General features: G+C 41.5%; 3 protein-coding genes across 3 annotated transcripts; 1 reads left to right on the plus strand and 2 right to left on the minus strand.

Annotated features, from left to right (window-relative positions):
• Window positions 1–3,983: 3,983 nt before the first annotated feature.
• Window positions 3,984–8,537, minus strand: LOC118581404 (vomeronasal secretory protein 2-like). The gene is made up of 7 exons (XM_036183480.1): window positions 8,445–8,537; window positions 7,852–7,982; window positions 7,544–7,614; window positions 6,217–6,327; window positions 5,453–5,554; window positions 5,249–5,275; window positions 3,984–4,057 (listed from the first exon to the last, which is right to left on the minus strand). Exons 1-7 carry the CDS (start codon window positions 8,535–8,537, stop codon window positions 3,984–3,986), a joined length of 609 nt encoding a protein of 202 aa, XP_036039373.1.
• A 65-nt stretch (window positions 8,538–8,602) lies between these two features.
• On the minus strand, window positions 8,603–40,782 carry LOC118581411 (vomeronasal secretory protein 2-like). The gene is made up of 7 exons (XM_036183506.1): window positions 40,690–40,782; window positions 40,115–40,248; window positions 39,809–39,879; window positions 38,886–38,996; window positions 38,125–38,226; window positions 37,898–37,924; window positions 8,603–8,790 (listed from the first exon to the last, which is right to left on the minus strand). Exons 1-7 carry the CDS (start codon window positions 40,780–40,782, stop codon window positions 8,603–8,605), a joined length of 726 nt encoding a protein of 241 aa, XP_036039399.1.
• An 8,502-nt stretch (window positions 40,783–49,284) lies between these two features.
• On the plus strand, window positions 49,285–51,292 carry LOC118583123 (G/T mismatch-specific thymine DNA glycosylase-like). The gene is given in 2 exon segments (XM_036186479.1): window positions 49,285–49,406; window positions 50,188–51,292. Coding segments are annotated over 2 exon segments (1,227 nt in total).
• The last annotated feature ends 20,797 nt before the right edge of the window (window positions 51,293–72,089 follow it).

The following is a 72,089-nucleotide window of genomic DNA, read 5'->3' on the forward strand; positions in this document are numbered from 1 at the left end:
ATTGAGTTGAAGACATGGGCATTAATCCGCACACCTATGAACATATAATTTTTGACAAAGAAGCCAAAACTGTACAATGGAAAAAAAGAAAGCATCTTCAAAAAATGGTGCTGGCATAACTGGATGTCAACGTGTAGAAGGCTGCAAATAGATCCATATCTGTCACCATGCACAAAACTTAAGTCCAAGTGGATCAAAGACTTCAACATAAATCCAGTTACTCTGAACCTAATAGAAAAGAAAGTAGGAAGTAGTCTTGAATGCATTAGCATAGGAGATCACTTCCCAAATACAACACCAATAGCACAGATACTAAGAGAAACAATCAATCAATGGGACCTCTTGAAACTGAGAAGCTTATGTAGAGCAAAGGACATGGTCAACAAGACAAAGTGACAGCCTACAGAATGGGAAAAGGTCTTCACCAACCCCACATCTGACAGAAGGCTGATATCCAGAATATATAAAGAACTCAAGAAATTAGACATCAAAATGCCCAACAGCCCAATTAAGAAATGGGCTATAGAACTCAACAGAGAATTCTCAACAGAGGAAGTTCAAATGGCTGAAAAACATTTAAGGAATTGCTCAACATCCCTAATTATCCAGGAAATGCAAATCAAAACGACTCTGAGATACCACCTTACACCTGTCAGAATGGCTAAGATCAAAAACACTGAAGACAGCTTATGCTGGGAGGATATGGAGCAAGGGGAACTCTCCTCCACTGATGGTGGGAATGCAAGCTTGTATAGCCACTTTGGAAATCAATATGGCGCTTCCTTAGAAAATTGGGAATCCATCTCCCCCAAGACCCAGCTATACCACTCTTAGGCATATACCCAAGGAATGCTCAATCTTACCACAAGGACATTTGCTCAGCTATGTTTGTATCAGCATTGTTTGTAATAGCCAGAACCTGGAAACAACCTAGATGCCCTTCCACTGAAGAATGGATAAAGAAAATGTGGTTCATATACACAATGGAGTACTACTCAGCAGAGAAAAACAATGACATCATGAGGTTTACAGGCAAATGGATGGATAAAGAAAAAAATCATCCTGAGTAAGGTAACCCAGACTCAAAAAGACAAACATAGTATGTACTCATTCATAGGAGGATATGAGATGTAAAACAAAGATGACTAGACTGCTACTCACAACTCCAGGGAGGTTATCTAGAAAACAGGACCCTAAGAAATACACAGGGACCACCCAATGACAGAGAAATGGATGAGATCTACATGAACAAGCTGTACATGAGTGGGGGTAATGAAGGGCAAGGTTCGAGGGAAAGAGAGCTTAGGGAGCAGGAGATCCCAGCTGGATCAAGAACAGAAAGAGAGAACAAGGAATAACAAACCATGATAAATGGAGACCACATGAGAACAGGAAGAAGCAAAATGCTAGAGCGGTCCCCAGAAATCCACAATGATACCTCCACTGTAGACTGCTGGCAATGGTCGAGAGAAAGCCTGAACCAACCTAGTCTGGTGATAGGATGGCCAAACACCCTAACTGGAAGTGGATACAGAGATTGTTGGCCAGGCCCCAGGTGGAGCTCCAGGAGTCCAATTGGCAAGGAAGAAAAGGGATTTTATGAGCAAGAATTGTTGAGACCAAGATTGGAAAAAGCACAGGGACAAATAGCCAAACAAATGGAAACACATGAATTATGAACCAAAAGCTGTGGAGCCCCAAAATTGATCAGACCTTCTGGATAAGTGAGACAATTTCATAGCTTGAACTGTTTGGGAGGCACCCAGGCTGTGGGACTTGGACCTGTCCTTAGTGCAGGAGCTGGCTGTTTGGAGTCTGGGGCATATGCAGGGACACTTTGCTCAGCCTGTAAGGAAGGGTCTGGACTTGCCTGTACTGACTCTACCAGATTGAGCTGAATCCTCAGGGGAGTCTTTGCCCTGGAGGAGATGGGAATGGGAGGGAGGGTCTGGGGGAAAGGTGGGCACAGGTGCCAGAGTGGGGAGGACAGGGGAACCCATGGCTGATATGTAAAATTAAAACACAAATATCCATATTAAAAAAAAAAGAAAAGAAAAAAATCACAGGTTCATTGGTGTGCAGATTAATGTCAGGGTCTTCAATTTGATTCCATTGGAAGGGAGAAGAGGTGACTATTGGACTTAAGTCCAAATAGTCCCATATGAAGTTTCCCAGGAGTATGTAATAAAAAGGAAAATAAAGATTGGGAAAAGGAAAGTACAAGGCAAATGGTCAACCAAAAAGTGAGACCACAAAATGAATAAGATTGAAGAAAAATAACTAATCAAAGGAAAAAGGGAAACATAACTTAATTTATTATAAATACAAGGAAGAAACTGCCTCATACAGCAAATAAAATTCAAAAGATCATTAAGGCATGCACTAAAAACTATATTGAAATAAGTTGAGATATATAAATAAAATAGATACTTTCATAGACAACCATGATTTACAAAGTTCAACAAGAGAAAAATAACTTTTTCACAGAGTTCTGTACTGAGCATGAGATGGAAGAAGTAATAAAAGCCTCTCCAATAATTAAAGCTCAGAGCAAAATGGATTCTTTCTTCTTTCCTCTCTCCCTCCCTCCCTCTTTCTCTCTCTATCTCTCTATCTCTCTATCTATCTATCTATCTCTTTCTTTTTTGCAGTGTGTACTGTTACTGCAGAGACTCATAGCTGAATAAATTGCTGAATATATATATATATAACTGTTACTACATATGAAAGAAAACATGTCTTCTATCCTACATCCCTCAAAGATTCAGTAGACTTCAGAGAAGACTGGGCAGAAAGAATGTAAGCATTATAGGAATGGGCATACTGCGGTTTTTCTATTGATTTCATATTGAAACATTTCATTATGGATAGAACTGCAGGAGGCTCATGAAACGCACAAGAAATTTACAAGATTCATGACCCTTTCCTATCACAAGGTTGTGTAAGTAGTAAACAATTGCTAGGAAAGAGGAGAGTCTTTGGTGTAGCTACTTAGAACCTGCAGAGGGAGATCAAACTATTTAGCTTTCATGAGGCATGACCAATGGAGAAGGAGCTTTTGATGATGAAGTGTGCTGAGTCATACACACACTCTTCAAATTAAGATGTCTGACATTGTCCTAATGAATCCAGTGGGTCAGCTGGCTAGACTTGAATGAAATGGATTCTATATTTATTGTCATTTCCCAGTCTGGGGTCAATAGACATTCACAATATCCCCAGGAAAAGTCATACAATATTGCTCAGGTTCCAGGAGATAATATGAAGACACCGCCATAGGTTAAGTTGTGAGGAGAATATGCCCACAAAGGACACCACAGAGAAAGATTTGGGTAAAAATAATTGGTAGAAACACAGATTAAAATACACAAAACATGGACTGGAAACATGCATGAAAACAAAAATCCAATGAAAAATCAACTGTATTAGACAAATACTAAGTTTTGTTTTTTTGGAAGACTGGGTCTCTCTATATAGTCCTCTCTCTCCTGATATTCACTATGTAGATTAGGCTAGTCTCAAACTCACAGATAGCTGCCTGCCTTTTTCCCCAAACGCTTGCATTTAAGGTGTGCACCACTTTTCGGGGCTCAACAACTAGGTTTCTAAAGCATGGTATTTACTTAAGTGCAGTCAAAACTATTTTTCACGTAAGATTTTTCACTCTGTGATTCAATATTATGAAGCTCACTTTTTATACTGAGTTCAGTAAAATACGTCCACTTCTTTTTTTAAATTTTTCCATGGAGATTGTTGACCCTTCCATGATATACACGAGTCTCATACAGAAGAGACACAGGAAATGATCACCAGCTTTAAAATTTATTGCTACGTCTTCCATCTAACTTGTTCCTGCTGCCTCAGGCTCCAGCAGGTACCTGAGGGGTTGACTCCATGTCCAGATGACGAGGTCCAGGCAGAGAGGGGCAAAGAGGAGACAACAAGTAAGGGTGGGGGTTTGACTGAAGGGTTACTGCCAATACTCACTTGAGAGCAATGGACAGCTTCTTGGGAGAAAATGATGTTGCACACTCATCCTCCAGGAGTACATATACAACTAAGATTGTCAATGATCATAATCATTCGAAGTACTGGCTCAGCCCTCCATCACTGTGGTCCCACCAAGTCCCTGAGGCAGTGTCAATACAGACCTTGAATACTAACCAATCACAGAAAGCCAGGATGAGTAAATATACCCAGAAATCTGCATCCAGGTCTACCTTGCTTGAGGGTGATGAGGGAGGATCCCACAATCTTCCTCCCTCCACCTCTGCCACTGCTCCTAAGTTATTCAAAGATAATTTCCTTCCAGGATTCCATGAAGTTCCCCAGTGCAGCAAGATCTCTGTAGGTATCTTCAGACATTAGTAAACCTGATGCTATCGCCCAGTCCTGCCTACCCTAGCAACTACCCAAATCTCCTGCACCAGTGTCAGCAATCTTCTGAAGCTGTTTGGCATTGGCATCTACAGGATTGTTGGGTGTCATGTTACTTGGTGTCTGGTATCTGTTAATTCCAATATCTTATCAAACTTGTGAACTGAGAAGGCCTGCCACATAAAAACTGAACTCAAAAAAAAATGCTAAACTCTTTATTGGATTCAGACAGGGCAGAGATAGGGGTTGACAGCAAAAGCAGAATGTTGGTCCAGTGGGGAGTAACAGTCAAAGAAGGAGTGGGTCTCTGATGGAGGAAATGCAGCTCAGTGGGGTGTGATCCAGGGGGAAGAGTAGTCCAGTGAGGTCATTGCTGTGTACTAATGGCAAAGTTGGCTCAGCAGTTGTGGTGCTGGTGGTCTATGTCTAAGAGAGGAACATAAGTGAGAGACTCCTTCCCTTACCATAGGAGTAGCAGTCAGAAAGTAGCAACCTGGGAGGTAGGTGCCTATCAGAGGTCTTCCTTCCATCAAGTCTCTGGGAGGTCTCTCCTGAGAATGCATGGGCCCCTGAGCAATCCTAATTCCATGACCTTGTAGACCTCAAATTGTGTTTGGTGGGTTCCTAGGGCATGAAATTAGACCAAGTGGAGACCACAGTATGGGAAGGACTCTGGGAAAAGAAAGGAGATATTTCCCAAGTTTCTTGGGAATTATCCTTGAGGACACCTCCTGAAGTAGTCACTGCTTCCTGGCTAAGCTGGGTTTCTCCTGAGCGAGAGGATGGGAGCAGGACCAAGAATAGATAGAAACTTTAAACCTAGAGCTGAAAAATCTGTGTCCTATCAATGTTCCTTCAGAGGGCCACTTACCACTGTCATGCTTGGGAACACAATGTTCTGTAAAGGCAAGGGAAAAATCAAATAGAAGGTGTGATGGTTGAAGAACCAGATTACCCCTGCAGCCCCAAGACCAGAGAAAGGCCTTACTGGCAAAGATAGGCACATAGTTACACAAGAGTAGCAGTATTATGGATAACACATAGGAGAGGGGCAGATCAGAGTATATCCTCTTACCCCTCTGCTCCGGCACAATAATGTTTTCTTGGAGAAGTCCTTTGTGCTGTATAAATTTCTTAAATTCTTCCATGGCTTCTAGGTTTTCTTTTAGATGCTTTCCTGTAGGTAGAGGCCAGAAGAACAGAACAGGCATGACTTCACATCTCTGTTGGGAGCCAGTGACACAAGGACAAAATCTTTGACTAGCACTAGGGCCTTCAACCTGGAGAAGATGAAAGCAAAGGGAAGAAGATTTCAGAGTGAACACAGAGGTGGGATATGGATGAATGGCTTGTTCACAGGAAGTGGGTATCACTGACACATAGGGCCACCATAAGACTAAACGTGTAGTTGACAACTTAAGGAGACAAGTAATCTCACACCCTAACCAGGAAGGACCCTGTGTTTTGGCGTCACTAGTCTGCCTCCTGTTCCTGAGAGCCATTGCCCATGAAAGGTCTCTGATAGGACCCAGACTCTTAATGAGACCTGCCTATTATGAAATCTGAGGCCCCAGCAAGTGACATGTAGGAAGGCACTGGCTAGAACTTCTGTCCTATTGGTCAGTGCTCAAGGCCACATCTGTTCATGGAAGTTATACACAGACCACAATTTCCCACTTCAGAGCATGTACACTGACTACATAGCACCTTAACCAGAGCTACTAGAAGGACACTCAGGGGACTTTGTAGTTCTGAGTGCCAGAGTGTAGTTGTACACATTCAAATAACTAATGGTAATAGAGAACACGGGCAGAAGTTGGAGTCTCTGGAGTTCCTCACCTAGGAGGTCAACTTCTTCAGATCTTTTCTCAAACAAAAAGATTTCAGTGTGTATGATGTAGTGGTCCTTCACTGGCAACTCATAGATGTGGGACAGCATACGGCCAGAAACTGCAGATTAAAAAGAAATGGAAATGTAGTGTCTTTTTCGAAGACAACAGTCAGAGCACACTAAGAAACAGTTGAGAAAGTTTCCTCAATAACCCACAAGCACCCAGCCAGGTGGGTTCACACCTCCATGTGTCCCCAACATAAGATAGAGACTCCTCCTGGAAAGATGTCATCAATAGTTTGGAGTTGGGACCACAGGTGTTGTGGAAGATGGAGGCTGTACATGACTGGTCCACTAGCAGCTGCTTTGTCCTGCTTCTTAAATCCTAAGTTTTTGTCTCCTGGTCTGACAGTGAATAGTACTATTTAAAGGGAATCATGGTCTCTCTGTGGACTAGCCTGCTGGGGATGTCTTTCTGTATGCTGTGAATATGTTGCTCTGATTGATTGATAAATAAAATGATGATTGGCCTGTAGCCAGGCAGGAAGTATAGTATAGGTGAAATAAGCAGAGAGGGGAATGCTGGAAGGTGGAAGGCTGAATCAAGAGACACTGCCAGCCACCACTGCCACGAGAAGCAAGATGTAAAGTACCAGTAAGCCACAAAACACATGGCAACTTATACATTAATAAAAATGCGTTAATTTAAGATAAGAACCAGATAACAAGAAGCCTTGCCACAGCCATACAATTTATAAGTAATATAAGTCTCTGTGTGTTTACTTGGGTCTGAGCAGCTGTGGGCCGCTTGAGTGGGACTGGAGAAAACTCCAACTACACTAACCTTTGATCTCTAAAGTTACCTAGGAATTAACTGGGTAAGTGTTCCTGAAGGGTAAGAAGAAAAGAGATGCTACAATCTCAGGAGCTTGCCTTTCAAGGGATAATTACATGCAGCCAGGGGAACTTTATTGACTAATGACTTGACATGATCTAGAATTGCCTGGGTTTTGTTTCATTGGCCATGACATTGGAAATATTATGCCAATTTATTGTGGAAAAAACATCTTAATTGTGGGCAGGAGCATTGTTGGGCAGCAGGTCTTAGACTGTGTAAATGAAGCCATATGAGCAGTAGTATGAATGCATTCTTTCTCTCTTCTGACTATGGGCATAATATGAACAGCTGCCTCATGCTCCACCTGCCAGGAAAGCCCCACCATTGTGGACTGTACCTTGAACTGTGAGCTAGAGCAAACCCTTTATCCCTTAAGCAGTGTTGATTAGAGTGTTTTTTTGACAGCAACAGGAGAAGAAACTGAGATAAAGACTCACAGGAGCTATATTGGCCAGGCTCCTCTGTTCTCTGCATACGGAGTCCAACCTTGATGCACTGGCCCTCAGACCTGGAAAATAGAAAACCAACTTGCAGCCTCTTTCAGAACACATGCCTGAGCTCCACCAAGGTCACCTGGTTCAATCAGCTTTAATACAATGTCCCCTGAAATCCTATATCAACCCTTCCTATGTTTTTGGATGCTGAGACTGTAGTCCCTCAGAGGAAGGGGCTTTTCTGTCATCAGTATGCAAATATAGATAGAGGAGGTAAGAGAAAGTTGAAAAGACACGTGGGGGATACTCACGCGATGGTGGTCCTGATCTCCAAAGTTCCTTGTTCTGGACATGACACTCTATTAGGGAACACTACCAGAGGTCTCAGCTCTGTCAGGTTCCTATCACTCACTGTAGCCTTCACGAACAAGACACCTGAGAGCTGGGGCAGACAAAGTCCTGAGCCTACACTTGCCCAGGCCCAAGTCTCCCCCAGATTCCCATAGGCATGCAGCCTGAACACATATCTCAGAACCCAAGATACAGCCCCTGAGTTAGTGAGGTTCCATGATCCAAACCCATGTTCCTTAAAATTATGTTAGACTACAAATTAGTGGCCCAGCAGGAACACATGGTGTCTGTCTCCAAAGGCTCCAAATCCCTAGGAGTCTTTGAAACAACAAACAAAGGTGCTATCAGGTGAGACTTTCTGGTTCTGGTTGTTATTGTTTAAGGGCTCTTCCCTGCTCAACTGTGGCCCAGGAACCCATGTTTTCTAGAGAACAGCAGTCTCTGCTCAGACTCAGAGGACTTAAAATCTCATGAGTGCTAGCTCTGGATTTTAGGCACTAGCCAACAGGCAAGCCTTCCACATACACCTGTCCACCATTCCTTGCTGCCTCACTTTCTTTTCTTCTGAGAGGAAGGGCAGGTCATCCTGAGCTTGTAGGACAGCCACCAGGACAAACAGTGTGACAGTCAGGAGCAGGCTCTTCATCTCCAGGCTCTGTGCTCTCAGACAAGGCAGGTCATGAAGTTACAAAATGAATCTCTGCTGGCTCCTCAGAGGACGCCCTTTATGGCCACAAGTTGCACTGGCCACACCCCTCCTGGCCATCTTTCATGGCCAAATCTATGCCCATCATTGGGCTGGATGTTGTTGTTGTTGGGATCTGGTGTTCTTTTGCTGCCACCTCCAGATAAAAGACACAATGCCTTTGCAATGTCTGCACCATCTAATGCTGCTAGTCCTGTATGACCCCAGAGTATGTGAGTTACTCAGCTGTTGAGTGGGGACACAGCCTGGGCCAGTCAGTAAGGGAAGGCTGAGTCCATTCCATTTCCATACCTCGCTCTGCTCTCTTCCTTCAGACAATCATGGCTGCCCTGGCCACCTTCTCTGGAAGGTGATTTCTTGGCTCCTGGTACTCAGAAAAGGACTAGAATTCCCCACATGCAGTCCTGTTGATTTCCAGAGCCCACATTATGTTCTAGGATCCAACTTAATGCTGCTAATGTCTGGCAGGCCACCCTAGATGTGGGTAGGGTCACTGTGTGGTGGCTCTGGGTCTCCTGAAACAGCACCTCCTCTAAGAGTCTCCTAACCACAGACAAGCCCACAGTCACCTGAATTGCTGCATTCTGCACCTGGGGCAGCTGTGCTCTCTTAGGGCACTTCTTACTCTCAAGAGTCTTGCTTCTTCTTCCCACCTTCTTCTTTCTTCCTACCCCAAACCCACTTCCTTTATTTCATTCTAAGATCCTGAGGAATAGGGCCTTGATGCCTGTGCTTTACAATTTATCCTAAAGCTGGAAAAGCTTAGCTACACATCAGGGGTCATGATTCTGTGTTCACTACAGGATATGTCTATGTTTCACCTGTGTGAGTTTAGGGACAAAGGATATTGGATCCTCTGTTGTGTTGGTCATCACACATCCATTCAGAGTACCTGATAAATGGACTGGTGGAACCCCAGCCCTCCCTGCACAGTTGAGTCCCCTTCCACACCTGTGGCCTTCATGAGGTTCTTAGGTCAGGCACATACAGTTGTGAGCAAGTGTTTGTACAGCTGCATCAAATTTCTAACACTAGAGTACCCATAACACTTAAGTTTACCCTCTACTTTGTCTGAAAATTGAAAGGCTACCAAGGTGACCCCCAAGTCTAAGTCTCTTTGGGTAAAAAGGGCAGGAGGGACACAAGGTGGCCATGGCCTCCCTGAATCCAGAGAACATGGCTGAGCTTCCCTGGCTGCCTTCTCTAATGACTCAGCCCTGATCTCTCCCCAACAAAAACTCTGCCTCCTTCCCTCCACATCCTGCACTTCTTGGCCTGCAAGAGTACTTTTCTAAGACCATGTTGGCCCAGACTCTGGATACAGGTGCTGGTCACACAATGGCATCTTTGTAGCTCTGTGGACCTATGTTGCACAGCTCCACATATCTATAAACAATATGGAGTCAGGTTGGACAGCAACACATATCTACAAACAATATTAATGAGCATTCTCTTACAAGCTTTGGCTCTTGCTGAGGTGCTCATAAGACCTAGGTCCTGACCCTACCATGCAAGGTGCTACTGAGCAGGAAGTCTGTCATCCCAAGGGCTGGAAAGGGTGGTTCCTGTGATCTTTAGAAGCAAAGAATAATGAGAAGGTTGAAGTAATCCATATCTGTGGTGCCAATGATTTTTTTGGTTGTTGTTCTGCTGATTGAAATCAAATAGCTTATACTTCACTGCATGTGGATCACTGATTAAAGCATTTATGACAATGGTATTTGGAATTCTATCCTTTAAAAATGGGAAACAATAGCCACAGGTGATTGACCAATCATGAATCTCATGTTTAGTATGATGTGAAGCCTCCCCACACCTCTTACCCACCTGTCATTCCCTGTGTCCCTGTGAGCTGAGTTCTGCCACCTATGCTCATGGAGACCCAGAAGTTAAAGTGATAAGATAATCCATCCAGAGCTGATGAGGCAGAGATTGAAGTCAATGCCTGGTGACTGTGAGAGGGCATCATGTGGAGTCCTCAGATGGTAGATGGTTCATGATCTCAGGAGTCAAAAAACAGGTGGCTGGGGATAACCCAGGGTCAACAAGGTGGAGAGATGGTAGGGTAGGAGAGAGAGGATGCCCTGGCCTAAGGCATTTAGGAGTGACCCCATTTCATTCTAGTGGTGGTTCTTACAGAGATCCCCAACTCCACAGCTCCTGGTCTCACTACTTCTGGTCACATCCTTCACTGCCCTTGAATGTGAACCTCAGTGTGGTGACCTATTAGATGCAGCTAAGTCACAGGTGCCTCACTACAGGGTCCTGTGTCTGTGCATTCTACAAGATTTATAGATAGGAGGTATTGATAGCTCAACCAATAGCACCAGGCAATATGGGGAATTGGCTGGGACTGAGATTCATTGATAAGAGGTGGAGAGCAGTCCTGAGATTGATATCAGTAAATCCTGGAATATGGACTCTGTAGAGGGGGCTACAGATTGTTTCTCCATAGACCAGTTGAGGCTGCACGTGGACAACCATGAATGCTTAGTTCCAGTATAAAGCCAATCTGAAGCATTTGTGCTTAGTACAAGAAGTGGAAGATCCTTCCAGGTGCTGAAGATGAACTCTGCTGTTTCTCTTTTTTTTTTTTTTTTCAATTTATGGCTTGCCACCTCCAGGACTGTATGTTCCTCTTCTGTGTTTCAAGTGACACACTCTGGTAAGGCCCAGATGTGTCCTGTGTTAGCATACTCAGTTAATAGAAGCAGTTACTAATAGGATAAGAGGAGTCTGGTGTGGTGCTGCACACCTTAATCCCAGCACTTGGGAGGTGGAGACAAGAGGATCAGGAATTCAGTGCAAACCTCAGATACAGAGTTTCATGCCAGACTCACCTGCATTAGACACTGTCTCCAAAGAATTTTTAAGGAATAAAGAAAGAAAAAAAGTCCTTTTTTTTAGTTCCTCCTTCACATCTCCCTCTCTCTCTCTCTCTCTCTCTCTCTCTCTCTCTCTCTCTCTATATATATATATATATATATATATATATATATATATATATATATATATATATATATATATATATTTGTGGTACTGTCTCTGTCTCTTTCTCTCTCTCTCTCTCTCTGTGTGTGTGTGTGTGTGTGTGTGTGTGTGTGTGTGTGTGTGTGTGTGTTCCTTCATTCTCTCTCTCCCTCCCATTTCTCTCTGAGGAAAATCAAGAACACTATCCCACAGTGCTCATCTTCTAGGTGGCATTCTTTCCATATTCCCTGCATTTTTTTATTTTACTGAAATATTTTCATTGTATATAGTGGTTTGAGTGACAGTCACCCTCATAGGCTCAGATATTTTGTATACTTGGACTCCAGTTTGTGGTCTTATTTGGCTAAGTGTAAGAGGTGGGGCCCTGCTAATGGAAGTACGTCACTGAGGGGCAGGATTTGTGATTTCAAATGCCACATGGCATTTTGAGTTTGCTAGCTTTCCTTTCTGCCTGTGGAGAGAGATGTGAGCTCTCAGATTATTTTCTTGCTACCATGGCAGCCTATTGCCACATCTCTCTCACGATGGTGATGGCCTTATACACCTCTGGAACTATAAGCCCCAAACAGACTCTTACTTCTATAAGTTGGCTTGATCTTGGTGTTTTATCATTAAAGTAGAAAAAGGATTAAGACAAAATCTGGTGCCAGGGGTGGGGTATTGCTGTGACAGACTTGACCATGTGATTCGGGGAGGATTGTGGTGGCATTAGAACTTTGAGTTGGAAAAACTGTTGGCTGATCAGAGCTCAATGGCTCTTCTGTGATCAATGGGAAGGAAGGGATACTGAGAGAAAGGCAGATGATGTAGGATTGCCTTGTGAAGATAAAGAACCATGGAGTCTACTCAGGCATTTGATGATTTTTTAGTTAATAATCCATGGTGCCTGGTGTCTTCAGATGGAGCTGAAGAATACCTGTGATTAGCCAGAGACTGGAACCAATGTTTCACTCATACAATCAGTACTGGTTAACTGGAACTGAGAAATGAGCAATGATTTAGATGAGACCAGAATTAGAGTCTTCTGGAAATATTCCCTCAGAATCAGCACACAGAAGATGTGGTGCAGAGGGTAATAAGGCTGTATCTCATGACTTCATCTGAACTTGGTAAAATATAAGAGTTGCCAAAGTGGTGCTAGGATTTATATAAGTTTTGTTAGTTTTATTCATTTCATTTTTTCTTTTTTGTTATTTATACAATTTTTTATTCATTTTACATCCCAACCACAGATGCCACTCTTATTGTTCCTCTTGCTCCCCCCAGCCTTCCCCCCCAAACCAGCCCCCATGCACATGTGCAAAAGTGTAAAGCCTCCCATGGAGAGTTAGCAAAGGCTGGTACAATCACTTGAGGAAGGACCAAGCCCCTCCCCACTGCATCAAAGCTGAGCAAGGTATCCCAACATAGGTAATGGCTCCAAAAAGCCAGTTCATGTACCAGGGATTGCTCCTGATCTCACTGCCAGGGTCTGCTCAAACAGAACAAGCTACACAACTGTCTCTTGCATACAGAGGGCCTAGTCTGGTCCCTTGCAGGTTCCACAGTTTTCAGTCCAAAGTTAGTAAGTTCCTGCAAGCTTGGTTCAGTTGTCTCTTTAAATTTTTCCATCATGATCTTGACGCCCTTGCTCATATAATCCCTCTTGTCTCTCTTTGACTGGATTCCAAGAGCTTGGCCTGGTTCTTGGTTGTGGGTCTTCACATCTGCTTCCACCAGTTACTGGATGAAGGCTCTATGATGACATTTAGGGTATTTACCAATCTGATTACTGGGGTAGGCCAGTTCGGGCACCTTCTCCACTATTGCTAGTAGTCTAATCTGGGTTTGTCCTTGTGGGTTCCTGGGAATTTCCCTAGCAGCCCTTATCCCATAATGGCTTTCTCTATTAAGATATCTCTTTCATTGCTCTCCCACTCCTTCTCTCCCCAACTTGAACATCCTGTTCCCTCATGTTCTCATCCCCCACCCCCTCTCCTCTATTGCCCTCCATCATCCCCAGTTTACTCATGGAGATCTCATCTGTTACCACTTCCCGAGGTGATCCATGCATCCCTTTTAGGGTCCTGCTTATTTCATAGCTTCTCTGGAACTGTGGATTGTAGTCTGATTATCCTTTGCTTTATATCTAGTATCCACTTATGAGTGAGTATATACCATGTTTGTCTTACTGGGTCTGGGTTACCTAACTCAGGATGATTTTTTTTTTCTAGTTCCATCCATTTGCCTGCAAATTTCATGATGTCATTGTTTTTTGTTTTTTGTTTTTTGTTTTTTTTACAGTGGAGTCATTACTACTTCATCGTGTATATGTACCACATTTTCTTTATCCATTCTTCATGTGAGGGGCATCTAGATTGTTTGCAGGTTTTGGCTGTTACAAATAATGTTGCCATGAACATAGTTGAGCAAGTGTCCTTGTGGTATGATTGAATATCCCTTGGGTATATGCCAAAGAGTGGTATTACTGATTCTTGAGGTAGATTGATTCCCAATTTTCTGAGAAGTTATCATATTGATTTCCAAAGTGGCTGTACAAGTTTTCACTTCCACAAGCAGTGGAGGAGTGTTCTCCTTGCTCCACATCCTCTCCAACATAAGCTGTCATCAGTATTTTTTATCTTAGACATTCTGATAGGTGTAAGAGGGTATCTCAGGCCTATTTTGATTTGCATTTCCCTGATGACTAAGGATGTTGAACAATTTCTTAAATGTCTTTTGGCCATTTGAGATTCTCCTGTTGAGAATTCTCTGTTTAGATCTGTAGCCCATTTTATAATTGGATTGTTTGCTATTTTGATGTCTAGTTTCTTGAGTTCTTTATATATTTTGGAGATCAACCTCCTTTCAGATATGGGGTTGGTAAGATCTTTTCCCATTCTGTAGGCTGCTGATTTGTCTTATTGACTGTGTCCTTTGCCTTACAGAAGCTTTTCAGTTTCAGAAGGTCCTGTTTATTAATTAATTCTCAGTAGAACTGAGAAATCAGCAATGCTTTAGAAGATCCCAGAATAACAGTCTTCTGGAAGTATTCCCTCAGGGTCAGCACACAGAAGTTAGGGCACAGAGGGAACTAAGGTTGTATCTCATGCTTTCATCTGAACTTGGTGAAATATGAGTCACCCAAGTGGTGCCGGGATTTATATAAGTTTTGTTAGTTTTATTCATTTCATTTTTCATGTGAGGGTATTGCCTGCATGTGTGTCTACGCACCATGAGAGTGCTTGGTGTCCACAGATATCAGAGGAGGGCATCAGATCCCCTCAAAATGAAATTAGAAATGGTTTTCAACTACCATGTGGGTACTGGGAGTCAATCCCCAACCTTCTGCAAGATCATCAAATCCTCTTAACCACTGAATCATTTCTCCATTCCCCAAGGTAGTACTAGTTTTGAAGATATGAAGAGATCATGGGGATAAGCTGAGACTTTGCATTATGTGGCAAGGCTGGAGCCCTGAAGAGAGGCCATTGGTGAGGGTATAGTGTCAGCAACAATGGAGACCCCAGGACACTGAAGATACCATAACTCTCTGTAATCACTACAAAAGCCAGCAATGGATATGAGATGAAGGCTGTCCTATGTCTGTGAAATATGCTATTTGTTCTCTAGCAGGCAGAGATAAGGAAGTGGAGTGAGGTGCCCATGCACTATGGAGTCCAGAGAACTATAAGCGTGTCCTAGACATCAAGCACTTTTTATATTATTGAAGTTTAGTTGTGCTTTTATTTTATTGTGATTGTACCCAGGTTCTTCCATTTTGGAGTAAGAAGTATTTAACTTGAATTATTATTATTATTATTTTATAAGAGCCCACAGTTGAGAGACTTTGAACTTTGAAAGAGACCTTAGATTTTTACAATTTTGGAGTTTTTGGAAGACTGTGGGACTTTTAAAATTGTTTTGGTTTTACATTGTAATAGTAATGTCAACCTGACATCTCAGGAACAAATTAGAAAGGGAAGACTGTGGTTTAATACTGATGTGATTATGCATGAAGTTGATGGTAGTCCACTCTGCTGGTTAGTTTTTATGTCAGCTTAACACAAACTTACACTTCTCTTGGAAGAGGGAATCTCAATTGATGGGTTTCATCCATCAGACTGGTCTATAAGCAAGTCTGTGAGTTATGTTCTTGATTATTGAATGATGTGGGAGAACACAACTCATTGTGACAGTACTGACATTGTACACTTGGTCCTGGGCAGTACAAGAAAGCAGGCTGGGCAAATCTTGAGGTGCAAGCCAGTGAGGAGCATTCCTCACTTGATGAATTCTGCTTCAGTTCCTGACTCCAGGAGCATGCCTTAAGTTCCTGTTTTGAGTTTCCTCTGTTATGGATTGTGACCTGAAAGCTTAAGACAAAATAAACCCTTTTCTCTCCCAACTTTGAATAGGTAAGTTTTTACCAAAGAAAGAGAAAAACCAAACAAAACCCTGATTCTCATTGTGAGCAATGAACAGTGTCCTGATTTCCAACTGGACTAGTGAGGGTGAAAAGGGGAATCAAAGTTGCATATCTATAGGAAAAAATAAGACCCAATGTAGGGCTGGTATGACTGTCTCTGTGGAAAAATCCAATGAGTCTAAAAACAGAACCAGAACTGAAAAGTGACACTTCCAAGACCCCAGGATGTAACACTTTCTGCCATGATGGAACCAGCCAAGTGTAAGAAATTGCAGCACAAAATGGTTTCTCAGCTGATCTCCTGTAACCTTCTGTTAGTGTCTCTAGCTCTTCTTACACTGTGTTATTCAGTGTTCATTGTATCACTATCCCTGCTCAGTCTACTGTGTGCTCTTGTCTCCTGATTACTTAATTATATATTATTACAAGAGTGGAGTGTGCCATGAGGAAGCCCCAAATAAAAAGGTCAACTGCAATTATGGGCATGAGGGGTTGTAGAGTCAATGGAAGGGTCAGAGTCAGCTGCACAAAGGGCCATTTAAACACATAATTGAAGGGAGTGAAGAGAATGAAACATGAATGGGGAAGTAAAAAAGAACTCCACATGGGAGGAACATTCAGTGGGGCCTGTAACAGGCAGAGGGAGCCTCACTGTGCCAGGAATGGATATGAGAGCAGGGAAGATGGAGCAGATGGCAGGGCAGGGAGAAGATGGCCAGAGACCAGGTTATAGAAAGGGTAGAGCAAACAGTAATAATGATTTGTGGGCCACTGTGGCACTTCTGCTTTTACTGTGAGTAAAATGGAGAATGGAGACAAGGGGAGGGTGTTGTTATTGTGTAGATATACCTCCTTGTCTTAGATGAAAAGAATAAGTGAATCAAAGATGCAGTAAATGAAAAGATAGCAGGAGATATAGAAGATTCAAAAGACTGGAACATCTACCTTTCTGTGGCCTTATCTAGCTTCCATTGCATATTTCTGGTCCCTTATCCCCTTCTTCAAGATCCCAGTTTTTTTCCCATGTGAGGTAGATGCTCTCTCTGGGATGAGACCCTGTAGGTGTTACCTTCTCCCCTTTAGATTCCCATTGCTCTGTCAGCTCTATGGACACACAAACTGATGCCCAGACATGGTCTCTGGCACTATCCTGCACATCCTGCAGGCCTCCTCTTGTACTTCAAAGGGCTCATGGCATCTTCTCAGCCAGGTGGCCTGCCTGGGTTCTCAACTATGGTTAATGGCACCTACAAGGGGCAATGAGCACTAGGACCTGGGAAGTGTTTCAGTTTGTATGGTCACTCTCCAGTCCCTATAGAAATTTTGGTGCCTCATGGACAGACTGTTACACTACATGTTGTTACAGTCTCTGACAGACATTATAAACCATTTAGAGGTTTATCCCATTTGAATCTCTCTTATTGTGAATCCATTGCTTTAAACAGCAGCATTTGTAAGACTGAAACAGCCACTGTGGCTGGTGGCTCTGCCTACCTCAGCTTTCCAACATGGCAGTGGTATATTTACCGCCAGCTCTGGGAGCCAACAATGCTCAGAAGCCATAGGTCTATTCTTCTATCAAAGCAGCATGTAGCCAAGAAATCTTCATTATTTATTTATTTATTTGTTTGTTTGTTTGTTTGTTTATTTGTTGTACTAGCAAAGGCTAAATCTGGCTGGTCTATGTAACTAGAAGGAAGCATGGTCTCTTTGGTGGATTGACTGAGGCCACTAAAAGAATACACAGAAGTGACAACTAGTATTTAACAAGATGACCTACCAGATATATAACTCCCTGCTGGTGAGCCCCACTTGGCAGAGCTATATAACTATTATATATAGTGAATATAAGCTATATAGTGAATAATTGGTTGTTTCTGTCCATAACTTCTCAAGTGCCACCACTATATCTCCCAATAAGAACAGCTGTGGAGTTCTTTCCATAGCCCTTTGGTGGTATATTTTACACTTTGGGGGCATAATTACGTCTGTGATTTGTCAGAAAAATGACTTTTCCTTATACCGTGTAATTTTGGTGAATAAAATATACTTTCATAGCCAGACCTTTAGCTAAAGACCCCAGCAAATTCAAAAAAGACTAGCTGCCCTGGACACAAAGTTCTCAAAGACAAGTTTGCAAGTGGCTAACAAGGTCAGGCATGAAACAATGTCAGTATCAGTTTTTCCACTTACAGAAAAAGCCTGATGGATAAAAAGACACAACTCACTGTTTCAATAATTGACTTTCTGCACATATTTCTAACCTCATTTTTATGTTATAAAAATCAAGGTCCAGCTAACTAACTGTTTATGCAGGGTAGAAGAATATTTATTAAGATTTGGGATGCTTTCTAGGTTACTGTCCTTTGCTATGTGCCTTTTTGCCTGCTTCATAGACTACACATCAGGGAATCTAGATGACACACAAACTTTGCCCTGGTTATGGTTGGTGTGACTTTTTCAAGCCTAAGAGAAAAACCTTGTGATTTCTTATGTTTTTATAGTATGGCTCTGTCTCAATACTTAAGAAATGTAATATGACCTTCAATATACAGCTCTTGTGCTGGCTAGTTTTTTTTTTCTGTGAAGAAGAATTTTTACAGGAGGTAGTAGTAAAGAAAGTTACTTTCAGAATGTGTGAGCCTGCTTTTTCCTAAAGACTGTTTTTAGATAGATTAAAAAAAAAACCAAACTCCTAGTCCTCACTACTCTGAGGTATTCTCTTTGTTACCCTGGTGCAGATAGGGAGCTGGCCTCTTGGTCTGCATTAGTGAACTACCTTGGAATTTCTAAACTCAACTGCTTATCTCTCTACTCATGTACAATGATGTTTTCTGGTGGAAAGCATCTCCACTGTATGAATTTGTTGAAATCTTCTATGGCCTTGTGATTTTCTTTGGAGTCCTTTTCTATAGGCAGAGGTCAGATGAGTAGATGGGTCATGACTGCACAGCTCTGCAGGGAGCCAGAGGTACAAGGACAGGAACTTTGCTTAGCACTAGGGACTTCATCCTGGCCCAGGTGCAAGCAGGAAAGGAGGGAGCACTTAAGAGTAGACAGGGAGGTAGGGTATGGATGGAGGAGATGGACACCAGCCTGAAGACAGTTACAAGGAGCTGGCATACATCCTAAATGTTGTGCAGGATTACTCCCTGACCTGGAAGGATCATGGGTCACAGAGAAACTAGTCTGTTTCTCTACTCTAGAGGAACATTGTCAACTAAAGGCCTTTTAGGACCCAGCCCTTCAAACAAGCTTCTTAGAATCTGAGACCCCAGGAAATGGTACTTGTCAGTACACTGCTTGGAACTTCCATTATGAGGAGTTACAGCCCTGATAGCCATATCTGCTTTTTTCTCTGAAAGTCCCTATCAATCTAGCCCTTCTCTCTCAGATCTTACACACTGCACAAGCAAGACCTGGTGTCCAAAACCCAGACAAACATCAAGTCTCCCATACTAAGCATTCTAGTCCCTAGTGCCAAGGTATAGTGCTGCATATGCTCTGGCTTCTGGTAATGGAGACCATACAGGAATGGGGTACCTGGGTTCCCACCTATGAGCTCTCCCACATAAACTTTTGTTGAAATAACTTTTATTCACTGTAGAATTGCAATTGTCTATCACTGGCAACTTATAGATGTACCTGAAACATGTCCAAAACTGTAGGTAAACAGAGAAAATGAGTCTGTAGTTTCTTATTCCAGATGCATCATTCTGACCATGCTGAGGAAATGTCTAGAGCAGTGGTTCTCAACCTTCCTAATACTGTGACCCTTTAATACAGTAACTCTTGTTGTGGTGTCCCCCAACTATGAAATTATTTCATTGCTACTTCATATCTGTAATTTGCTACTGTTAGGAATCATAATGCAAATATCCTAGATCTTAATCCTCAGTCTGCCTATGGGTCAAGGGACAGAAAGCATGGTCTCTTCTGTGGAATAGCTTGTGACCTCTGAAGTCCCCTAGGAGTTAACTGGCTAGCCTTTCATGGAAGCTAAATGGAGCAGGGAGTGCTCCAGTCATAGGAGCTAGTTCCTGTAATGGAGGATCACATGTAGCCTGGAAGACTGCAACAGCTCAGGTTAAATGTATACTTGACAAGCAAGAATTTCCTGGGAGATGTGCCTTTGACCATTCCAGTGGTGCATTATCTTGATTATAATAACTGAAGTCTTAAGAGACATTTTACCTATGGTGAGACTATCAGACCCTGTGTGGAAGACTCTGGACTATGTAAAGTGAAAAAGTCAGCTGAGGAGAAGCATGCAAGTATCCCTCATTATCTTCTGGCAGTATATGTAATATAACCAACTATTTCAAGCACCAGCTGTCTTGAATTCCCTCTGATGGCAGATGCTATCTTGACCAGTGAGCTAAAATAAACCCCCTTTCACTAATCCTATGGACAGGGTGTTTTATCTAAGCAAAGGGAGAAGAAATTCAAACAGGGACTGACAGGCTCTGTATTAGCCAGGCTTCTCTGTTTTCTCCACTAGGAATTCCCCTGCATGCATTCACCATTAAACATAGAAAATAGGAAGCATACCAGCAGCTTGTTTGTGAGCCCACACCTGTGCTCTGCTCAGCTTCAATGGTGAATCAGTGACTTCCAAACCCCCTATCAACAGCAGCTTCAATTTAGGATGGTTGCTGGTATGGTGTTCCCTCAAAGAAACAATCTGCTTGTCATCAACACTCAAAGCGTATATGGGAAGAGAAGGGAAATTTGGGAAAATTCATGGTGGTGACACTCTCATAGTAATGAGCATAACCTCCATTACTATGAGTTCTATGGCTCTGAATACAAAAGGGAATTCTTCCATAGGAATCTTCCAATCTGTGATATGCAGGTAATTCACTCTGACTTTGCTATACCAGGTCTCTGAGACCTATAACAGACAGAGCCCTGAGCACACCCAGCCCAGGCCAAGTTCTCCCCCATGCTCCAGCCCATGGGCAGGAATCTATAGAAACATTTCAGAGGCTAGGCTGAAGACCCTGAGATGGGCTGGTCCTACTCCCTAGTACTTTGTTGCTTAAAGTTTGCCTGAAATGTCAAGTTCCAGTTAGGCAGGAGATGTCTGTTCCCAAAGCTCCTAAAGTCTTTGGGTCTATGACAGGGCATGAAGGTTATACCCCTGAGGAATTCTGGTTCTTGGAGTCACTACAAGTAGGACATTTCTGTGTTGTAAGTATGTGAGCCAGAAGGGCCTATGCCCTGCTAGTAGAATAGCAGCAGAGACAGCAGAGCATTAGAGAGAAGAGAGTCCAGGCTTAAGTACACTGTTAGAAGCCAGACTCAGGGGACTTAAAAGCTCATGAGTGCTAGCTTCCAACCTCAAGCACTGGACAACAGTCAAACATTCACCCACCCCTATCCACCATCCCTCCCTGCCTCACATTCCTGTCTTCTGAGAGGAAGGGCAGGTCATCCTGTGCCTGTAGAACAGCCACCAGGACAAATAATGTGACACTAACTAGCAGGCTCTTCATCTTCAGGCTCTGTCCTCTAGACAAGGCAGGTCACTTGGGTGACATGGTGAGACTGTACTGGTTCCTCAAGAAATGCCCTTTGTGGCCACCAATGGCACGATCACACCCCTCCTAGACAAATCTATGTCCGTCTTGGGGATGCAGACACTGTGTTGAGATCTGGTGATCATTCTGTACCAACTGCAGTTGATCTCAACTTCTTTTCCTATCACTTGTCGTCCCATGTGCCTGCAACCCTGGGCTTTCCACCTCTTGATGGTGCCTTTCATCATTAACATAATGACAATTTGCCCTAAAGACATAGTACCCTAAAAGGTCTGTACTGTCCAAGTTTGCTACATATACAGAACCCACCACACTGGGTAAGTGAGGAGGCCAGGGAGGTCCCTGGTTTCCACCTGCTCTGACTCCACACCAGCACTTACTCACTAGTCATCTTTGGCCTCCTTGACTCTTGTCTCGAAGCTGACTTCTCTCCCACTGGTGCTGAGAAAATGACTGGGCTACTTTACTGTACAGAAGCCTGCCAGTTCCCTTTTATTCCAGAAGCTGCACACTAACAGACCACCAGTTCTACTGCTTCTAGGGGGCCCTGCTTAGGATGTAAGTAGGGAAACATTTGATGTTTCTAGTTGACAGGACCTAGTTGATAGCTCAGGAGCTCCTTGACCTTGACTGCTCTGAGAGGGAAAGACTCCAAAGCAACATTAGAGACCACATTCACTGGAACAGCTTCTCTTTGTTTGTCATGAAGCTGTGCTCTCTTACAGCATTTCTTACTCTACAGTGTCTTGTCCCTCTTCTTTCTCTACTTTACCCATCAACTAAATATATCCACTCAAGTACATTCCAAGTTCCTGAGGAGTCAGCATTGACTCTTGTGCTTCACCTTTTATTCCAGAAATAATCAAGGCTTTAACCACATAAAGCAGTCAAAAAAACCTGTGACCACTAAAGGAAGTTTCTCCACTGGGATCAGGGTCAACAGAGGGAACTGGGTCTTCTGTTGTGTTGACCATCTTAGGACCTTATGATAGGACATATGTAAACCATGTACTCCCATAGCATAACTCAGGTTCCTTTCATACATTCTGGCCTGATGTGAGACCCATAGGACTCATCAAAGCCTGATGTGAACCCTTAGATGTGCAACCATCTTAAAACAGTAAAGCTTCTAATCAACCAAATGTTTTCACTACCTTGTCATGTTGACTCATGGCAAGCTCTCAAGGATCCCTTTGAACAAGTAGCAAGAGTCACACATGGAGACAAGAGACCCCATATGGGCCCAAAGCCCATAACTGAGATGCCTTGTTTTTGTCACAGCCCAGCTCTCTCTCCAGCACAAAATCTGTTTTGTCCCTGCACATCCTACTATGCTGAGACCAATCTGACACCAGCTCTACAGAGAGGTTCCACTTCTAAAGGTACTTTTGTGTCTCTGTATATCAAGCCTGGATAGCTTTAAGAATCAATAAATAATATTAATGAGCACTTTATGACAAGCCCTGGGCTGTGCTGAGGAACTGCCATAATCCAGTTCTGTAAGCTGCTGCTGAGCAGGAAGCTGACAATTTGGTTGTGAGAACTTGGTGCCAGTGCTCTTTAGGACCAGAGATTAGTGAACAGCCTGGAGTTTCTGCACCCAGAGTGTCAAGGACTTTGTGTACTTTGTCCTGCTGACTGCACCATAGATACCTTCCACATCATTTCTTAGATCAATGATATCAGCACTTATGTCAGTGGTTTGTGTAGTGTTTCCCTTAGCAAAATCATGAAGATCCACATGCAGACGATTGACAAATGAGGTCTGCAGTCATGAGTCTTGCATGCAATATGAAGGGTAGCTCTTGCAGTCTACAATTGCTTCCCATCATCTACCTGACTTTCCCTGTATCCCAGTTGACTGAATTCTACCAAATTCTGCAACTGTGCTCATAGATATTTCTTATGTTAGTGATGAAAGGCACCATCAGGAGGTGGAAGGCCCAGCGTTTGCAGGCAACCATGAGAGGACAGGTGGTAGGAAAAGAAATTGAGGTCTACTTATAGTAGGTGCTCTCAAGAGTCAATAGAACAGGGGGTTGTGGTCAGCCCTGGGTAGGCATTGTTGGCAGGACAGAAAGGGCAAGTTTCCTGGACCATGTTGTTCTCCCATTCTAAGGCATCCCCCTTCATTCCTCCTCTTTCTGGTGGCAGGTTCTGCAGGGGTCTCCAGCTCCACAGTTTTAGCCTCTATTACTTCTAGTCATGTCCCTCACTACCCTTGAATTTTAACCTCAGCTTGGTCACCCATTCTCTGTCCCGCTAATTCCTAGGTACCTCACTGGAAAGGACAGAGTCTGGATTTTACTCAGCATTAGCATAGTTTTTTATAGTCCCTCAAACAGCACCAGGTAGAAGGTGAACTGGCTAGGACTGAGGAGTGTCTTCATTAGCCTTCTACTGCTGTGGTAATACAGAAGTGGAAAAGGTTTCTTTAGTTCACAGTTAACAGTCCATCATTCTGGAAAGTCAGGAAAAGAGCTCAAGACAGGGATCTGGAGGTAGAAATAGATGCTGAGGCCATGTAGGAGTATTGTTTACTCATTTGCTCCTTACGGATTGCTCACCCTGATTTCTTATAGTACCAAGGACCACCAACTAAGGAGTGGTACTGCCTACAGTGAGCTAGACCCTTCCACATCAACCACCAATTAAGAAAATATACCACAGGCTTTTCTACAGGCCAGTTTTAAAGAGCATTTTCTCAATTGAAGTTCCCTCCTCCCAAATGGCTCTAGCTCATTTCAAGTTGACATCAAATTAGCTATGACAAGACACATCTGAAACTCCTGGGGAATAGTCTGAAATGAATATCTATAACACCTGGAAGATCACCTGCATTGTGTGTAATAGAGATTGTTTTTTAAACATAATTATTTTAATCTTTTTAAATTTATTTATTTTATATGTAGAAGTCTTTTTCCTACAAGTATGTATGTGCTCTACATGGTTGCCAGGTAGAGGAGGGGGTCATAAAAAGAAATCAGATCCCCTGGAACTGGAGTAACAGTCAGTTATGAGCCACCCTATATGTACTGTGAACAGAGCTCAGGTCTTATGCAAGAGCTATATGTGTTCTTAACCAATGAGCTATCTCTCCAGTCTCTCATTTATTGTTTGAGAAGCTGTGTTTCCATAACTATGAATACTCAGCTATAGAATAAATTCAGTGTGAAGCGTAAATGGGTCAGTACAAGAGGGTGGGCTGTTGTTGAAGTGGCCAGTGATCAACCATTTTGGTCCTCTTGCAGTTTTTAAAGATAGCACCTGCCCCAATTGTCACAGCACCCACTTCTGGTACCTACATCCCTCTTTTCTGTGTTTCCAGTAACAAACTCTGGTGAAATCCAGATGTGCTGTGAATTACTACAGTTTATTAAGTCTGTTCCTGATTGGATAAAAGCAGCCTAGAGTGGTAGTCAGAAGGTAGAGGCAGGAAGATCAGGAGTCCGTTTCCAGCCCAAGATTTATACTGTTTTAGACTAGCCTCAGCTACATCAGATTCTGTCTTTAAGAAAAGACAAAAAACAATTATTTAAACAAATGAAGTAAAAAAAATCCATGTCATGTCATTTAGTCAGTGCTGGGAAGTCATTTGACAAGATCCTGGGTAAAAACTGTTGGAAGAAGAGTCTCTCCCTATGTTGATGAACAGCTTCTACAAAAGATGTGTAACCTGTGTCATTCCTACTGTGCAACATTGCACTTGCTGCAGCTTCTAGGGCAAGTGAAGGAATGGGATCCTATGTGGGGATGGCATGATAGTCTCTGTGGAAGGATCCAGGAAGTATAAAACAAAACCAGAACTGATAAGTGAGTTGACCAATGTCCCCAACCTGACACAAAGCTGAAAGTACTCAGTTTCTAATACAAGAAACACACACAAAGGAATAGGTAAATCTTCACAATTTTCAATAAAATTGAAACATTGAGGTAATTTTCAATAAAATAATTAGTAAAGTAAATTTAAGAACACATCACAAATAGTATTTACTATGATTGACTTGACTTCATTCCTGGAATATATGAATGGTTCAACATATTCAAATAAAAAATTTCAATAAAGCAAATAAATGGATGTAGTGACTGAAATGGCATGATTAGATCTGACTCAGAAAAGCACTCTGACAAAGTCAGCTACCCCTTTATGGTATCTGCCCACAAGAAAGTAGTAACAGAAGGAGCAAATCCACATAAAGAAAGCTATGCTCAAAACTACAGCCAAACATTATCACTAAAGCCAGCATAATAAGGCTGTCCATATTCTTCACCCTTACTCAGTAAACAGCTTGAATCTTAGCTAGTCATTAAGATATGAAAAATAGATAAAAAGGGATACAAATAGTAAAGAAAGATGTCAAAAGATCAGTATTTGCTGATGGTATGATCCTCTGTGTAAGATACTTGGGAAATTCTAAGAACTAATAAACAGTTCCATAAAATTATCAGGTTACAAAATAAAGGCAAAACCCAGTAACTTTTCTATGTATTGTATCACTATGTACAATAGTAAACACATGGATAACAAAGTCAGGGGAAATTCCCATTCTCAACAGTTTAAAAAATAATCAACTTAACATGTTGGAACTAACCTACAAAACAAGTGAAAGAATTTTAAAATAAAAAAATTAAGTTAAAATTGATTGATTAAAGAAGACATTACAGTACAGAAACATCTCCCATGCTCACAGGTGAACAGAATTAATACTGTGAAAGTTTCTACATTATATAATAGAGTCTACAAAATCATCACAATCCACATCAAATGCCAATCCTCACAGAAAGACAAAATGTAATTGTAAAATTTATATGGAAGCATGAAAGACACCAAATAGCCAAAGCAATTCTGAGTAAAGGGAACAATGTCAGAGGTGTCATCACTCTAGATTCTAAGTTGCAATACAATAACCAAAACATTGTGGTACTGGCAGCAAACAGAAAGATAGACCACAGGGAAAGAATTAGAGGATTTAGGAAAAGAGCCACACCTTTTGACCCTCTGATTGACAATTATGTTAAAAACATGTACTGGGTGAATGAAAGCCTCCTCAACAGATGTTGATGGAGACTGAAGGTCATGTCCAAGAATGGAGCTGGGTCTCCACCTAACTCAGTCAAAAATCCATTCAAAAGGAGTCAAAGATCTTAATGTGGGACCTGAAACTCTGAAATTGATAGAGAAAGTAAAGCCTTCTGGCAACTACAATCTCTTGAGTAGGCTCAGTATTAGCAACATACAGAGACATGGCTCTTTTAAGAGATCCTGCCACTGAGCACTTGACTGGGACTTATGAGCAGTGGAAGGTACCCGACTCAGTGACAGGAGACTAGGTAGAAACACTTAATGCACAAGAAACTTCCCAAGAGTTGGAGCAGTAAACCCAGCACCTGCCTGTACCCACTAGCAAGAGCCTAGGCTCTCAGGAAACTTAGCATAGGGGAACCAGCCACCAATGAACCATGTGATAAGCTGAGCCATGCAGCTAGCAGTTTAAAACTTGGCTCATGAGGTCAGAGAGGCTTCAGACACCCAGAAAGTCAGATCCAGACCAACAAAAACCTCAGAACAGATATTATATGCTTAAAGATGTGCATAGATTCTGAAGAAAGAGAAAATGGCATAGACAGTCATAGAAAAAAATAGTTTAAAAATAATAAAGTAAAATCATTAAAGAAAAAATAAAGTCATATAAAAAATAAGCCACATAAAAATGGGAAATACATATCTGGATACTGTATGGTGCTCTATTGATTTTGAATATTTTAAATGCTAATAAACAAAAAACAACAGCTGATGAGATTAGATTATGGAAACTGCCAAATTAAACCAATCTATGTACTTTAAAAATGTTTTAACTTCAAAATGGAAGTCAGAAAATATGTTGCATTGGGGAAGAGATCATGCCTTTGTTTCCACAGAAGACAAAAAGTTATGTTTCTCTTCAAAATGAAGAAAGAACAAATTTTATTGAGAAAGAACTCCTAAAAATCTTGGTTAAAGACATGAAAAAAGAAACCAAGAAAGACTACAGGACAAATGGCATGTATGCTGATCCCTCTACTATGGGAACAACTCTGAGACTGGATAAGACATGATAAATATTATTATCTACAGAGTCCTCATGACTTATTATTACATGTCATCCTTTCATATGGCATGGATAGAGGTTTGGCTATACAGTCCAAATAAATTCATAAAGCTAACAGGTGCCTTTTACCTGTTCAAACATAAAACAAAAAAAAAATCTTTAACTGACATACTGTACATCCCATACTTGTGTTAATGCAGATATATATGTTACCTTTAAAAGTTTATGTGTTTTGGGGGGAAAAAGGGACTGGATATCAATAAAGACAAGTTGCCCAGGTTATCTAGCTCTTAGAATGCCTAGATTGCAGTTTTCTCAAATCTCTGCATCCAGAACAATATTAAAGCTGCTAGCTGAGATGGTCCAGCCCCACAGACTATCCAGCCAAGACTTCAAATAAGCTCTACACTTTCCCATCACATGGAGAATAAACAAAAAAATACAGCTATTATCTTGACTATTACCTCAATTTTCTCAGGGTTCCCTAAAGCTGCCATCACCCCCAGACAACAGGAAGTAGTCTAAAGAACACAACACCCATATTCCCAAGAGGTGGGGTGGGTAGTTTATGGTCATTCAGTGGGTTGTAGATTTTTGTCATTGTTTAGGGGGTAGGTTCCAATTTATTATTGGTCATGGTCAGGAGAAAAAGCTGAACAAAAGAGATTACATTCAGGGGTCTCTTTCTGAATGGAAAAGATGGAAATTATAGTATAGAAATGATGGGATAAAGTGTAGATTGTTGAGTCTAATTTTGAGCTACCACAAGTTTGAAATAATTTACATGGGCATGGATTTTTATACAAATTTAAGTTTATTCTTGTAGAAAACACTCTATATATTTTTCTACTCTTAAGATATTTTCAGTCTCTCTATTCAGACTGAGGAGTCAATGAAATCATATAAAGGAAGTCAAGAAACCCAAGAAAAACAATCAAACAGGAGGAGACAGTTTAAGACATGAAAAATTGAAATGGAAGCAATAAAGAAAACACAAACTGAGAGAATTCAGGAAAAGGAAAATCTGAGTAAACAAACAGAAACTACAGAGGCAAGCATAGCCAACAGCATACAAGAAATGGAGGAGAGAATCTTAGGTGTTGAGGATATGATAGAGGAAATAGATTCATTGGTCAAAGAAAATGATAAATTTGGCAAATTTTTAACACATAACATGCAGGAAATCTGGAACACCATAAAAAGACCAAACCTAAGAATAATAGAGATAGAAGAAGGAGAAGAATTCCATCTCAAAGGCACAGAAAATATATTCAACAAAATTATAGAAGAAAATTTTCCCAACCTAAAGAAAGATATGCCTATGTAGGTACAAGAAGCGAACAGAACACCAAATACACTGGACTACAAACAAAAGTCCTATTATCATATAATAGTTAAAACATTAAACATATAGAATAAAGAAAGAACATTAAGAACAGTAAAGGAAAAAGGTCAGGTAACATATAAAGGCAGACCTTTCAGAATTACACCTGACTTCTCAATGGAAACTATGAAAACCAGGAGGTCCTAGACAGACATTCTGCAGATACTAAGAAAGTATGGATGCCAGCCCAGACTACTATACCCAGAAAATCTTTCAATCATTGTAGTTGGAGAAAACAAGAAATTTCATGACAAAACCAGATTAAATAACATTACATATCCAGAAATCCAGCCCTACAGAAAGTACTAGAAGGAAGACTCCAACCCAAGGAAGCTAGCTGAAACCACCAAAACACAGGCAATAGGTAACTTCACATCAACAAATCCCAAAGAAGGGAAACACACACACACACACACACACACACACACACACACACACACTACCAACAAAAAATAATATGAATTAACAAACACTGGTCACTAATATCCCTTAATATCAGTGGACTCAATTCACCTATAAAATGATACAGGCCAACAGAATGGATATGAAAATAGGATCCATCCTTCTGCTGCATACAAGATACACACCTCAACTTCAAAGACAGACATTACCTCAGAGTAAAGGGTTGGGAAAAAACTTTTCAATCAAATGGACCTAAGTAACAAGCTGGTGGAGCTATTCTAATATCTAACAAGATGGACTTCAAATTAAAATCAATCAAAAGAAATGAAGAGGAAGTCTCTTTTCATTTCATATTCATCACAGAAAAAATTCATGAAGAGGAAGTCTCAATTCTGAATATTTATGCTCCAAATACAAGGGCACCTATATTTGTAAAAGAAACATTACTAAAGCTCAAATCATACATTAATAGTGAGAGACTTCAACCCCCTGTATCTTATCAGACCACCATGGCTTAAAGCTAGAATTCAGCAACAACACAAATGCAGAAAGCCTACAAACCCATGGAAACTGAACAATGCTCAACTAAATCACCACTGGGTCAAGGAAGAAATAAAGAAAGAAATTAAAGACTTTCTAGAATTTAAAGAAAATGAAGGCACAACATACCCAAACTTATGGGACACTATGGAGGCAGTGCCAAGAGGAAAGTTCATAGCACTAATTGCCCATATAAAGAAGTTGAAGAAATCTCACACTAGTGATTTAACAGCACACCTGAAAGTTCTAGAACAAACAGAAGTAAACTCACCCAGGAGGAATAGAAGACAGGAAATAATCAAATTGAAGGCTGAAATCAATAAGATACAAACAAAGAACAATACAAAGAATCAATGAAACAAAGACTTGGTTCTTTAAGAAAATCAACAAGATAGACAAACCCTTATTCAAACTAACCAAAAAGCAGAGAGAGAATATCCAAATTAACAAAATCAACACTTAGAAAATCCAGAGAATCATTAAGTCATACTTCAAAACACTGTACTCCAGAAAAAAATTGAAAAATACAAACGAAATGGATAATTTTTTGGATAGGTACCACATATCAAAATTAAATCAAGATCAGTTAAACAATTTAAATAGACTTATAACCCATAAGAAAATAGAAGCAATCATCAAAAGTCTCCCAACCAAAAAAGCCCAGGACCAGATGATTTCAGGGCAGAATTATATAAGAATTTCAAAGAAGAGCTAATACTATTACTCCTGAAATTGTTTCAAACAATAAAAAAGGAAGAAACATTGCCAAACTCTTTTCACAAGGCTACAGTTACCCTGATGCCCGAAACACATAAAGATGAAACTAGGAAAGAGAATTACAGACCAATCTCCCTCATGAACATTGATTCAAAAAATAGTAACAAACCAAATCCAAGAACACATCAAAAGAAATATCATCCACCATGATCAGGCTTCATCTCAGGGATGCAGGGATGGTTCAACATATGAAAATCTGTCAATGTTATCTACCATATAAACAAACTTAAAAAAAAAAACCCACATGATCATCTCATTGGATACTGGAAAAGCCTTTGACAAAAATCCAACAACCCTTTATGATAAAGGTCTTGAAGAGTTCAGGAATACAAGAAACATAAATATTAAACATAATAAAGGCAATATACAGCAAACCAATGCCAACATCAAACTAAATGGAGAGAAACTCAAAGTGATTCTACTAAAATCAGAACAAGACAAGGCTTTCCACTCTCTCCATACCTAGTCAATATAGTACTCAAAGTTTTAGCTAGACCAATAAGACAACAAAAAGAGATCAAGGGCATACAAATTGGAAAGGAGGAAGTCAAACTTTTGCTATTTGTAGATGATATGATAGTCTATGTAAGTGACCCCAAAAATTCTACCAGGGAACTCCTACAACTTATAAACACACTCAGTAATGTGGCAGGATACAAGATTAACTCAAAAAAATCAGTAGCCCTCCAATATACAAATGATAAATGGGCCAAGAAAGAAATTAGAGAAACATCACACTTTAAAATAGCCACAAACAGCATAAAATATCTTGGGGTAAATCTAACAAAGCAAGTGAAAGACATGTATGACAAGAACTTTAAATCTTTGAAGAAAGAAGTTGAAGAAGATATCAGAAAATGGAAAGATCTCCCATGATCATGGATAGGTAGAATCAACATAGTAAAAATAACAATCTTATCAAAAGCAATCTACAGATTCAATACAATACCCATCAAAATCCCAGTACAATTCTTCACAGACCTTGAACAAACAATAATCAACTTCATATGGAAATACAAAAAACCCAGGATAACCAAAACAATCTTACACAATAAAGGAACTTCCAAAGGCATCCCCATCCCTGACTTCAAGCTCTACTATAGAGCTATAATAATAAAATCAGCTTGGTATTGGCATAATAATAGAACAGTGACCAATGGAATCAAACTGAAGACCCTGACATTCACCCATACACCTCCAAACACCCGATTTTTGACAAAGAAGCCAAAATTGTACAATGGAGAAAAGAAAGCATCTTCAGCAAATGGTGCTGGCATAACTGGATACCTACATGTAGAAGATTGCAAATAGATCCATGTCTATTGCCATGCACAAAACTTAAGTCCAAATGGATCAAAGATCTCAACATAAATTCAATTACACTGAACCTCATAGAAGAGAAAATGGGAAATATCCTTGAATGCATTGGCACAGGAGACCACTTTCTAAATATAACATCAGTAGCACAGACTCCAAGAGCAGCAATCAATAAATGGAACTTCTTGAAACTGAGAAGCTCTGTAAGGTGAAGGACACTGTCAATAAGACAAAAAGGCAGCATACAGAGTGGGAAAAAATCTTTACCAACCCCACATCAGATAGAGGACTGATCTCTAAACTATATAAAGAACTTAGAAACTAAACAGCAAAATATCAAATAATCCAATAAAAAATGGACTACAGAGCTAAACAGAAATTTCTCAACAGAAGAATCTCAAATGGTTGAAAGACATTTAAGGAAATATTCAATATCCTTAGTCTCAGGGAAATGCAAATCAAAATGACTCTGAGATACCATCTTACACCTGTCAGAGTGGCTAAGATAAAAAATACAGATGACAACTTAAGCTGGAGAGGATGTGGAGAAAGGGGGACACTCCTCCACTGCTGTTGGGAATGCAATCTTGTACAGCCACTCTGAAAATCAGTATGGTGGTATCTCAGAAAATTGAGAATCCACCTACCTCAAGACCCAGCTATACCACTACTAGGCATATACCCAAAAGTTGCTCAACCACACCACAAGAATATTTGCTCAACCATATTCATAGCAGCATTATTTGTAATAGCCGGAAGTTGGAAACAACCTAGATGTCCTTCAACAGAAGAATGGATAAATAAAATGTGGTGCATAGACACAATGGAGAATTATGCAGTGGTTAAAAAAAATGTCATCATGAAATTTTCAGGCAAATGAATGGAACTAGAAAAACTCATCCTGAGTGAAGTAAGCCAGACCCAGAAAGACAAATATGGTATGTACTCACTCATAAGTCAATGTTTGAAGCAAAGCAAAGGATAACTGGGCTACAGTCCACAACCCCAGAGAAGCTAGGTAAAGAGGAAGACACTAAGAAGGACACACATAGATCACCCCAGGAAGGGGAAAATGTTAAGATCTCCTGGACAAACTGAGAGGGGGAAATAGAGGGGATGGGATGGGTGGGAATGGAATGTGGAAACATAGGGGAAAGACAGGGAGGGAGAGCAATGAAAGATATATCTTGACAGAGTGTACCATTACAGGAATGGGGAGAAATCTGCTGCTAGGGAAAATTCCAGGAACTCACAAGATTGTATCCAGCTAAGAATCATAGCAATGATGAAGAGTGTTCTTGAAATAGCCTTCCCCTGCACTCAGATTGGTGTCTACCCTAATTGTCATCATAGAACCTACATCCAGTGAGTTATGGAAGCAGATGCAGAGACCCACAGCCAAGCACTTGGCCAAGATCCTGGAGTTCAGTTGAAGAGAGGGAGGAAGGATTATAAGAGAAAGGGGGGGGGGTCAGAATCATGATGGGAAAAACCATAGAAATAGCTGACCCAAGCTAATGGGAGCTCATGGACTCTGGGCTGACAGCTGGGGAGCCTGCATGGGACTGAACTAGGCTCTCTAGATGTGGGTTAAAGTTGTGTGGCTTGATGTGTTTGGGGGTTCCCTGGCATTGGGACTATGACTTAACATGGGTACACAAACTGGCTTTTTAGATCCAATTCTCTATGGTGCAATGCCTTACTCAGTCTTGATGCAGAAGGCAGGGGTAGGTCTAGCCCCAGCATGGTATAGCAGCCTGTGTTGACTACTCAAGGGAGGCTTCACTCTCTATGAGGAGGGGATGAGGGTGGGACAGGTGTAGGTGGGGGAAGTGAGAGAAGAGGGAGGGGGAATGGGTTGGTATGTAAAAGGAAAGAAAATCTTCTTTTTAATAAAAAATTATTTGAAAAAGAAGTGGTTAGTTAAAGTGTTATGAGTCTATCAGTGATGAGTGGAAATAAAACTACCTTATTTTCCTTTGGCCAAAAAAAGATGTTTTTGTATATTGATACAAATTTAAGTTTATTTTTGTTATATGATATATATGTACAATTATACACACATATGCTTTTGTTTAAGGTATTGTACCTATGCAACTGATTTGACAATGTAGTATAAAGTTCTAGTCTTTGAGAGTTATTATTATAAGCTATTTAGGATAATTAAAAAATATATTTCAGTAGTTAACCATCTAGCAATCAAATTTGTGTCCATGTTAGGTATATTTTCAAGGTCAAACATGAGATATGTTTTAGATAGACAGATAGTCTTCAAATACTTCAGACACATGCAGAATATGGAATTTAAGATATTTTAATAACATAAAGATTTTTATGATAGTGAGACGCATCTGCTCCTGTCCGCACCAATATATAAATATATAAAAAGGATGATGGGCATTGAAGAACCTCCATATGGATTTTGCTTTCAATGTAACAGAGCCAACCATTTAGACAAGAAACTGCCCTTGTCTCAACTGTTCATAGTCTTCTGTCCAAATTAGATGAGCAAGACACAAAAGAAGACAACTGCCAAACTTTTCCAAGACAAGGTAGGACAGTCCTACAAAATTCTTGCATCACAAGAATGTCTGTCAGATATTCTAGTCTTATAGGCTGAAGATGAATGTCCCAACATTGCAGAGGAACCTTGGGTTGACTGTCCAGATAGCCACCAGTTTCTGTCATTTCTGTAGTTTTGGGAGTTGCTTGATCTGTGCTTTCTGTTTCCTCAAGTAATATTATATCCTTCTCAGGTCTTTAATAGGGTTGTAGACTAGATAATTATAGTTGCAGTTTTCATTGTTATCAAATTCAGAAAATAAACTTACATAAGAGATGTAAAGTTTATAAGGTTGAGAAGCATAAAAGCTTAAGTTATTTATCTAACAACATGTTTTAAATCCAAAAAGATACTTTTAGGATGGCAATATAAGTTATAATAGAAAATAGTTTGCCTATAAATTTTGGTCTCTCTAAGATAGGATAGATAATACAGTACTTTCTCCAAATTTACAAAATACAAGAGGACTGCATGTTGTAAATTTAATTCTACCCAATAATTATTCTTATTGTATATAGTTTTAATGTTAGAGCTAAAAATCTTTCCTTTTTATGTAGACAAATAGATGAACATGTTGGGAGATATTTGTAAACTATGTGAAATTATTGCTGTGATTGTTTTAATAAAGACCTGAACAGCCAATAGTAGGCAAGAGATAAAGGTCAGACTTCTGGGCAGAGAGAAGAAACAGAAAGAGATAATCAAGGTGCAGGGGAGACACCAGGAGACATGAAGAAGAAATAGGAGGTGGAAAATGAAAAAGATAATGCCACATGATAGAATGTAAATTAATAGAAATGGGTTAGTTTAAGTTATAAGATCTAGTTAGGAACAAGCCTAAGCTATTCACCAAGCTTTCATAATTAATAATAATAAGTTTCCACATCATTATTTGTGAGCTGGTGGCCCAAAGAAAACTCTGACAGCAATGAAACATTCCATTATGGAAAGGATTTTAGGAGGCCCACAAAACTCACAAGAAAAACCTTGTGATGGTGGCACATGCTTTTAAACCCAGCACTCAGGAGGCAGAGCCAGGTGGATCTCTGTGAGTTCCTCGAGGCCAGCCTGGTCTACAAAGCAAGTTCCAGGAAAGGCGCAAAGCTATGCAGAGAAACCCTGTCTCAAAAAAATTAAAATTAAAATTAAAATAAAAAAAAAACACTCACAAGAAGTGTACACAATTCATGACCCTTCCCTGTCACCAAGGTTATATTAATAGTAAGTAATTGCTAGGAAAGAGGAAACTCTGGTGGAACTGCCTAGAGCCAGTGGAAGTAGATCAAACTATTCAACTTCTAGGAGATGAAGCTTTTCATAATGCAGTATGCTGAGTCCCTCACACTCTGCAAAATAGCCTGTCGTTCACTGTCCTAAAAAATTCAATGGGCAACATTGCACAGGTTCCAGGAAATAATCTGGAGGCACCTACATGAGTCAAGTGGTGAGGCAGACTTCCCAAAAATGCCAAGACAGAAAGATTTGGGTGACTAAATTGTGCTAGAAACACAGATTTAAATGCATGAAACGTGGGTGGAAACATGGATTAAAACTTATTGAAACAAAAATCCAATGAAAAATCAACTGTATTAGACAAATACTAAGTTTTGGGTTGTTTGTTTTGAGATACGGTCTCTCTATGTAGTCCTGGCTGTCCTGGAACTCCCCATGTAGACAAGTCTAGTCTCAAATTCACAGAGATATGATTCCTTTTCCCAAATGCTGGGTTGAGCACCACTCTACCAGGCTCAAACACTAAATTTTTAAAGCATATCTACTTCAGTGCAGTCAAATCTACTTTTCACATAAGATTTTTCACCCTATGCTTTGATACCATAAAACAAACTTTTTATCCCTAGTTCAGTAAAATATGTCCACTTCTTCTTTTATATTTTTTACATGGAGGACTTTGACCTTTCCAAAATATACCTGGATCTCAAATAGCAGAGACACACACAGTGTTCACCAGATTTATACTTTTCTTGCTATCTCTTCACTCCAACTTTTTGAGGGTTTTATGCCAAGTCCAGATGACCAGGTCCAGGCAGACAGGGGCAGCAGGAGAGGACAACAGGTGAGGGTGGGAGTTGGGCTGAGGGTTAGTGATTATGCTTATTTAACAGCAAAGGGCAGCTTCTCAGGGATAACAATGTTGCACACTCATCCTCCAGGAATACATGTACAACTAAGATTGGCAATGACTTTTATCATTCAAAGTACTGGTCAATCCCTCCATTACTAACCAGAGTTCTGTACCCAGGTCTGCCTTGCTTGAGGTGTGATGAGGGAGGGTCCTGCAATCTTCCTCCCTCCACCCCTGCCACTGCTAGGTCCCTCACAAGATTCCATGAAGTTTCCTCAATGGAGCAAGAACTCTGTAGGGACCTGCAGACATCTGTAAACCTGATGCCATCACCAGTCCTGCCCACCCTGGTGGCTCCTCAAATTCTCCTGCCCCATGTCAGAAATCTTCTGAAGCTATTTGGCATTGGCTGCACATCACTTGAACTTCTAAGATATTACATAGCTCTAAGGATTGTTGGGTGTCATGTTACTTGGTGTCTGGTATCTGTTAATTCCAATATCTCGACAAACTTTTGAACTAAGAAGGTTTGCCACATAAAAGCTAAACCCAGACAAAAATGCTAAACTCTTTATTGGATTTGGATGGGCAAAGATAGGGGTTGAAAGCTAAAGCAGGATGGTGGTCCAGTGGGGAGTAACAATCAAGGAAGGAGTAAATCTCAGGTCGGGGAAATGCAACTCAGTAGAGTGTGGTCCAGGGAGAAAGTAGTCCAGTCAGGTCACTGCCATGTACAAGTGGTAAAGACAGCTCAGCATTTGTGGTCCTGGTGGGCTGTGACAGAAAGAGAAACACAAGTGAGAGAACTCTCCTCTTACCATAGGAGTAGCAGTCAGAGAGTAGCTACTTAGGAGGCAGGTGTCTATTAGAGGTTTTCCTTCCATCAAGCCTCTGGGAGGTCACTGTGAAAACACATGGGCCCCAGAACAGTTCTGAATTCCTTGACATTATAGATCTCTAATTGTGTTTAGTGGGTACCTAGAGAAAGTGGAGATCATGATATGGGAAGGACTCTGGGGAAAGACAGGGCAGGTTTCTTGGGCATAGTACTTGAGGACACCTCTTGAGGTGGTCACTGCTTCCTGGCTAAACATGGTCCCTCCTGAGTGAGAGGATGGGAGCAAGGCCAAGGAACAGATAGAACCTTCAACCCTGGAACTGAGGAATCTGGGTTCTCTCAGGGTTCCTTAGAGTATCACTTACCACGGTCATGTTTGGGAACACAATGTGCTGTAAAAGAAAGAAAAAAATGAATGTAAGAAAGTATCAAGGTGAAGACCCAGAGTACACCTGTCCCTTGGATGGCCTCATGATTAAGATCACAAGAAGAGCTCTGCTAATGAAGGAGGGCACATGGTTACACAAGAGTTGCAGCAGCATGGGTGACATAGAGGGTACATGGGCAGGGGCAGAGCAGAGTATCCTCTCACCCCTCTGCTGAGGCACAATAATGTTTTCTTGGAGAAGTCCTTTGTGCTGCGAGAATGTCTTAAATTCTTCCAGGGCCTCCATATTTTCTCTGGGGCACTTCCCTGTGGGTAGAGGCAAAATGAACGAAGACATGACTGCACAGCTCTGCAGGGAACCAGTGACACAAAGACAGGAATACTGTCCAGCATTAGGGCCTTCAACCTGGAGTAGATGGGAGCAAGAGGGGAGGAGCCCTCAGAGTGAACATGGAGGTAGGATATGGGTAGATGACTTGTCCACAGGAAATGGGTATCACTGACACATAAGGATACTATATGACCAAGAATATAGGTGACATCCTGAAAAGCCAAGCAATGTCACACTCTAACCAGGAAGGACCCTGTGTTTCAGGGTCACTAGTATGCATCCTGTCCCTGGGGTGCATTGCCCATAAAAATTCCCTTTAGGACACAAACTTTCAAGGAGGCATGCCTTCTATGAAACCTGAGACCCAAGCAAGTGACATGTAGTAAGTCACTGGCTGGATCTAATCTCCTATTGGTCAGTGCTCAAGACCACATCTGCTCATGGAAGTTCTGCACAGACCACAACTTCCCACTTCAGAGCATGCACATTGACCACAGAGTACCTTAACCAGAGCTGCTAGAGGAATACCCAGGGGGCTTTTAATTCCCATTGCCAGGATGTAGATGTTACACATTCAAATAGCTAATGGTAGTAGAGAGCATGGGTAGGAGGTAGTATCCCTGGGGTCCCTCACCAATCAGATGTCCTGAAAGGAATTTTTTCTCATACAAAAGAGTTTCTATGTATATGATGTAGTGGTCCTTCACTGGCAGCTCATAGATGTAGAGGAGCTTATGGCCGGAAACTGCAGATTAAAGAGAAATGAATATGTAGCATCTTTTTCAAAGACAACATTCAGAGAACACTAAGGAATAGTCTAGAATGTTTCAGCAATAACCTATGAGCACCCAGCAAGATGGCTCCAGACCTTGCAGTGGGTCAATCACAAGACAGAAGTTCCTCTTAGAAAGGTGTCATCCCCAGCTGTGCACCATGGGTGTCAGGGAAGATGGAAGTTGTGCCTGACTTGTCCCCTAGAAGCTACCCTGTCCTGCTTCCTAAATCCTAAGCTTCAGTCTGCATGTCTGACAGTGGACAGAGGCATGGGCTCTTCTCTGGACTAGCCTGTGATCTCTAAAGCCACCTGGAAATTAACTGGGTGGGTCTTCCTGAAAAGTAAGCAGGGCAGGGATGCTGCAACCCCAGGAGCTTGCTTGCAAGGGATAATCACATGCAGCCAGGGGAACCTTATTGGCTAATGACTTGACATGATCTAGAATTGCCTGGGTTTTATTCCACTGGCCATGACAGTGGAAATATTATGCTAATTTATTGTGGAAGAAACATCTTAATTGTGGGCAGGAGGTCCTGGACTGTGTAAATGGTGAAGCCATCTGAGCACTAGCATGAATGCATTCATTCTCTCTTCTGACTATGGGCATAATATCAGCAGCTGCCTCATGCTCCAGCTGCCAGGAATGTTCAACTATCGTAGACTGTACCTTGAAATAAACTTTGAACTAAAGTAAACCCTTTCTCTGTTAAGCAGTATTGATTAGAGTGGTTTTTTTTTTTTTTTAACAGCAACAACAGAAAAAAACTGAGATAAAGACTCACAGGAGCTGTATTGACCAGGCTCCTCTGTTTTCTTCATATGCATTGCTGTCTTAATGCACTGGCCCTCATACCTGGAAAACAAGAAAACAACCCATAGTCTATTTCAGAACACAAGCCTGTGTTCTACTGAGTTCACCTGCTTCATCATCCTTAGAACAATGTGCCCTGAAATGCCATATCAACCTCTCCAAGTTGTATAAATCTAAGACTGTGGCTCCCTCTAATGAAGGGGCTTTTCTATCATCAATATCCCAACACAGTAAAGGAAGGGATAGAAAGCTGAAAAGACACACGGGGGATACTCACATGACCGTGGTCTTGACCTCCAAAATTCCTTGTTCAAGATATGACAGTATATAAGGGAACAGAACCAGAGGTTTCTCCAGCTTTGACATGTTCCCATTACTCACTGTAGCCTTCTCAAACCAGACACCTGCAATCTGGGGCAGACAGAGTCCTGAGCCCACAAGTCTCCCCCAGGTTCCCATATCTGAACACATATCTCAGAACCCAAGATGCAGCCTCCAAGTTAGTGATATTCCACCCTTCAAACCCTTGTTCCTTAAAATTATATTAGAACTACTGATTGGTGGCAAACTAGAAGCTGGTGTCCATCTCCAAAGGCTCCAAACACCTTGGAGTCTAGGAAACAACACACAAGAGGTTCTAACAAATGAGACTTTCTGGTTCTGGGTGTCCCTGCTCTAGGATCCTTTTTGCTCCAACTCTGTGGCTCAGGAGCCCATGTGTGCTGGAGAACAGCAGTCTCTGCTCAGACTCAGGGGACTTGAACACTCATGAGTGCTATCTCCAGTCCTCAGACACTGGCCAGCAGTCAAGCCTTCCACATACACCTGTTCCACCATCCCTCATTGCCTTACTTTCTTTTCTTCTGAGAGGAAGGGCAGGTCATCCTGTGCCTGTAGGACAGCCACCAGGACAAACAGTGTGACAGTCAGGAGCAGGCTCTTCATCTCCAGGCTCTGTGCTCTCAGACAAGGCAGGTCACTAAGGTGATTCTATGAGGCTTTGCTGGCTCCTCAGAGGATGCCCTTTATGGCCACAGTGACACTAGCCACACCCTTCCTGGCCATCTGTCATGGCCAAATACATGTCCATCATGGGAGTGTATATTGTTGGTGTTGGGTAATATGGTGGTAATTTACTGAAGATAAAAGACACAATGCCTTGCAATGTCTGCACCATCCAAAGGTGTTACTCCTGAAGTACCAGGAGAATACAAGCGACTCAGGAGCTTGGTAGGGACACAGCCCACACTCTGAGCCAATCATGTAGGGATAAGTTCATTCCTTTGCTATACCTAGCCCTGCTCTGCCCCTTTGGACATCATGGCTGCCCCGGCCACCTTCTCTGGAAGGTGACATTCCTGTGTCTCTTGACTACAAAGGGACTAGGATACTTCTCCACACGAAGTCCTGATGATTTACAGAGCCCACACTGCATTGTAGGATCTGATCTCTCTGCTGCTCATGCCTGGCAGGCATGTATGTAGACTCTGGGTCTCCTGAAATAGCACCTCTTCTGAGAGGCTCCTAGCCACACTCAAGCCTACTGTCACCTGAATTGCTACATTCTGTCCCCAGGGACAGCTGTGCTTCTAACTCTCAAGTGTCTCACTCCTTCTTCCTCACCTCTACCCATCCTCCTCTTCCCCTGCTGCATCCTAAGCTCCCGAGGAGTAATGCCTTGATGCCCGTGCTTCACAATGTTACCCAGAAGCTGGATATCTCTAGCTGCATGTCAGGGATCATGATTAAGTATTCACTAGGGGTATGTCAGTGTTTCAACTGTGTACACCCAGGGACATCAACTTTAACAAAGAATATCGGGTCCTCTGCTGGGTTGGTCATCTGAGGGTCTGCTGAAAGGACTGGTGGAGCCCCAGCCCACCCTGTACAGGTGAAGCCCCTCCCACACCTTGTGCCTGTGATAGCTTCTTAGGTCTGACACAGGCAGTTGAGAGCCAGTGTGTGTACAACTGCATCAACTTTCTCAGACAAGAGTCCCCACCACACTAAAATTAACACTCTCATTTGTCTGAACACTGACAGGCCACCAAGGTGACCACAAGCCTAGGTCCCTTTGGTTCAAAGGGGCAAGAAGGGCACAAGGTGGCCAGGGCCCCCTGCATCCAGAGTCCATGGCTGAGCTTCCCTGGCTGCCCTCTCTAATGACTCAGCCCAGATCCCTCCCCAGCAAGAACTCTGCCTCCTTCCTCCCCATCCTGCACTACTTAGCCTTCAATGTTCTTTTCTGAGACTCAGCTGGCCCAGGCTCTGGACACAGGTGCTGGTCACACAATGGCATCTTTGTGCCTCTGTGGACCTAGTTTGGATGGCCCCACATATTTATGAACAATATTAATGAGCACTCTCTGACAAGCCATGGCTCTTGTTGAGGTGCTCATAAGACCTAAGCCTGATCCCAGCATTCAAGGTGCTACTGAGCAGGAAGTCTGTCATCCCAAGGGCAGGAAAGATGAAGCCTGTGCTCTTTAGAAGCAAAGAATAATGAGAAGGTTTAAGTTTCAACATCTGGGGTCCCAGGAACTTTTCTGTTTGTTATCCTGTTGATTGAAATAAAATAGGTTATACTTCACTATGTGTGATCACTGAGGAAGGCATTTACAGCAATGGTGTATATAATTTCATCCTTTTAAAATGGGAAAGGATAACTACAGGTGATTGACAAATCATGAGTATGATGGGAAGCCTCTGCACTCCTACCACCTACCTATCATCCCTGTGTCTCATGAACTGAATATTGCCAACTGTGCTCATAAAGAATGTCTTAGTTGTGGTTCCTATTGCTATGGTAAGACACCATAACCAAGGCAGCTCTTATATAGGAAAATATTTAATTGGGGCTAGCTTGTAGTTCAGAGGTTTAGTCCATTATCATTATGTCAAGTGGCATGCAGGCAGACATGGTCCTAGAGAATGAGCTAAGAGTTCTACATGTTGATCCACATACAGCAGAGGGAGTCTATGTCCCACACTGGGCATAGCTTGAACAAAGGAGACCTCAAAGCCCACCCCCCACAATGACACACTTTCTTCAACAAGGCCACACTTACTCCAACAAAGCCACATCTCCTAAAAGTGCTATTCCTTATGGGAGCCATTTTCTTTCAAACCTCCACAGAGACACAAAAATTAAAGTGATTAAAGAATCTGTGCAGAGTTGGTGAGGTGGGCCTTGCAGTTAACCCCAGGTAACTGAGGCAGGACTCAATGTGGTCACCTCAGATGGTAGATGTTTCCAGGAGTCGAAAGAACAGGTAATTGGTATCAAACCAGGATAAACAACATGGAGAGATGTAGGAGAGAAAGGAGTCCCTATCCACAGTGTGCCATGGCCTAAGACATTTCTGAGTGACCCCATCTCATTCTAGTGGTGGTTCTTACAGAGTTCCCCAACTCCACAGCTCCTGGTCTCACCACGTCTGGTCACATCCTTCACTGCCCTTGAATGTGAACCTCAGTGTGGTGACCTTTTAGATGCTGCTAAGTCACAGGTGCCTCACTGCAGGGTCCTGTGCCTGGTTGTTACATGGCATTTATAGATAGGAGGGTATTGATAGCTCCACCAATAGCACCAGGCCAGAATGGGACTGAGGTGCATTGAAGGAAACAGGGAACGGTCTTGACATAAACATCAGTAATCCTGGAGGACGAACTACATAGTGGGGACCACAGATTGTTTCCCCATGGACTTCATTATTTTTGAGACTGCTCTTGAACCATGCTGAATACTCAGTTCCAGAATAAAGTCAATCTGAAGCATGAATGCTCAGTACAAGAAGTGGAGGATCCTTGAAGGTGCTGATGGCCAACCCTCTTGGTTTTTTTAAAGGCAAGACCAGGCATACTGATTCATGGCTTCCCACTTCCAGTGCTGTCTGCGTCTCCTCTATGTTTCAAGTGACACACTGCTGAGGCCCAGATGTGTCCTGTGTTAGCACACTCAGTTGACAGAGGCAGTTACTGATAGTAAATGAACAGCCTGGTGCCGTGCTACACACCTTAATCCCAGTGCTTGGGAGGTGGAGACAGGAGGATCAGGAGTTCAGTGCAAGCCTCAGATACATACTGAGATACAGGCCAGACTCATCTACATTAGACTCTGTCTCCTAAAATGTTTTAATGAAAAAAGAAAAGAAAGGGGGTCTGTGTTTCCATGTTCCTCCTTCACACATCTCTTTCCCAAACTTCTCCCTCTCTCCCCCATTTCTGTCTGAAGAAAATGAAGCAGATTGAGTCTCCTACAGTGCTCATCTTCTGGGTGGCATGCTTGTCATGTCCTCTGCATTTTGGTTTCTTTCTTTTACTGGACTATTTTCATTGTATTTAGTGGTTTGAGTGACAATGACTCCAGTAAGTTCAGATATTTTGAATACTTGGCCACAAATTTATGGCCTTATTTTGGTAGATGTAAAAGGTGTGGCATCACTAATGGAAATATGTCATGGTGGAGGGGGGCAGATTTTGTGATTTCAAAAGACACATGGCATCTTGAGTTTGTTTGCTCTGCTTTCTGCTTGTGTTCGAGATGTGAGCTCTCAGCTGTTCCTACCACCATGGCAGCCTGCTGTCACACCTCCCTGACATGATGGCAATGAACTCTAATCCCTCTGGAACCATAAGCCCCAAATTGACCCTTCTGCCATAGGTTGCCATAATCTTGGTATTTTATCACAGAAGTAGAAAAATAACTAAGACAGAACTTCTTGCCAGGAGTGGCATATTGCTGTAATAGACCTGACCATGTAATATGGTAAGGATTGTGGTGGCATTGTAACTTTGGACTGGAAAAGCCAATGGCTGATCAAAGCTCAGTGGCTCTTCAGTGAGAGAAGAGAGGAAAGAAAGGTGAGAACAAGGCGGATGATGGGGTATTCTCTTGTGAAGTTTCAGAAGGAAGCAAAGTCTTCCTGCGTCATTTGGTTATATTTTTGAATTACTAATCCATCTGTTGTGTCTGTTCAGCTGGAGCTGAAGAACAGCTGTGATTAGCTAGAGACTGGCACCACTAAAGTAAACCACTGCTTCACTCTGACAATCAGTGCTGGTTAACAGGAGCTAAGAAATGAGCAATGGTTGAGAAGAAACAGCTATCACTGAGACAAGTCTTCTGGGAATATACCCTCAAGTTCAGCACACAGAAGCTGTAGTCTCGATAGGGCAAAGACTGCATCTCATGCTTTCATCTGAACCTGGTAGGAGTCACCCAAGTGGTGCTGGTATTTATTTAAGTTTTATTAACTTTTTTTTTTTCATTTCATTTTATGTGCAAAGGTTTTTTTCTGCATGTATGTCTGTGTACCATGTAAGTACTTGGTGCCCACAAAGATTGAAAGAGGGCATCAGATCTTCAAAAATAAATTAGACATGGTTTTGAACTACCATGCAGGTACTGGGAATCAATCACTAGTCCTCTGCAAGAGCATCAGGTGCTCTTAACCACTGAATAATCTCTCCAGTCCCCAAGGTAGAGCTGGTTCTGAAGGTGTGAAGAGATCATGAAGAGAAGCTGAGGATTGGCATTTTGTGGCAGTGCTGGAGCCCCAAAGAGAGGCCATTGGTGAGGGCATAGCCCCAGTTGCAGTGGAGACCCCAGGACACTGGAGATACCATTACCGTGTATAATTACTGCCAAAGACAGCAGTGGAGGCTGGCCTGAGCCTATGAAATAAGCTGTTTGGTCTGTAGAGGTAGGGGCAGTGAAATGAAGCTAGCTCCCCAAGCTCTTTGGGACCCAGAGAATTATGAGTGTGTCCCAGACATCAAGCATGTTTTGCAGTGTTGAAGTTTGTTTGTGCTTTGATTTGGTTGTGACTGTGCCCTGGTTTTTATCTTTTGAAATAAGAAGGATTTTAACTTGTTTGGGTTTTATTATTATTATTATTACTTTTCAAAAGCCCATAGTTGAGAAACTTTGAACTTTGAAAGAGCCATTGGGTTTTAAAGAGAGCTTAAATTTTTACAGCTTTGGAATTTTTGAAGACTATGGGACTTTAAAAGTTGTTTGGGTTTTATATTGTGATAGTAATGTCAAGGTGACAGCTTGGGAACAGATGACAATGGGTTGAGTCTGGGAGTCACACAAATATTGAAGACTAGGCCACCAAAGTTAGATGAACAAAGTCAACTTTACTCCATCACCATGATGTAGCAGAACTTCTAACTAGTTAGAGCCATAGGCAGCTTGGGTTCTGACACCATGACCCCAACAGAGGGAGTGGCTCCTTAAAGCAAAAGCCATAAGTGTAAGGGGGAGGGGTCAAGGGTGATATAAGAAAATAATTTTTACAATTTGAGATTAAGTCTTGATAGTACACTCTGGTAATTTACAACTTATGATAATACTTTACAACTAGTAGTACAATTTGTGGTAACAAGGTATTTGTACAAGCTTAACCGGGGATTTGCTTACACAAGTCTGTGATTATCTTAACATAGTTCGTGACACAAGTGGGGCCTTGTCTTGACTTTTAACCAACTGTTTGTTCTGATAACTGCTGAAGAAACAGGGTAGGTGACTAATATTTTGAATTATTGTGGACTCCACATTTCCTCCTAGAGTTTGTAACAGATCAAACCCTTGATTCATTGTCTGTATATAAATATTCCTACATTGGGTTTGGGTGGCTAGGGGAAAGTATTATGAGCAGAAGACCAAGAGTTCCACTTTAGAAATGCAGTTTCTCACAAATCTAATCAGCACATTAATCACACATGAACTTGTAGTGGTTTATTGTGTACCCCCAATAAAGCTTGCCTTGGGGATCAGAGGACAGAGTCAGCCACTAGATTAGACATAGAAGCCAGACAGTGGTGGCACACATCCTATCATTGGGAGGCATATATCTGTCTGGATCTCTGTAAATTCAAGGCCACACTGGAAAAAGAGCCAGGTGGTGGTGGCACACACCTTCAATCCCAGTACTAGGAAGCACACACACCTTTAATCCCAGGAAGTGACAGCAGGGAAGAGAAATTTATATATTACATGAGAAAATAGGATCTAAAGCAGTTCAGCTGAGACCATTTTGGGTGAGGACTCAGAGGCTTTCAGTCTGAGGAAACAGGATTGACTGAGGAGTTGGTAAGATAAGGCTGGCTGTGGCTTGTTCTGCGTCTCTTGTCTTTCAGCTTTCACCCCAATATCTGGCTCTGGATTTTTTTATTATAAGACTTTTCAAGATTAATGCTTATGAACCAATCATTAAGAATATCTGTAGTGTGTTTGACCATCTGATCACCAGACTAGGTCAGATCAGGCTTTCTCTCGACCATTGCCAGGAGTCTACAGTGGATGTATCATTGTGGATTTCTGGGGACCTCTCTAGCACTTTGCTTCTTCCTGGTCTCATGTGGTCTTCATTTATCATGGTCTATTATTCCTTGTTCTCCCTTTCTGTTCTTGATCCAGCTGGGATCTCCTGATCCCCTAAGCTCTCTTTCCCTCAAACCTTGCCCTTCATTACTCCCACTGTCGTCCAGGTTGTTCATGTAGATCTCATCCATTTCTCTGTCATTGGGAAATCCCTGTGTCTTTCCTAGTGTCCCGTTTTCTAGGTAGCCTCCCTGGAGTTGTGAGTAGCAGTCTAGTCATCTTTGTTTTACATATGGTATCCTCCTATGAGTAGGTACATACCATGTTTGTCTTTCTGAGTCTGGGTTACCTCACTCAGGATGATTTTTTTCTTTCTCCATCCATTTGCCTGCAAACCTCATGATGTCATTGTTTTTCTCTGTTAAGTAGTACTCCATTGTGTATATGTACCATATTTTCTTTATCCATTCTTCAGTTGAAGGGCATCTAGGTTGTTTCCAGGTTCAATGCTGATATGAACATAGCTGAGCAAATGCCCTTGTGGTATGATTGAGCATTCCTTGGGTATATGCCCAAGAGTGGTATAGCTGGGTCTTGGGGGAGATGGATTTCCAATTTTCTAAGGAAGCATCATCCAATAACAGATGGAAGTGGATGCAGAGATCCTCAGCCAGGCCCCAGGTGGAGCTCCAGGAGTCCAATTGTTGAGAAAGAGGAGGGACTGTAAGAGTATGAATTGTTGAGACCAAGATTGGAAAAGTACAGGGACAAATAGCCAAACTAATGGAAACACATGAATTATGAACCAAAAGCTGTGGAGCCCCCAAATGGATCAAGCCCTCTGGATAAGTGAGACAAATGAATAGCTTGAAATGTTTGGGAGGCACCCAGGCTGTGGGACCGGGACCTGTCCTTAGTGCATGAGCTGGCTGTTTGGAACCTTGGGCTTACACAGGGACACTTTGCTCAGCCTGGAAGGAGGGGACTGGACCTGCCTATACTGAATCTACCAGGTTGAATTGAATCCCCAGGGGAGTCTTGGCGCTGGAGGAGATGGGAATGGAAGGGAGGGGCTGGGAGGAAGGTGGGAGTGGGGGCAGGAGGGGGGGAGGACAGGGGAACCCATGGCTGATGTGTAAAATTAAAACGCAAATATAATAAATACATTTTTTTAAAAAAGAATATCTGTAGCACAAATCCTAATTGGTCTTGATAGTAAAAACTCAGTGTCAGATGTCAGGGTGAAAGCAGAAAGATCAGAGAAACAGAGCAGCCAGCCACTAGAAAGACTTCTTACTTCTAGGAATCCTTAGACTGAAAAGGGTCCTGTTTCTACAAATCTTCAGATTATGCAATGTGCTCCTGTCTTCTCCCACTTTATATTTCTCTCTCTACCCAGCCCTTCCTGTCTCTACCTTCCTAGTCCTGGGATTAAAGGCATGTGACTCCTAAATGCTGGGATTAAAGGTGTGAGCCATCATAGCCTGGCTCTGTTTCTCTTTTAGACTGTATTAATCTCATTTAGTCCAGGGTGGCCTTGAACTCACAGAAATCCATCTGCTTCTACCTCCTCAGTGTTGGGATTAAAGGTGTGTGCCACTACTGCCTGGCCTCTCTGGCTAACTAATGGCTTATCTCTGTATTCTACTTTTCAGGCAAGCTTTATTAGTTAGGTCACAATCAAAATATCAGCACAACTATCAAAACAATAAGCAATGGTCCAGCAATGGAGAACAATAGGCTGTTAGCCAAGGGGACAAATTAAAGAGTTTATGAAACCGGGAAAATGATGGTTGTTTCTCTTTTTTGTCTCTCAAGACTTACTTTGAGCTCTTAAAGAGTATTTCTAACTATGTCTGAGCGGTTAGCATAGAAGCAACAGGATTCACCCAAGGCAGCACATACCCTCCCCCTTTGCTTAGGAGTACTAAGTCTAGTCCCCTTCTATTTCATAGAGCTATTTCTGCTGAAGAGTTCAGGTCAGTTTCCCATGGTGAAAAGGTTAGTTGATAGACCCATGGTACAGGCATACCGAGACCCCTGAGGGGGGGCAATCAATGGGAGTTCTTTAAGTTAAGAGTATTGGGGTAGCATGCCGAGCAACAGAGCGGGCCACCATGGACATGGAGGGCATGGGCAGCTATTCCCTGGAGCAAGTTCAAGCTTTCTATTCATTTCCATTTTAATAAATGATGGCTGAAGCTCCTCACATGGCAGTCACAACTGAACAGCAGATGCTGTAGATTTAATTCTAAATGGTCTAATTAAGTAAGAAACACAGAGCCAAATAAAGAGTTAAAAGCCCAGAGATCAAGCAGTAGCCGAGAGCTAAGACCACCTTATCTTACCACTCACTGCTGTCCTTCCCCTGAGAGAGACCTTCTTCCTGTGTCCTGTCTTTTTATTGCCTTTCTGTTCTGCCTTCTTGTTGGTTCTAAACCCAACCACATGATTTCCTTGTCACTGCTTGTCTTTACAGACCTCCAGGTCTCTATGGTTCATACTGAGATTAAAGGTTCGGGTCCTCTCTAACACTCTGCTTCTTCCTATTCCCCTGGGGTCTTCATTCATCATGGTATCTCCCTCTCTGTTGTCCCACTCTGAGTCTGGGGCCTGTGCTGGGACACTTTGCTCAGCCTTGGTGTAGGGAAGAGGGGACTGGACCTGCCTCGGCTGAGTCTACCAGGCTGGGCTGACTCCCCAGGGGAGACCTTGCCTTTGAGGAGGTGAGAATGGGGGGGGGGGTAGAGGGGGGAGGAGGGAGGATGGGGGAATCTGTGGCTGATATGTGAAATTAAGTTAATTATAAAATAAATACTATTTTTTAAAAAAAGGTTCCAGTCATGGCTTGGCTGAATCCTTGAACACACAGAGATTCTGCCTGCCATGTGATTGGATTAAGGGCGTGTGCCACCATGCCGGACTTCCGCTAAATGGCTTGCTCTTAGTTCTGATCTCCGGACAACTTTTTTAACACACAAATAAAATCACATTTCAGCACAAATAAAAGATCACCATAGGATGCCAGTAGAAGCTCCTGCCGAGGAGCCTGTACCAGAGGCTCCAAAAAGAAGAAAAAGGAGAACCAGAGCATCAGAACCCAAGGACCCAGTGGAACCCAAGAAAACTGCTGAGTCAAAAAAATCTGGCAAGTCCACAAAATCAAAAGAGAAGCAAGAAAAAATCACTGACACCTTTAAAGTGAAAAGAAAAGTGGACCGGTTCAACGGCGTTTCTGAAGCGGAGCTTTTGGCCAAGACTCTCCCTGATATTTTGACCTTCAATCTGGACATTGTTATCATTGGCATTAACCCAGGATTGATGGCTGCTTACAAAGGGCATCATTATCCTGGACCTGGAAACCATTTCTGGAAATGTCTGTTCATGTCAGGGCTGAGTGAGGTTCAGCTGAATCACATGGATGACCACACCTTACCCAGGAAGTATGGCATTGGATTCACCAACATGGTGGAAAGGACAACGCCAGGCAGCAAGGATCTGTCTAGTAAGGAATTCCGGGAAGGAGGGCAAATCCTAGTGCAGAAACTGCAGAAATACCAGCCACGCATAGCAGTGTTTAATGGAAAATGTATTTATGAAATTTTCAGTAAAGAAGTGTTTGGAGTAAAGGTTAAGAACTTGGAATTTGGGCTTCAGCCCCACAAGATCCCAGACACAGAAACTCTCTGCTACGTCATGCCATCTTCCAGTGCCCGATGTGCTCAGTTTCCTCGAGCCCAGGACAAAGTTCATTATTACATTAAGCTGAAGGATTTACGAGATCAGCTAAAAGGCATTGAGAGGAACACAGACGTCCAGGAGGTACAGTACACGTTTGACCTGCAGCTGGCACAAGAGGATGCAAAGAAGATGGCTGTTAAGGAAGAACAGTGTGATCCCGGCTATGAAGCAGCGTATGGCAGTGCTTATGGTGAAAACCCATGTAATAGTGAACCTCGCAGCATTTCTTCAAATGCGCTAACAGCTGACAGTGGGGAGCTGAGAGGAGAAGCGGCCCCTGGTGATGCTCCAAATGGGCAGTGGATGACACAGTCATTTATAGACCAGAGCCCATCTTTTAATAATTGTGGGACCCACGAACAGGAAGAAGGAAGCCATGCTTAATGACGTTGCTTCTCAGCTCTGCCTCAATGCTGCAGTTTCAATGCAGTTGGCAGAACCTAGAACCTCCGTTTCCTAACTGAAGAGTTAGTATTCATAGTACTTTACGACAGTGGTGTAATTATATATGGAGCAGTTACATGGTAGGGTCAACTGTATGAACCTATGTAGTTTGGAAGGAAAAAATAGGGTGTTTTCCACCTGAGTTTTGTATTTGAATTACCCATCATCCCAGCTTTTTATATACTATATTTCATTTATGAAGAAACTGGTTTTCTTTGGGGAGTTACTTTGATGTAATTTTAAAATGCACCAGTCTGAATATTTATAGTTGATTCTTGACTGTGCATACCTATATATGCCATTATCCCTTTTAATGCCCCAGAAGAGCATGCTAGTAAGAATCAAACTAGTAAAAGGCAGATGTGCCGATTTCCATGTAAGAAGCTAACCTACCCTCAATGGCGTCTGGTTAGTTTTGGAAGCTGGGGTAAACTCAGAACTTCCTGGTCACACTCTCCAGATGGTGTATATGGCAATTGCTTAGTAATAGAATCAGAGTGTGGCCTGACCTGATGGGCCTAAGCTCTGCCTTCGGCCTCTCACTCCTGTGTGCTGGGCCTCTCAGAGACAGAAACTGTTTTGCTGAGCTGGTAGGTTCCTGAGAACACAGTAGACCTTTTAGAGTTTGCCAATTGTGTCTTTTTACTGAATTTCCCCATCAGTGTTTAGCACTGTTCTAATTTTATCTTTGACTGGAAAGTAGTAAGAAATGAACTTTCAGGAAGAGAAACAGGATGCTGGAGGCATTTGATAATTCTGTTTAAACTAGTGCTGTGTATACATGGGATGTACTAAGATAATGCAGAATTTTTCTTGCTAATTAAAACTAATTAGTCAATAATTTAAAAATGATTGTCACTACTGTTTGTTACTGTGGACTAAGTGAAACTCATGAAAAGGTTGGCTGGAATGTGTACCTTTGTGGTTTCTAATGCATTTTCCATGGTGCTACAAATAATCTAACCCATTAGGGCTGGTGGTTATTAAAACTGGGTATTCAGAAATACCTATTACATTCAATCCTGATCACTCATGAATATTCTGACTTGATGCATACCCAAAGAACATGCTGGTTTTGCAGTATGAAATGTCTGTGCATTTATATTCCACAGAGGTTAAGTAGTCTTCAGAGAAGCAGTTTCTTGTGAATCTTAACATGCCTTAGCTGTGGCAATGATGGATTTTATTTTCCTTAAGTCTAGTCAAGCCATGTATGAGTCATGTTATTTAAAAGATGTACTGCTCTGCTGTTTACATTTTGTGTGGGTGCTTTTAAGGGCCTTGCATCAGGGATTAGGACCAGTTGAATTATTTTTTTCATGGGACTATGTAAAGCATGTAACTAGGTATTGCTTTGGTATATAACTGTTGTAGCTTTCCCATAGATTTCCTTGAGTAGAGAAATACCTTTAAATTATGTCACTCTGAGCTGGGCGGTGGTGGTGCATGCCTTTAATCCCAGCACTCAGGAGGCAGAGGCAGAGGCAGGTGGATCTCTGTGAGTTCAAGGCCAGCCTGGGCTACAGATTGAGTCCCAGGAAAGGCGCAAAGCTACACAGAGAAACCCTGTCTCGAAAAACAAACAAACAAACAAAAAATGTCACTCTGGAGAATGGGTGTGAGGGTCTTCCAATACAGCCCAGTGCTTTTCATTGAACATGGCAAATGAGTAGTAAATGTTGATGTATCCTGCACATGACAGGATGGATTTTTCTTCATTATAATACTAAGATTTTCAAATTCATATGAAAGTCTGGATGGTTTTTACAATAAACATTAAGAATGGCTATGCTTAAAAAAAGATTATTGGAAGACTTTGTGAGAATATATTTTTTGCATATCAATGAATAGGAAGTTTTATGTAAGGGATAGTTAGATGAGTGGAAGCAAGTGGCAGGCTCTCGAATGTCTCTTAGGGTAAGAGGGGCCTCCCAGGGACAAGCTGTCCTATTTGTTAGGGACACAGTACTGAGTATTATGGATGACTGAATAATCAGAAGAACTAATCTTATATAAATAAAATGGTCTAGGATCTAGACATAACCAGCAGCCATCAGTGAGATTAGCATTGATAGAATTAAGGAGGGATTAGGTGGCCAGGACCATTTCAAAGAGGAAGTCCCTAGGTGCTGGTGGCTTAATTTGTTTTTTTTATTTTTATTCTTTAGTTATTGTCAGTATATTGGTCCCTGGTGAGGTGACATTTTGGGCTATCTAGGTGGTGTGGGACTGAGTTGTCAGGACCTGAGTGGGGACCTGGAGAGGTTGAAGCATGTCATATAAAGGTACTATATGGAGGACAGGAGTCCTAACCTGTGATCACTGTATGGGAAATGTCATTCCATCCATAATCATTACTAGACTCCCATACCTAAGGCCCCAAAGTCTTCCTGAATTCTAGGAGCTGTAAGCTTGTAAGGTACAAAGCATCCCATCTTTTAACTTGGATTATAATGGGTTTTGTTCAGGAACCATTAACAAACCTGATATTGTTATAAAGGGGTCCTTGTCAACATCCCAAGAGGGGGCCCAAGTTTCACATGCCCTGGAATGGACACCAGAATTCATTTTGATTGGAACAAGATAGGGTAGAGACAGTCAGGCAAATGTGGTAGTATTTTCCTTGAAAATCTCCTGAGAGATGTTTAGCAAGGGCTAGGGATTCACATATTTTCCTAGGCTCCTGTCTCCTCCCACCTTATATTCCTCTCTTAGAACCAGTTTGGAGGGCTATCCCATGAGCAGGTTTTCTGGGTACCCAATTGAATATTAGGTCTGGCATTAGATGACATAAATCAGTCTTAAAGATTAGGGCTCCCAAGAAATCTGTTTGGAGTATCTCAGATATCAGGTAATCTGTACAGAAATCTGAGTCTCCAAATAAAAGTAACAGGAGCAGGTACTGGGAGGTTCCCAGAGTTCCCAGAAACTAGACATAAGTAATTCAGAGAAGTCATGATAGCTTGAGAGCTCTTAGTCTTATCTTTAGCAGGCCTTTGGAGCATAAGAAGGCCTTCCATCTGATATCTTGGTCTGTTAAGAGTGGTTTGGAGATGTGAGTGGTGAATCCATGTCTTGATTCTGTCAGACCTTAACATCAGTAGAAGTAGTCAGGATCACTGAGTGTGGTCCTTTCTAGCATGGTCCAAGAACTTTATGATGTCTCTGGACCCCAAAAAAGTCACCCAGTTTGTGACTATGTGGCTTGGCAGGTTGTAACTTATAAACATGTCTCAGGAGTGGGAAACATTGTTGTGGACTGTTTGGAGCACCTGGATGGATTTTAAAAATTTATATCCAGACATCTTAGCCATGACTTCTGAAGGGAGCCTCAGAGCCCAGGGATGAGGTCTGCAAAACATGATTTGATAGGGAGGTAACCCAAAGTAGTATGGGTTTTTCTATACCTAGAACTGAGCAAAGGGTAGTACTATCCAGTCATTGCCAGTTTCTACGGTTAATTTAGTTAGGGTCTCCTTCAGAGTCTTGTTCATTCTCTCTAATTGTCCAGAACTCTGAGCCTGGTATGCCCAGTGTAATTTCCAATTAGCCCTCCATATTTTAACTAAGTTTTATGTTACCTTAAAGATGAAGGCAGACCCATTTTTGGTCCTAGTACAGAAGGAAGTCCATACCTTGAAATGAGTACATCAATGATCTTGACTACTGTGGATGCTGTTTCCTTCTTAGTAGGTAAAGCTTCTATCCAACTGAAAAAGTATCTACAAAGACTAGGAGGTATTTATGTCCATATTTACTGGGTTTTACCTTGGTGAAGTCCACCTTTTAGTGGACTCCAGGCAAAGTTCCTCTCTCTCTCTCTCTCTCTCTCTCTCTCTCTCTCTCTATTTTGAGAGAGCTCTTTCTTTTGTGGGTTAGTAGCCTGGCAAGGGAGGCATCAGGTCACACAATTTTTTTTTATTGTTTTATGTTAAAGATTTTGAAGTTTGAGTGTTCCAGAAGTTCTTTTAATTTTCATTGTACGAGGTATTTTCCTCTGTGGATTTGGTAGACCAGGGACTTGGCCAGTTCAGTTGGCAGGATGATTCTTTTATCAGTAATGTACCTCCATTCATCTTTAATCTCTATGTTTGGTAAAGAGGCAAAGTCTCTACCATCTTAGGTAGAATATTTTGGTATCTCAGGCAACATAGGGTCTGACACTGTTATTAATAACTCAGTGGCAGCCATAGCAGCATCTCTGGCTGTTACTCTACTCTTCTATTACCCTGAGCTTCATAAGAGTCCCCTTTCTGATGTCCCAGATGGTGAACGATGGCCAGCCATTTGGGGAGCAAGAGGGCAGACAGTAAGTCTTATAATTTCTTGTTTGTTTTTAATAGTCTTTCCTTCAGCAGTGAGTAAGCCCCTTTCTCTATAAATGGCCCTGTGGGTGTGTAATGTTGCAAAAGCACAGCACCTGTCCATATAAATGTTGACAGTTTTGTCTTTTCCCAATAGTAGAGTCTTAGTCAAAGCAATCAGTTCAGCCTTTTGTGCTGAAGTGCCAGGGCGTAGAGATGTGGCCCAGACAGCCTCTGCCACCCCTGCATGCCTGGGTCCTTTCCAAATGAAGCTGCTGTCATCAATGAAGTAGGTGAAGTCTGGATCCAGCCAGGGATGTCAGTCAGTTCTGATCAGGTCCCATGTATTTGTTGTAGTATTTCTGTGCAGTCATGAATGATTTCTGAATCTGGGTTGGGTGGCAAGTTTCCAAGGATTAGGAGAAGTGCTTGGGGGGAACCTAATGCAAGGCAGGTTGAAGAGCAAGACCTGATAGTGTGTCAGCTGGACATTTGTCATCCATCAATCAGGGAGGTTTTTGAGAGCTCCCTCTACTGAGTGGGAAGTGGTTATGGTAAGCAGTTTCCCCAGAGTCAATTTGTCAGCATCTTTGGCCAGGGGTGCCATAGCTGCAATGATATGGAGGCAACTGAGCCATCCTGAGGCCACAGGATCCAGTCCCTTGGACAAATAGGACACAGGCCACTTCCAAGGTCCAAACTGTTGAGTTAGGACTCTTTAGCCACTTCCATGTTCTGCTGCAAGCCACAGAAAAATGTAATGGAATCCAGCTACTTACTAGCTGGAAGGTCAAGGACTTTTCCAGAGGTTAATCAATGGCCTAATGATATTTTAGCTTCTGTATATATATTATCTGGTTCTTACAATGACTTTCTTGTATGCTTTGTATGCTTCCAAGAACTCCTAACACTGCATTTTACCTGAAAAACCTATCAAGCATCCAAGACCAAACAATCTCCTGAATTAAGATAAACACCCTTCCAGAGACACTGCCTAGGAGATAGGCAGATGCTAGGGTGCATAGCTTTGTTTCTTGTGCAAATGAAGCTCAGGCCCTCCCTTTATGTCACAGGCCAAGTGGCATTCCAGAGCAATTGACTCAGAACAAAGTATTTTTTTGCATACCAGGTGGAGGGAAACAATTGAGGCAAGATTCCTAGAAGAGTGGAAGGCCTGAGGAGAAAGCAGCAAGGCAGAGAGTTTTGGCAGATTGTAAGTAGATTGACTAGGGTCAGGAGAGGAAGAGAGTAAGGGATAAGCATGGATGGAGGATCAGAGGATGAAGATGAGGTCTCTCTTCTCCTCTCTTCCTGTCCTCTTAATCACGTGTGTTTCACACAGGCCTGTCACGTCTGTCTCTTCCTATCCTATATTAATAAACAGCTCTTCTGTGGATTTGTCGTGTTCGGGACATTTTCTCATGGGGTAAGAGCGCCCAAATAACTAACACATGCCTTTAATCTCAGAAAGCAAGCCTTTAATCCCAGGAAGTGGCAGCAGAAAGAGAAAGATATATAAGGCGTGAAGACCAGAAACTAGAAGCATTTGGCTGGTTAAGCTTTTAGCTGGTTAAGCTTTCAGGCTTTTGAGCAGCAGTTCAGCTGAGAGCCATTAGGATGAGGACACAGAAGCTTCCAGTCTGAGGAAACAGGTTCAGCTGAGGAATTGGCAAGGTGAGGTAGCTGTGGCTTGTTCTGTCTCTCTGGTCTTCCAGCATTCACTACAATAACTGGCCTCAGGTTTGACTTCATTAATAAGACTCTTTAAGATTCATGCTACAGATGCCTAGGATAATTTGTTTCAGAGTAGGCGATAGCTATTTCAGTGATCTAAGATCTGTAATAAATCTCTAGTTGCCTGTAGACAGGAGTCACAATCCTTGGAGGCAATCAAGAGATCATCCACATATTGGAGGAGGCATACCTCAAGATGTGAGGTTTGATATTCTCTTAGGTCCTAATTAAGGACTTCATCAAATATTGCTGGGGAGTTCTTGAATCTTTGGGGCAGGTGGGTCCAGGTGAGCTGTCTGCTAAAGCTGTGGTCCAGGTCATGCCATTTGAAGGCAAAGATGGAATGGCTTTTGCCTTCTAGAGTCAGGCTAAAGAAGGCATCCTTGGTCCAGAACCATATAGACTTGCAGCTCTGGGAAAAGAGAGCTCAGAAAAGTATAAGGATTAGGACAGTTGGATAAATATTTTCAACCCATTTATTAACCACCCTGAGATCCTGCACTTGACAGTAATGATTAGTCCCTTGTAGATGAAATTCTAAACAGTCTTATTAAATAAGAAACACAGAGCAAAATACAGAGGTAATAGCCAAAGAGATCAGAGCAATAGCCATGACTAGCTTTAGCTTACCATCAGCAGTAGCTTCCCCAGGGAGTGCTACTTCCTGTCTGACTTGTGTTTGTATTGCCTTTCTGTTCTGCTTTCTCATTGGCTCTAAGCCCAGCCACATGATTTCCTCATCACTGCCTGTCTATTCAGACCTCCAGGTCTCTATGGTTGTTAGTGGGATTAAAAGCTTGTGTCACCACACTTGGCTGTGTCCTTGACCACACAGAGACTCTGCCTCCATGTGATCAGATTAAGGGCATGTGCTACCACTGCCGGACTTCTGCTTAATGGCTATTTGACCTCTGATCTCCATAGTAGACACAAGTTCACTAACAATTACCACAAATAGACTGATGTAGACAACATGACAATTAAACAAAATTGATGAGACAAGAATTCATCAGATACAGAAGGAAGAACACTTCACACAGGATCACCAACTTCCATAGGTAATCCCTTACCAGTTCTGAAGGGTCATAAGAGTACAACCCAACAGCCAGAAGAGGGAGGGGCAAGGCATCCCTGCTTCCCCTCTTGGCTCAGGGATCAATAGTGCATCTGCCTGGTTCCTATGGAGCCCCAGTTTGTCCAGACACCAAATGCAAAAGCCAGAGAGAAAGAAGAAAATGCTCACTGATTGACTGCCAGAGAACAGAGTTGCCTGCAACTGAGGTGTCTCCATCAAATTGCATGAGTCCCCTTATAGGACACTAAAATGTTGAGTCTGGAAGTTGAGGCCACCAAAGTCAGATGAACAGAGGCAACTTTATTACATCACCACAGGGTACCAGAACTTCTAACTGGTTAGGGCAATGGTCAAATCACATTCTGACACTATGACCTCAAGCAGAAGAAGTAGCTCCTTTTTAAAGCAAAAGCCATAAGTTGGGGGGTGGTAGATTCTGGGAATTTACAACTTGTGATAACATTTTACAACTAGTAGTACAATTTGTGATAATAAGGTGTTTGTACAAGCTTAACAGGGGGGGTTTTCTTAAACAAGTCTGTGGTTATCTTGACATAACTCTTGACAGAGCTGGGGTCTTGTCCTAATTTTAACCAATTTTTCTTCTCCTAACTGCAGAGAATATGGGACAAAGGTCATGCAACAGAAGAAGCAGGATAGGTGACTAATGTTTTTGAATTATTATGGACTCCATGAATGGAAAGGCTATGGTTTAAAACAGATGTGTTTGGGCAACAAGTTGATATGTGGTCCTTTGTGCTCCTTAGTCAGCTTGACACAATACTAGACCTCCCTGGGAAGGAGTTTTAATTTATGAGTTTCCTCCATCAATCTGGACTGTAAGCAAGTCTGTGAGTCATGTTCTTGATTAACAATTGATGTGGGAGAACATAACAAATTGTGAGCAGAATCATCCCTGTGCAGGTGGTCCTGGCAGTCTAAAAAGCAGACTAGGCAAGTCATGTGATCAAGCAAGTGAGCAGCACTCCTCCCTTCCTGGCTTCTGCTTCAGTTCCCACCTCCACATGCATGTTTGAGTTTCTGCCTTTACTTTCCTCTGTCATGGATTATGACTTGATGTTGCAAGATGAAATAAAACCAACCCCCCATTAGACCCTACAAGCTACAAGACCCATGCCTTACCCCAATACTCACCTGCCTGCAACCCTAGTAACTTCCTGAGACAAGGAATCTGCCAGCTCTCATTGGACCAAGAGGTGAATGACTCTTCTGCCACTCAGAGAGTCCTGCCTCTAGGACCCAGGCCCTGGGACACATCCAGTTCCCAGGAACCCCCACCCAACTCTGCCCCAGTTGCTGGCCAGCAGGGAAAACTCCTGAGGCCAGGCTCTCCCCACCAAAACCCCCCATTGGACCCTGCAATCCACAAGACCCATGCCCTACCCCAATACCCCAGTAACTTCCTGAGGCACAGAATATGCCAGCTCTCATTGGACCAAGAGAGGCATCCTGAGACACAGAATCTATCAGCTCTGACTGGAACAAGAGCCCTGATAAGACCAAGAGCAGCTCCCTGAGTTACAGAATCAGCTAGCTTGGATTGGGCCAAGAGCAGCTCCCTGAGATACAGAATCTGCCAGCTTCAAATAAGCCAAGAGCTAAGATTGGACCCAGAGGGGTCTTCTGAGACACAGATACAACAAGCACAGAGTATATCAATAGTAACTTTCTCTGACATAGGTACCTCTTGGACCTCTTAGAAGAAGGTATGGGTAGATGTCAGTGCAAAAATGCATACAATAACATAAATAGTAATATGGCATCACCATAACCTAGCCCTCCTATAACAGCAAGACCTGAACATCACAATGTAGAAGAAGCAGAAGAAAGTGACCTTAAAAATAGCTTCATGAAGATGCTAGAGGCCTTTAAATAATGCAATTTTCCCTTAAAGAAATTGAGAAAAGACAAACAAAAAACTGGAAGAAATCAATAAATCCCTTAAAGAAAGCCAAGAAAACCATGAAAAAGCAATTAAACATGTGAAGGAAACAGTTCAAGATCTGAAAAATTGAAATAGAAACAATGAAGAAGACACAAACTGAGGGAATGCCAGAAATAGAAAAATTTAGGTAAACAAACAGGAAACACAGATGCAAGCATAACAAACAGAATACAAGAGATGGAAGACAGAATCTCTAGTGTAGAGGATACAGTAGATGAAATAGATTCATCAGTCAAAGAAAACACCAAAGCCAAAAAAGTCATAACACAAAATGTCCAGGAAATCAAGGACACCATGAAGAGGCCAAACCTAAAAATAATAGGGATAGAAGAAGAAGAAGAAGAAGAAGAAGAAGAAGAAGAAGAAGAAGACAAACTCAGGAAATATATTCAACAAAATTATGGAAGAAAACTTCCCCAACTTAAAGAAGGAAATACCTATGAAGATACAAGAAGCTTACACAACACCAAATAGACTAGGTCCCACCCTAAAAAGTCCCCTCGCCACATAATAGTTAAACAACTAAACATACAGAATAAAGAAAGAATATTAAGAGCATCAAAGGAAAAAGGCCAAGTGACTTATAAAGGCAAAACCATCAGAATAACACCTGATTTCTCAATGGAGACTTTGAAAGCCAGAAGGTCCTAAACAGATGTAATGCAGCCACTAAGAGACCATGGATGCCAGCCTAGACTAATATACCCAGCAAAACTTTCAATCACCATAGACAGAGTGAACATTCTAAGACAAAACCAGATTTAAACAATACCTATCCACCAATACAGCCCCACAGAAAGCACTAGAAGAAAAATTCCAACCTAAGAAGTCACATACACCCATGAAAACACAGGCAATAGAAAACCCTACAGCAGGAAATCCCAAAGAAGAGAAATAAACATATACTACCACCCAAAGATAACAGGAATTAACAATTTCTGGTCATTAATATCCCTTAATATCAATGGTCTTAATTCACCTATAAAAGGACACAGGCTAACAAAATGGATATGAAAGCAGGACCCAGTTTTCTGCTGCATACAAGAAACACACCTGAACTTCAAAGACAGACACTATCTCAGAGTAAAAGGCTGGGAAAACTCTTTCCAATCAAATGGACTTAAAAAAGCAAGCTTGAGTAGCTATCCTAATATCCAACAAAATAGACTTCAAATTAAAATCAATCAAAAGAGATTGAGAAGGACATTACATACTTATCACAGAAAAAGATCCACCAAGATGAAGTTTCAATTATGAACATTTATGCCCCAAATACAAGGGCATCCATATATGAAAAGGAAACATTACCAAAGCTTAAGTCACACACCAAAGCCCACACTTTAATAGTGGGAGACTTCAACACCCTACTCATACCAATGGATAGATCTGCCAGATCGAAACTTAACAGAGAAATAAGTGACCTAATTGATATTATTGACTCAAATGGACTTAATCAATATCTATAGAACATTCCACCCTAACAAAAAGGAATATACCTTCTTCTCAGTACCCCACAGAACCTTCTCTAAAATTGACCACTTGCTCAATCATAAGCAATTCTCATCAGGTACAAAAAAATTGAAATAACCTCCAGTATTTTATTGGACTACCATGGCTTAAAGTTAGATTTCTACAACAACAAAAATTACAGAAAGCCTATAATCTCATGGAAAATGAATAATGCCCAAATGAATCACCAATGAGTCAAGGAAGAACAGAGAAAGAAGTTAAAGATTTCCTAGAGTTCAATGAAAATGAATCTACTGCATACCCAAACTTATGGGACACTATGAAAGCAGTGCTAAGAGGAAAATTCATAGCATTAAATGCCCACATAAAGAAGTTGGAGAAATCTCACACTAGTGACTTAACAGCACATCTAAAAGCTCTAGAACAAGAAGAAGCAAAGTCACCCAGGAGGAAGAGATGCCAGGAAATTATCAAGTTGAGAGCTGAAATCAATAAAATGGAAACAAAGAGAACAATACAAAAAATTTAATGAAACAAAGAGTTGGTTCTTTGAGAAAATCAACAAGATAGACAAGCACTTATCCAGACTAACCAAAAGGCAGAGGGGGGGAGGGAGAGAGAGAGTCCAAATTAACAAAATCAGAAATGAAAAGGGAGAGATAACAACTGACAATGAGGAAATCCAGAGAATCATCAGGTCAAACTTCAAAAATCTGTACTCCACAAAATTGGAAAATCTAAAAGAAATGGACAATAATCTGGATAGGTACCACATATTCAAATTAAATAAAGATCATATGAGCAATTTAAATAGACCTATAATCCCTAGGAAAATAGAAGCAATCATTAAAAGTCTCCCACCCAAAAAAAAGCTGAGGACCAGATTGTTTCAGCACAGAATTCTTCGAGAAATTAAAGAGCTAATACCAATATTTCACAAATTATTACACAAATAGGAACAGAAGGAACATGGCCAAACTCTTTCTATGAGGCTATAGTTATGCTGATACCAAACTACACAAAGATGCAACAAAGAAAGAGAACTACAGACCAATCTCCCTCATGAACATTGATGCAAAAATACTCAAGAAAATACTGGCAAACTATATCCAAGAACACATAAAAAAAATCATCCACCATGATCATTTAGGCTTCATTCCAGAGGTACAGGGATGGTTCAACATATGAAAATTTGTCAATGTAATACATCATATGAACAAACTGAAAGAAAAAAAACATATAATCATCTTATTAGATGCTGAAAAAGCATTTGAAAAAAATCTAACACCCCTTCATGATAAAGATCTTGAAGAGATCAGGAATACATGGAACATAGCTAAGCATAATAAAGGCAACTTACAACAAACTGGCAGCCAACATCAAATTAAATGGAGAGAAACTCAAAATGATTTCACTAAAATCAGGAACAAGACAGGGCTGTCCACTCTCCCCATATCTATTAAATATAGTACTTGAAGTTCTAGCTAGAGCAATAAGACAACAAAAGGAGATCAAGGGGATACAAATTGGAAAGGAAGAAGACAAACTTTTGCTATTTGCAGATGATATGATGGTATACATAAGTGACCCCAAAAATTCTACCAGGGAACTCCTACAGCTGATAAACACCTTCAGTGATATGGCAAGATACAAGATTAACTCAAAAAAAATCAGTAGTTCTTCTATATACAAATGATAAATAGGCCAAAAAAGAAATCAGAGAAACATCACCCTTTACAGTAGCCACAAATAATATAAAATAACTCTAACAAAGCAAGTGAAAGACCTATATGACCAGAACTTTAAGTCTCTGAAGAAAGAAATTGAAGAAGATATCAGAAAATGGAAATATATAGTAATAATGGCAAACTTACCAAAAGCAGTCTACAGAGTCAATGCAATCCCCATCAAAATACCAACACAATTTTTCACAGACCTTGAAAGAACAATAATCAACTTCATATGGAAAAACCATAAACCCAGGAAAGCTAAAACAATACCATAGAATAAAGCAACTTCTGGAAACATCCCCATCCCTAAATTCAAGCTGTACTATAGAGAGCTATAGTAATAAAAGTAGCTAGATATTGGCATAAACACTGACATGTGGACCAATGGAATCAAATTGAAGACCCTGACACTAAACCACATACCTATTATCACCTGATTTTTGACAAAGAAGCCAAAACTGGACAATGAAAAAAGAAAGCATCTTCAACAAATGGTGCTGGCATAACTGGATATCAACATGTAGAAGATTTCAAGTAGATCCATATCTATCACCATGCACAAAACTCAAGTCAAAATGAATCAAGACCTCAATATAAATTCAGTTACATTGAACCTGATAGATGAGAAAGCAGGAAATAACCTTGAATGCATTGACACAGGAGATCACTTCATAAATATAACACCAGTAGCACAGACACTGAGAGCAACAATTAATAAATGGGACCTCCTGAAACTGAGAAGTTTCTATAAGACAAAGGACATGGTAAATCAGACAAAACAATAGCCTACAGGATGGAAAAAGATCTTCACCAACCCCACATCTAACAGAGTGCTGATCTCCAAAATATATAAAGAACTCAAGAAACTAGACATCAAAATACCAAATAATCCAATTAAAAATGGGGTAAATATCTAAACAGAGAATTCTCATCAGAAGAATCTCAAATGCCTGAAAGACATTTAAAGAATTGCAAAAAATCCTTAGTCATCATGGAAATGCAAATCATAACATCTCTGAGATACCATCTTATACCTGTCAGAATGGCTAAGCAAAGACACTGATGACAGCATATGTTGGGGAGGATGTGGAGCAAAGGAATATTCCTCCACTGTTGGTGGGTGTGTAAATTTGTAAATCAATATGATGACTTCTCAGAAAATTGGAAATCAATCTAACTCAAGACCCAATGATACCATTCTTGAACATATACCCAAGGCATGCTCAATCATACTAAAAGGACATTTGCTCAACTATTTCATAGCAGCATTATTTGTACTAGAACCTGAAAACAACCTAAATGCCTTTCAACTGAAGAATGGATAAAGAAAATGTGGTACATATACACAATGGAGTATTAGTTGGTTGTAAGAAAACAATGATACTGGATCTCCATGTCCTGTCCCCACACCCATCCACCCAAGAGACCCCAGCCACTTCCTGAGACTTAGAAACCAGGCCCCAGCTTCCATCCTGCCCCAGAACTCCCATCTGGACCAGAGGTGAGTGCCTGGGGACATAGCCAGAGAGGCCCATTCCTAGGTCACAGCCCTGGGCACCTGCCATCCCAGGGAGACATGCCCAACTTGGCCCCAGGTTCTGGACATCAGGGAGGCCCTGCAGGAAGGTTCCCTCTTTCCAAGACTTCAGGCAGACACTGCAATCTCCACACCCTGCCCCCACACCAATCTGCCCAAGACCCTAGCCACTTCCTGAGACTCACAGACCTGCCGCCAGGTCCCATCCTGCCCCTGAGCTCCCATCTGGACAAGATAAGGAGACCCCAGCAACTTTCTGAGACTCAGAGACCAGCCCCCAGCTCCCATTCAGGTAGCACTTCCATCTGGACCTGAGCTCCCATCCGGCCCAGAGCTTCCATCTGGACCAGAGAGAGGCTCCCTAAATCTGTCATCTCTGTCTGGATCAAGTGCACTGATAAGACCAAGAACAAATCCCTGAGGAGATGAGCAAATGTCAAAGCAGAAGTACATACAACAAAATAAAGAGCAATATAGCATCACCAGAACCTAGCCCTCCTCTAACAGATAGACCTGAACATGACAGAATGGAAGAAGCAGAAGAAAACAACCTTATGAATAACATCCTGAAGAGGCTAGAGCCTTATATAGAATAAATAAAAAATGAAGTAGAGGAACAGACAAACAAAAAATGGGAAGAATGCTATAAAAAACTAGAGGAAAGGACAAATAAAGCAGAAGAAAACAATAAGTCCCTGAAAGAAAATCATGAAAAAGCAATGAAAAAGATGAGGGAAATAGTCCAAGACCTGAAGAGGGAAATAGAAAAAATGAAGAAGACACTAGCAGAGGGAATGCTGGAAATAGAAAATCTGAGTAAACAATAGGAATTTCAGATGCAAGAGGTGGAAGAGAGGATCTCTGGTGTTGAAGATACGGTAGAAGAAATAGATTCATCACTCAAAGAAAACACTAAAGCCAAAAAATTCATGACCCAAAATGCCCAAGAAATTTGGGACACAATGAAAAGACCAAACCTTCGAATAATAGGGATAGAGGAAGGAGAAGAATACCAACTAAAAGGCACAGAAAAATATTTAACAAGATCATAGAAGAAAACTTTTCCAACTTAAAGAAGGAAATGTTTATGAAGATACAAGAAGCCAATAGAACACCAAACAGACTAGACCCCCCAAAAAAGTCCCCTTGGCATGTAATAATTAAACAACTAAACATAAGGAATAAAGAAAATATTAAGAGCCGCAAAGGAAAAAGGCCAAGTGAATTAAAAAGGCAAACCCATGAGAATAACACCCAATTTCTCAATGGAGACTTTGAAAGCCAGAAGGACATGGACAGATATAATGCAGACTCTAAGAGACCATGGATGCCAGCCTAGACTAATATACCATCATTATAGATGGAGTGAACAAGACATTCCAAGACAAAGCCAGAATTAAACAATACTTATCCATAAACCCAGCCCTACAGAAAGCACTAGAAGGAAAATTGCAACCTAAAGAAGTAAGAACACCCTCAAAAACAAGGCAATAGATAAGCCCACATCAGTAAACCCCAAAGAAGAGAAGTACACACACATTATTGCCAAAAATAAATATATAAATAAATAAATAAATAAAAATAACAGGAATGAACAATCACTGTTCATTAATATCCCTTAATATCAATGGGCTTAATTCACCTATAAAAAAGACACAGATTAACAGAATGGATATGAAAACAGGACCCATCTTTCTGCTGCATACAAGAAACACACCTCAAACTCAAAGACAGACACCTCCTAAGAATAAAAGGAGGGGAAAAGATTTTTCAACCAAATGGTCTTAAGAAGCAAGCAGGTGTAGCCATCCTAATATCCAACAAAATAGACTTCAAACTAAAATCAATCAAAAGAGATCAAGAAGGACATTACATACTCATCAAAGGAAAGATCCACCAAGATGAAGTTTCAATTCAGAACATTTATTCCCCAAACACAAGAGCAACCACATATATAAAAGAAACATTACTAAAGCTTAAATCACATATAAAACCCTACACATTAATAGTGGGAGACTTCAACACCCCACTTTCACCTCTGGACAGATCGGCCAAATTGAAACTTAATAAAGAAATGATGGACTTAACTGACATTATGACTCAAAGGGACTTAATTGATATCTACAGAACATTCCACCCAAACAAAAAAGAATATACCTTCTTCTTAGCACCCCATGGAACCTTCTCTAAAATCGACCACATACTTGGCCACAAAGCAAATCTCAACAGATACAAAACAATTGGAATAATCGCCAATGTTCTATCACACCACCATGCTTTAAAGTTAGATTTCAACAACAAAAACTAGAGAAAATCTACAATCTCTTGGAAACTGAATAATGCTGAATTGAATCACCAATGGGTTAAGGAAGAAATAAAGAAAGAAATTAAAGACTTCCTAGAGAATGAATATACAACATACCCAAACTAATGGGAGGCTATGAAAGCAGTGGTAAGAGGGAAATTCATAGCATTAAATGCCCACAAAAAGAAGTTGGAGAAATCTCACACTAGTGACTTAACAGCACACTTGAAAGCTCTAGAACAAGAAGCAAAGTCTCCCAGGAGGAACAGAAGCCAGGAAATTATCAAATTGAGAACTGAAATCAATAAAATAGAAATAAAGAGAATAATACAAAGGATTAATGAAACAAAGAGTTGGTTCTTTGAGAAGATCAACAAGATAGACAAGCCCTTATCCAAACTAACCAAAAGACAGAGGGAGAGTATCCAAATTAACAAAATCAGAAATGAAAAGGGGGACATAACAACAGACAATGAGGAAATCCAGAGAATCATCAGGTCATACTTCAAAAACCTGTACTCCACAAAATTGGAAAATCTAAAAGAAATGGATAATTTTCTGGATGGGTAACACATACCTAAGTTAAATCAAGACCAGATAAACCATTTAAATAGTCCAATAACCCCTAAGGAAATAGAATCAGTCATTAAAAGTCACCCAACCAAAAAAATTCTAGGACCAGATGGTTTCACTGCAGAATTCTACCAGATCTTCAAAGAAGACTTAATACCAATACTCTTTAAATTGTTCCACACAATAGAAGCAGAAGGCATATTACCAAACTCCTTCTATGAGGCTACAATTACCCTGATTCCTAAACCAAACAAAGATGCAACAAAGAGAACTATAGACTGATATCCCTCATGAACAATGATTCAAAAATACTCAATAAAATACTGGCAAACAGACTCCAAGAACACATCAAAACAATTATCCACCATTATCAAGTAGGCTTCATCCCAAGGATGCAAGGGTGGTTCAACATACAAGTCTGTCAATGTAATACACCATATAAACAAACTCAACGAAAAAATAAACCACATGATTATCTCACTAGACACAGAAAAGCCATTTGACAAAATGGAGGAATCAGGAATACAGGGAACATACCTAAACTTTATAAAGGCAATGTACAGCAAGCCAACAGCCAACATCACATTAAATGGATAGAAACTCAAAGCAATTTCACTAAAATCAGGAATAAGGCAAGGCTGTCCGCTCTCCCCATACTGATTCAATATAGTACTTGAAGTTCTAGCCAGAGCAATTAGACAACATAAGGAGATTGAGGGGATACAAATTGGAAAGGAAGATTTCCCTTTGCAGATGACATGATAATATACATGAGTGACACCAAAAATTCACCCAAGGAACTGATACAGCTAATAAACACCTTCAGCAACATAGCACGATACAAGAACAACTCAAAATAATCAGTAGCTCTCCTATATACAAAAGACAAACAGGCTGAGAAGGGAATCAGAGATACATCACCCTTTACAATAGCCACAAATGATATAAAATACCTTGAGGTTATGCTAACTAAGCATGTGAAGGACCTATATGACAAGAACTTTAAGTCCCTGAATAAATAAATTGAAGAAGATGTCAGAAAATGGAAAGATCTCCCATGCTCATGGATAGGCAGGATTAACATAGTAAAAATGGCAATCTTACCAAAAGCAATCTACAGATTTAATACAATCCCTATCAAAATACCAACACAATATTTGTAGACCTGGAAAACAATATTCAACTTCATATGGAAAAACAAAAAACCTAGGATAGCCAAAAGAACCCTGTTCAATAAAACAACCTGTCAAGGCATCATGATCCCTGACCTCAGGCTCTACTATAAAGCTACCGTAATAAAAACAGCTTGGTACTGGCACAAAAACTGACATGTGGACCAATGGAATTGAATTGAAGACCCTGGCATTACTCCACACACCTATGAACATATAATTTTTGACAAAGAAGCCAAAACTGTACAATGGAAAAAAGAAAGCATCTTCCAGAAATGGTGCTGGTATAACTGGATGTCAACATGTAGAAGGCTGCAAATAGATCCATATCTGGCACTGTGCACAAAACTTAAGTCCAAGTGGATCAAAGACCTCAACATAAATCCAGTTAGTCTGAACCTGATAGAAGAGAAAATAGGAAGTAGTCTTGAATGCATTGGCATAGGAGATCACTTTCTAAATATAACACCAGTAGCACAGACTCTGAAAGAAACAATCAATCAATGGGACCTGTTGAAACTGAGAAGCTTTTGTAGAGCAAAGGACACAGTCAACAAGACAAAGCGACAGCCTACAGAATGGGAAAAGATCTTCACCAATTCTACATCTGACAGAGAGCTGATATCTAGAATATATAAAGAACTCAAGAAATTAGACATCAAAATGCCCAACAGCCCAATTAAGAAATGGGCTATAGAACTAAACAGAGAATTCTCAACAGAGGAAGTTCAAATGGCTGAAAGACATTTAAAGAATTGCTCAACATCCCTAATATCCAGGAAATGCAAATCAAAATGACTCTGAGATACCACCTTACACCTGTCAGAATGGCTAAGATCAAAAATACTGAAGACAGATTATGCTGGAGAGGATATGGAGCAAGGGGAACTCTCCTCCACTGCTGGTGGGAATGCAAGCTTGTACAGCCACTTTGGAAATCAGTATGGCGCTTCCTTAGAAAATTGGGAATCCATCTCCCCCAAGACCCAGCTATAGCACTCTTGGGCATATACCCAAGGAATGCTCAATCATACCACAAGGGCATTTGCTCAGCTATGTTCATATCAGCATTGTTTGTAATAGCCAGAACCTGGAAACAACCTAGATGACTTTCAACTGAAGAATGGATAAAGAAAATATGGTACATATACACAACGGAGTACTACTCAGCAGAGAACAATGACATCATGAGGTTTGCAGGCAAATGGATGGATCTAGAAAAAATCATCCTGAGTGAGGTAACCCAGACTCAGAAGGACAAACATGGTATGTACTCACTCATAGGAGGATACCATATGTAAAACAAAGATGACTAGACTGCTACTCACAACTCCAGGGAGGCTATCTAGAAAACGGGACCCTAGGAAAGACACAGGGATTGCCCAGTGACAAAGAAATGGATGAGATCTACATGAACAACCTGAACGACAGTGGGAGTAATGAAGGGCAAGGGTCAAGGTAAAGAGAGCTTAGGGGAGCAGGAGATCCCAGCTGGATCAAGAACAGAAAGGGAGAACAAGGAATAATAGACCATGATAAATGAAGACCACATGAGAACAGGAAGAAGCATAGTGCTAGAGAGGTCCCCAGAAATCCACAATGATACATCCACTGTAGACTACTGGCAATGGTGGAGAGAAAGCCTGATCTGACCTAGTCTGGTGATCAGATGGCCAAACACCCTAGTTGTCATGCTAGAACTCTCATCCAATAACTGATGGAAGTGGATGCAGAAAATCTTGCCCAGGCTTCAGGTGGAGCTCCAGGAGTCCAATTGTCAAGAAAGAAGAGGGATTGTAAGAGCATGAATTATTGAAACCAAGATTGGAAAAAGCACAGGGACAAATAGCCAAACTAATGGAAACACATGAACTATGTAAATTGATATTTTATTTGTATTGAAATGTGATTTTATTTGTATGTTAATAAAGTTGCCTTGTGGTCAGAGCCAGCCATAGCAGAAGCTGGGCGGTGGTGGTTGCATGCCTTTAATCCCAGCACTTGGGAGGCAGAGCTAGGTGGATCTCTGTGTATTCAAGGGTACAGCCAGCATGGTGACACACGCCTTTAATCTCAATACCAACCATAGAAGATCTGGAGGTCTGCACAGTCAGGCAGTGACAAGGAGGTCATGTGGCTGGGTTTACAACCAATGAGAAAGTAGAACAGAAAGTCTATAAAAAGAAAAAACACACAGAAGTAGCTCTCAGGCGGAGAGGAAAGACAGCAGCAGCAATGAAGGGTAAGATTTTCAGCTCTCAGCTATTGTTCTGACATCTTGGCTTTTAACTCTGCAATTGGCTATGTTTCTTATTCAACAAGATGGTTGCATCTACAACTATGAATCAAAAGCTGTGGAGCCCCCAACTGGATCAGGCCCTCTGGATAAGTGCGACAAACGAGTAGCTTGTACTGTTTGAGAGGGCCCCAGGCAGTGGGACTGGGACCTGTCCTTAGTGCATGAGCTGGCTCTTTGGAACCTGGGGCTTATGCCGGGACACTTTACTTAGCCTGGAAGGAGGGGACTAGACCTGCCTGTACTGAATCTACCAGGTTGAGCTGAATCCCCAGGGGAGTCTTTGCCCTGGAGGATATGAGAAGGGGAGGAGGGCTGAGGGGAAGACAGGATCGGGAATGAGGAGGACAGGGGAACCCATGGCTGATATGTAAAATTAAATTAAATTTAATAAAATAATAAAATAAAAAACAATGACACCATGAAATGTGCAGGCAAATGGGTGGAACTAGAAAATATCATCCTGAGTGAAGAAACCCAGACTCAGAAAGACAAACACAGTATGAACTCACAAATACAATGCACAGCTCCAGAGAAACTAGATAACAAGGAGGACTCTAAGAGGGACATATGGA

Source organism: Onychomys torridus, chromosome 4, assembly GCF_903995425.1.
Source record: "Onychomys torridus chromosome 4, mOncTor1.1, whole genome shotgun sequence".
Lineage (NCBI taxonomy): Eukaryota > Metazoa > Chordata > Mammalia > Rodentia > Cricetidae > Onychomys > Onychomys torridus.

Coding starts and splice junctions, on each gene's coding strand:
- LOC118581404 (XM_036183480.1), bottom strand. CDS start 8,537: ATGAAGAGCCTGCTCCTGACTGTCACACTGTTTGTCCTGGTGGCTGTC. Junction 6,328..7,543: donor GCCTGGCCAATATAGCTCCT/GTGAGTCTTTAT, acceptor TTTAATCTGCAG/TTTCTGGCCGTATGCTGTCC. Junction 4,058..5,248: donor TGTTCCCAAGCATGACAGTG/GTAAGTGGCCCT, acceptor TGACAATCTTAG/TTGTATATGTACTCCTGGAG.
- LOC118581411 (XM_036183506.1), bottom strand. CDS start 40,782: ATGAAGAGCCTGCTCCTGACTGTCACACTGTTTGTCCTGGTGGCTGTC. Junction 39,880..40,114: donor GAGGTCAAGACCACGGTCAT/GTGAGTATCCCC, acceptor CTTGTTTTCCAG/GTATGAGGGCCAGTGCATTA. Junction 37,925..38,124: donor TATTGTGCCTCAGCAGAGGG/GTGAGAGGATAC, acceptor TTTCTTTTACAG/CACATTGTGTTCCCAAACAT.